This window comes from Platalea leucorodia (assembly GCF_965183815.1).
Source record: "Platalea leucorodia genome assembly, chromosome: 11".
Taxonomy (NCBI): Eukaryota; Metazoa; Chordata; class Aves; order Pelecaniformes; family Threskiornithidae; genus Platalea; species Platalea leucorodia.
This window is the reverse complement of record NC_138833.1, coordinates 5544937-5617025: the sequence shown is the minus strand read 5'-3', so window position 1 is coordinate 5617025 and position 72089 is coordinate 5544937. Positions and strand designations below refer to the sequence as shown.

General features: G+C 38.9%; 1 protein-coding gene across 1 annotated transcript; it reads left to right on the top strand.

The window, feature by feature from the left end:
• The first annotated feature begins 15279 nt into the window (after positions 1 to 15279).
• Positions 15280 to 48022, top strand: LCP2 (lymphocyte cytosolic protein 2). The gene is made up of 21 exons (XM_082324150.1): positions 15280 to 15560; positions 18999 to 19061; positions 21868 to 21914; positions 30519 to 30584; positions 31512 to 31543; positions 32095 to 32129; positions 33492 to 33690; positions 34650 to 34750; positions 36018 to 36090; positions 36302 to 36385; positions 37187 to 37212; positions 37304 to 37323; positions 37429 to 37533; positions 38457 to 38487; positions 39114 to 39126; positions 40187 to 40307; positions 42586 to 42635; positions 43500 to 43603; positions 44473 to 44550; positions 45633 to 45788; positions 46533 to 48022. Exons 1-21 carry the CDS (start codon positions 15483 to 15485, stop codon positions 46653 to 46655), a joined length of 1605 nt encoding a protein of 534 aa, XP_082180276.1. The 5' UTR covers positions 15280 to 15482; the 3' UTR covers positions 46656 to 48022.
• The last annotated feature ends 24067 nt before the right edge of the window (positions 48023 to 72089 follow it).

Genomic DNA, 72089 nt, shown 5'->3' with positions numbered 1-72089 from the left:
TAATGCAAAGCACGAGCACTACCCTTCCTTTCAAATATTCAAAAAAATGCAGAGTTTCCACTGGCATTGAAGTAGTGCCTAGAACTCAAATATGCCCTCATCACAGGGAGAACTGCATTCCAAAGCAGATAGTAAACTAGTCTATTTGACTATACTTCCAAGGAGATTTAACCTTTACACAGAACAAGTGGGTGATGAACAACATTATTATGCTTGTGGCAAAAGTGACCATGTGTTATGCTAATAAGAAAAATGTTCAGCTGCATGAAAATAACCTTCCCCCTGAGACTATTCCATTAAATTTTAATGTTTGCTCTATACTTTCTTTTGAATACAGATAATTTGTTCGCAACACCGCAGTCCCATAGAATCATCTGTTTTTTCCCTTTAATGTCAAGGCCTCACTAACACCGCACTCCATCCTCATTATCAGGCTTACTGCATTAAGCTGCTGTTCATAAGCTTTCAACAGTGGGACACCTAATTCAATTTCTTACCATATTTTCCATCTCGGAATTGTTCTTTTGTGAAGGGTGAAGTTAAATTTAGATGAATTGTGTGTCACTTGCAACTCCTCTTAAACACAGCTCATGAGAAGCTACCTATACACAGGTTGAAAATACTTCTGCAGTGGGCCTGTCTTACTGCATTCAGCCTAGCAAAGGCTGTTGGTTCCAGGTCACCTGACTTGACATCAAATTCATGTCCACTCAAAGCAAACTCTCATTCACAGATCATAACAGAGGGTAAAAACAGAAGAATAGGACTTGAATGGGGGAAGAGAATGGTTCTCCCTCAAGCGAAAGACAACCATAGCTGTACAAAGCTGGCTCTAAGTCATCTTACACTCTCCCTCTCTCCTAGTTGCTCTGGGCATACCAGTATCTTCACACAAATAAAAACAGCCACACCATTACCTGTGCTCTCATAGGTCTATTGCCAGGCACTGTAGTGGTAAATGGATGCACAGCAACACCTCACCTGCACGAGAGATCCTTTCTTACTAAGGATAAGTAATAGCAAAATGGCTTCCTGACTAAGTATGCATCGAAGGCCACCACAGCGCAGGAAATACCTGGTTTAATAACTAAATAACACCTTTGTACTGCAAAATTGTTCAGATTTATGCCAAGTGATGACTAATTCTGGAAGACAGTTAATGCACTGGACTGGAACTCAGGCTACATGGTTAAAGCTGCTGCTCTGCTATATGCTGTGTGACCTTGGTGATATTCTATGCTATACAGGTTCTATGCCATGCTCATTCCTCTGACACCCAAGCACCTTCCAGCTCATCCACACCTGCACATTTGCATTAGCAAAAGGGAAAGGTTAAAGGAACACATCTTGCACCCACACAGGAAGATGTTGTCTATGATGACAGTCAGCCATTCCTAAAAAATGAAATTGTTCTGGAGAAGTTTTCAATCCCTCATTTATAAAGTGTAAATTAGCCTCCTTTCTCTTCTCAACTTAGCTAGTCATACATATTACAAGGTCTATAAAAGGATACAGCATTGTGTGCTTAGTCTTGCAACACTCTGCACTAGGCAGCTGGGAGGAATGCAAATATTGTTTATCATATCCTTCAAAACCAGCACAAGAACAGCAGTGCTTCATATAAGTGCAAGGTACTTCAGTAGAAGTGTAACATGTCTAAGCAGGCTGAAATACCTAAATATTAGGTAGTGGGCTTTGTGGATCTTGGGATCCCAGGAAGTTTCTATAACTCCTGAAGGATCTTTCCATAAGTTATCTGGGGCGAGAACTGTGCCTTTAGGAAGTAGCTGCTACAATAAGGCCCATATCTCCATTGCGGCGAAGCAGTACTGTAAGAGAAAGCTGTAAAGGAGATACTTGTGGTCTAGGTGGAAATAGACACTATGTTCTTTCCTGCTACACTTTAGGTGTGTGTCCTCTCTACATGCAGAGCTTGCAGGGGAAAATAAGTGTAATGAAAAACATCAGGTATGCAGACACTTATGTTCCCCATCACCTGATCTCTGACCAGTAGCTTATTCAGCAAATTAGCTTTCTCTGTTACAAGACTCAAAAAAAAAAAGCATCTTCAGAAATAATTAAATTACTAAATGTTATACTATACATACCTTACTCCCAACAGTTTGCTTTGGGAAATGGTGATATGCCTGGCTGGGAGAGGAAAGCCAGAATCTTTCTGTCAAACATCACTGTTCAGACCTGATTTAAATTCATGAATAATTCTGGTATAATAAACACTGGGAAATGGAAATACTGTGGCTCAAGACTTGAGCATAACTAACTCTGCCTCAGAAACACTATGCTTAAAACATGATTTGAATTCTTTCCCAGCCCTACCCACGGTTTTAGCTTGCTTACTACTTTTTTATAAATAAAAATATTTACCTTAAAACACAGTGTAGCCATGGTAAAACTGCTCCCATAGGTTACATTATAGAATTAACAGCTGCCTATTGGGCTTCCTCTGCAGAAAAACAGCAAGTATCATCTCATTGTAAGCAATGCAGTTACCCAAAGCCTGTGCCCATTTAAAAATACAACAAAATTAGTTTATACCTCTTCCAGCAACTGCTGCAGTAAAATTTATACCTATAATTTTATAATCAACTTTTTTCCCCTTCCCACCCAGCCTTCTCTTTATATATGCCCCACCTGGGACTGATTCTTACCATTTGAGAAGTCTCAGGTGATTTTTCTTCCTTTCACCAACTCTTTCAAACTATAAATACCCAAAGCCACATGTGAAGTGGATCATGCTCAGCCTCCACCTCAGTGCTTTTTCTACCCTGCTCCTCCCAACAATTTCTTACTACAATCCTTTACCCTATGAATTTGGCAGAAGGAGTTCAGGATGTAGTATTAACTGCTGGAACCAAAGTATTTTTAAAGTCTACACAGTACCTTTATTAATAGTAAAGCAAGTATACTCTAGCTCTAGCCAAAGTGCATAGCAAGCCCCAGCCTGCATCGTTCCATGCCATCCACCTGGCTTTGGATCAGGCCCTCTGTCACTGACCCATAAGCAAAAGACTCAGACCAACATATAGCACTTAAAGCAAAGATGAACTGTTTCAATAGAACTGATAAAGATCATGTCCAGCTGAAGATTTGAACTGATTTGTAACCTCAATGACTGCAGTTAATGCTCTTGTCTTTCCTACTGTTCATGATTCTGCAAACATTTGCCTCAGGAGTGCTCTATTTTCCTGTCCCTGTAACCAGCGACTCCCTACACTGTTCAATAATTTTATATTACCCCCAAGAAGATGACGTATAAAGTTCCTCATGTTTTCTGAAGAAAGTATTTCTTATATCATTAAGGAACATTTCCAACAAATTGCATTTTTCTGAACATCACACAGCTTTCTGCTTTGCACATGGCTTCAGACTGGAACATCCCCCTCACTACAAGAAGGACATTGAGGTGCTGGAGCGTGGCCAAAGAAAGGCAACGAAGCTGGTGAAGGGTCTGGAGCACAAGTCTTATGAGGAGCGGCTGAGGGAGCTGGGGTTGTTCAGCCTGGAGAAGAGGAGGCTGAGGTGAGACCTTATTGCTCTCTACAACTACCTGAAAGGAGGCTGTAGCGAGGTGGGGGTCAGTCTCTTCTCCCAAGTAACAAGCGATAGGATGAGAGGAAACAGCCTCAAGCTGCACCAGGGGAAGTTTAGGTTGGATATTAGGAAAAATGTCTTCATCGAAAGGGTGGTCAGGCACTGACACAGGCTGCCCAGGGCAGTGGTTGAGTCCCCATCCCTGGAGGTATTTAAAAGAAGGGTAGATGTGGTGCTTAGGGACATGGTTTATTGGTGGGCTTGGCAGTGATAGGTTAATGGTTGGACTTGATGATCTCAAAGGTCTTTTCCAACCTTAACAATTCTATGACTCTATGATCTCATCCCAGAGCAGAGCCTATAGGGAGACAAGATAAGCCTGTCATGCCCTGTTTCTGCATCAGTCAGGGGCTGGGGCTTTTACCTCTTCTCATAGGAGAATCACTGACTCTGTTTTCAAAACCACGGCATATCAGCAGATCACTGGCTGTATACCTCCATAACAGATCTGGCCCTGAGCTTACCGCCTCCAGTTCCAGCCCTCACGATCCAGTTTCACTCCCTTGTGTGAGAACTGCTCCTGGGGACTTCTTCCTCAGTAACCCTACAAACACGGAGCAAGCAGACAGGGTGTCCTTGCTGCCCTCATCACCTCAAGACCTATCCTCAGCACATACCTGTTTTCCCCACCAACACCTCCATGTGTGGCTTCTGCCACACGCACTCACCAGCTCCTCCTCCATATAGACTTCAATGACATTAACCTGAGCTCTGACAACCAGCCCAGGGTAATAGAGCTTGATTTGGTTCACAGCCACGAAAGCACGCTGTTGCTTTTATGTATTTAAAATAAACTTCTGCACTTACCAAAAATTGTCTCAATAAATGTTGAGATTTAAGAAATTGGAGCCTGAAGCTAAGAATACCCAGAGAGAACTGACTTTTATTAATATATAATTAATACATGCTCTCCTGCAAAGTAAATGTGATTATATGTGCAGTTGCAGTGAGATGGATGTTGTATTAACGTAGCTCTGACCCGTGTTGAGTGCAAATGGGAACCTGAGCTTCTTTTTGTGCAAATAGCTTCTCTCGTTCACCTGTCCACCCACTAACGCCGGTAGCCAAAGCACATTCTGGAACTACGATGTCCATTAGATTCTCAACTTTATCCAAAAGCAGTCTGCAACTGCAAGCTGCTTATTTGACTGAGCAGCACAAGCACTTAGCTTAGCAAGTTGTTTACATGGGATATGTGCCATGGAAGATATCCCCTCTTTGCTCCTATTTATAGATATTTATCTCCACATAAATAGTAACAATTTTACTTTAGGAATGGTATCTGAGGAAAGGCAGAGTAAATTCAAGATTTGTGTACAGATCCATTTCCAGGAGCCTTAACACAATATTAATCTCTTTACAGAACTTCATGCTGATGAGTAATGATTCTGTCTTGGTTGGATTAAGACAAAAAACCCCCATCAATTCACCCGATAACCTCTGGAGGGCTGCATCCATACCACAGAACACTTTAAAGCACTAAGGTAAGTCTGTTGCTGCAGAAGTACACAAAGAAGAAAAGAGATAATTTCTGTATATTGCCTAGGTAAAGAGGAAAAAATGTCCCCAAATCTGCTCCAAATTGTACCTACAGGGCATTTGCTTTGGGGCAGAAGAATAAAGGAGGTGTCTCACCCTGTGCCTATGAAGCTCTATTCACAAGTTTTAGGAAGGATTTTAAATTTACTCTTTTCACTAGAGATATCAGTGTCTCATTTTGCAAGAATCATTTAACTTGCTTCTGGCCTATAAACACTCAAACTAGTAAGCAAGAACAAGCCTGCCTAGGTAAATGAGTACCTGGTTCTACCAGGTCATAGTAGGTATTGCGACCACATCCAGTCTCACTTGGACTGGTCTTAAGAAGAGCTGCAACAGCAGCAGCATGAAAAATTCAAAGTTCCTTATGAATGTCACCTGTTAATTAAGGGACTGCAAAAAACTTTCCAGAGCTGATGTACATATACATAAACCTTACATAGCCAACCTTTAACAGGACTTTGCACAAACATTCAAGCAGTCTGGATTAATCAGACTGCACAATACATAAGAAATTCAGTAAGACTGGTCTTGCAGGTGTAACAGTAAGCATATCTACAGCCTACAGAAGGGAAGAAGTACAGCCCTTCTTCTCATGGCCACACTAGAAAACTATGATCAGGAAGCAGTTATAGCTGCACAGTTGGGACACAGCGGGTATGGAGTCCCACTCCCTATCAGGAATTAATAGCCTATCCTTGACTGTCAGCTAAAATAGCTGTACAGCTTCTCAACTGGCGTCACACCACAAGCATGCAGCTTGTGTGCACCCAGCTGCGCAGGATCTCTGTCATCTCACTCCTGCATGCTGTTTATACATCTTGCACAGCAAGGAACCAGGTTCATACAACTCCTTACTTACACTCCCTCTTATCTACAGGAGAACTAGTTCAGCCCCCCCAACAGCATTACATCAGAGGAAATGCTAGGAAAGAGAGAAAGCATCCAACAGTCCCCATGCCCCGCCCCCCCTCCTCAAGTTCACCTTCCAGAAACTACCAACATTAGGAAGTCATTCATTTTCAAGACCATCCTAAAGTAACATGGCAACCTAAATGAGAGCACTAAACAGCCCATGTCTTTACACGAGTACAATCAGAGCAACCCAGACTTTCATCATCCCCACTTATGTACGTCAAACCTCTGACGGATGCAATGAAGAACAGAAAGCAGAAACTTTTGCTTGAAAACAATTTGTTTTACTGAAAAAGCAGATATTACCTTATCTGAGGAGACCTCTCTCTGCATATTAAAATTTTCAGTGACAAACATCTCAGCAGAGTCCTGAGCTGAGCTTAAATACAGCCCCAGAGGATGGGCAGGGTGTGGGTGGAGGCTCCAGGTGAAGCTCGTCAGGGCCATGAGGGCCTATTAGCGCCCTCAGGACCCTGATACACAGGAACACAGGATATGGACAAATACTCACAAGTGATCCAAGGACAGAATTTTTCTAAGTGAGAACTGTGTGAAAAGTAGAGCTAAGTCTTTCATATTGACATACAAGGGAGACTTCTGCTGGCAGAACAGGTGTTTGCAGTCTCCTGGTGTACACTCATTACTTCTGCATCCAGACATGCTATATCCTGAGTAAGATTCATCTGTGAGTGACATAATGGCTTGGAAAATCTATTAGCTTACAAACACTGTTTGAGATCAGCAGCTCCCTGTGTGGAAGACTACAAGCATCTTTTCAAATATGGGGCTTGCTTGCCTTCTCTTTAACTTCTGTGCTAGGCAGACAGTCCAAATGCAGTGGCATGGGGTGACAGTAGAAGACAGCCAAATCTATATGATATAACCAGAGAGAAGATCCTTGGATGAAGAGCTGATACCATTGAAGGCAAACCAGCTTCTCATGTCTGAACTCCTGCAAGCCAGAGCACATATGCCAGAAATCACATCTGAATGGGAGACTTTTGTAATCACCAGAACTTCCTCACAATCCAGTGTGGTGAGTAGAAGTGACCAGTAGGATAGTATATGGACACTAAGAAAGAAAATCTGTTCACAGAATCCAAGAGCAACAATAAACTGTGCCTTTCTATAGCAAAAAAAAACAAAACCAAAAACAAATGCCAAAAAACCAACAAACATGTAAAAGACAAATAAGTGTAATAAAGAGCAGTTCTATTTCTTCACAGACTTGGTATCGTATATCCAATTCACACAAACATCCAGGAGCTTAAAGCAGAATCTTCTTTACTGAACCTGAATAACTTAAAAGTGATGTGGGATGAGAAACAAGTGGGAGTTTTGCAGAGTAGTTAAAAATAGACAGTTGTAGGAAACTTTCAACACTTACTGTGCTAAGTAGCAGACAGTTCAGACACTTCAGTGTCTGCCTTCAGCTTGCTTTCAGTGTCACAGCTTGTTATTTATAAGTCACTTATAATAAAACTACCTGAAACTAATGTCTAAATTCTGCAACATGTTAAACGATACAGACGATAACAGTCAAAAAGTTAGAAGCATGGAAAAGAATGCTCAACTTTCTCTGGGAAATAGGATTTTAATTCTGTAAGTTTAAATCCTAAACAAGAAGTAGTGCATGCCCCGTCAGCCAGAACAAGATGATGAAATGAGATTAACTACACAGTAAAAATGAAAAGGGTTCCCATTTTTTTCTGGATGATCCATTTTGCCTGTGTTATAATTTAATGTACAATCTGAACTGGCATTGCTGCCAAAAGAAAGAGCCCAGACTTCCCTGCAGACCCAGCGCCAAAAATTTTTCTTGCTATGCTACACCACCTACGCCGTGCAGGCATAACAGTCATCCAGCAAAGCCATACCAGGGAAGAGCTACCGTCTGAAACCAACCATTTCGTCATTATTTTTTGTTAGATGAGCTAACACAGCCAAATCCCTGATCCTGTTTCCTCATGTGGTCATGACACTGCTTATACTAGCACAGGCAGGAGCAGCACAAATACAGAACCTAGAGGCTAGCAAAGGACCATGTCCTGCAGTTGCAGCACCAGCTAGTGCTGTCTTTAAGTGTGTGCGAAAGCTCAGCGGTCACGGGGCTTCCTTCTGAGGTTTTGAGCTTTTACACCACTGTAGCCAATGAAGGAAGCCAAATCACAGCCCTACACAGCTCTGGTCAATGGCCACTCCTGTCCCTAGTGACAGAATGTGTTGTATCACTTATCAACAAGCAGCAAGGTGAGATCCTGCCCTGACACTGCTGTTACTTTAATCTACATCTTGGATGAGACCTAACTGATTAGGACTACCCCAACTGGATAATGATTTTTGTTCTGTGCTGACCCTCCTTCATAATGAGCCAGAGGATTAAAAAGAATGGTTTCTAAGTCCACTCATAGTACTATACACCTATACAGATTAAAATATATGCAAAATGCTTGCTTATGAGAAAAAAATACCTCTTGTCATGAACATACTTTATTTTGAACGTAAGGTGACACTGAAAATTTGAAAAGCATGGGGTGTTTGAGAATTCAGCTCCTTGGAAACTCTGAGCCGGTCATAGGAATATAAATATTGAAAACAAAACACTAAAAACAAAACTATAGTGGAGACTATGTTGGTTAGCAGCAGCTCTTTTTTTCTCCTAGACAGCTATGCCTCCAGACCATGCTGGTTTAGACGCATCTAAACTACTGGTTCAGAAGCTCTCAGGAAATCTGTAGAGGAGGAAATGTTCTGGCATTCACAGGATGGTGTCTTCTCTGCCCGCAAGAAAAAATGTGTGCTGCAAAGATGAGAAGGCCGAGCATTTCTTCTGAGGCCCAACTTCTTGCTCTGTCTGCTAGGAACACTGCAGGAATAAAGGAAAGTGCCGATAGCACCACTGGCTTGCAAGTGTAACTAAAAGCTGAAATATCACTATTTTCATCAAAATGGTCTCACAAGTGACATATTTTCTGATCTGGCATGAAATTCACTCTCAAAAAATTTCAGGATTGACAAAAACATTTCCCATGAAGATCTGAAATGAACACATACCAGCGTATAAGCTGTTGAAGCTTTTTTCTTTTTCTCAGCATTGCAAAATCACTAGTGGTTTTGTTGTTGTTTAGTAAGCTGTTTAAATATTTAGAGAATTTGGAATATACTAGGATCGGAATCCAATTCTGAGTTTGTGTATGGCCAGGATGCTCTGCAATTGCAACATTCACTCCAGATTTTGACTTTGAATATAACAGCATTGTTTTCGTCTTTATCGGTTTGTCAAGCCTTCCTTCTGATGGGTACAATGACAAAATTCGATGTTTTTAACTGGTACAGATCTGAGCTGAAAGCAGTTATTCTGCTTTCAGAGGAAAAGAAATTGGATAAATCTGCAGTTTCTATAAAGTTAGCTTTGTTTAGGTTAAGAAAAAACCTGCTTGCCTAAATAAAGAGAGGTCACTTACAATCTGAATGTCAGAGCCAATAAGCTGTTTATTGGTGTCAATAATTCATTTGATAAAAATAACAAAATGGGCTGAGTTAAAATAATCATTATATATTTAGCTGCAGAATAGTTGGATAAAATTGAAATGCTGCTGTTCAAAAAACTGATGAAATAAAAATCTTTTTTTTTTTGTTACTGTTCAGTCGTCGTTGCCAAAAGAGAACAGTTGTGGGTTTTTTTTTTTTTTTAATAAACAGGTGCCAAAAAAAAAGGCAAAGCAAACAGAAAGCGCACTACAGAAGGACCAAATGGGAATACCTCGGGCTTCGGCGCCATCTAGGGCTGACAGCTCCTGCGGAGGCTGATGTCCAGCACCCAGGGTGAGCACGGCAGACCAACCCTTGTCATCGTTTGCACAAATGTCTTCGCTTGCATTTGCACTCCTGGAAGCTCCTTGCAAAGCCACACTCTAAACAAACAAACAAACAAACAAACAAAGCAAAAGCAGCTATGTCTTACATGTATTTTACCCAACTACAGTGAAAGCTTCTCCTCCTTGCAGCTTAAGATTGCTTTTAACTTCAAAAACGCTCTTTGTGATATTGAGAGTACTGAAGCGGGTTCCTAGGCCCGCATGGCAGTCCTGGGGTTGCACCTCCCCACAACCTGAGAGGGGTCAGCCTGAATGGAGGCCACTGCTCAGTCAGCATCCAGTTAACAAACAACCTGTATGCAACGTTAGATACACTGCGTAATTACAGAGCCGTATATAACCATTACCATGTGCTGTTTCACAGTAAAGAAATTAAATGATGTTAAATACTCCCCAGCAGCTACCTTCAGCACTGTGCAAGAGGCAGTATTACCCCACTCACAAACACTGACTCAAAAGGGTTTAAAACACCAGGTTTCTGTCAGGGAAAGGAGAAACCACACCAAAAAAATGCAATCTATCTGATAAGTTCAATAGTAGGCATACTAGACACTGTACTAAAATGGAATTTCATATCCAAAACAGAACATCCTTTCCAGTTGTCCTTTTGGCCCACCTAGTTTCCTTCTGAGTCACAACACAGCTGGCACTGTTTGGCAGTTTATGACCTGAGCTGTTGAATTGCACTGAACAGGCCAAATACTGGGCAGGAGAGTTCTTCAATCTGCCGTACCTACTTTTCAAGCTTGTAGCTGCTTTTCTTGTTAGCAGAGCCTTTCATGGGTCACGAGAAGGACTGATCGCTATCACCCAGAGTCACTAAGTTCGTCTCCTTTTTCCTTCCCTCGTCTCTGACTTCCCTTTCCCAGACTAACCAAAACTTTTTTTTCAAATCTTTCCTCAGTAGACATCCTTTCTAAGGTCTGCTAGGTGTTCTCCTCTGCATTTATTTGCAGCATCTCCAGACAAACTAAACAGGTTATGCCACTTACGGCCCTAACAGAATGGAATAAAATATGTACTGAAAAAACAGTGCTCACTAGAATATCTGTAACTACTTGCCTTTTTTTTTACAGCACCTTAATAGGCATTTGAGTCTCTCTCTGTTTTCTGAATAGAGTTCAGCTGCACTCTAGTGGCTGTATTCTAGGATTTCAGGCATTTTGGAATGGCCGAAACTCCGTATTTCCATCTACTCAAAGTAACACAATTCACTAACAATGGAAAACACGCTTCTTCAAGTATGCACATTTTCTTTCCATCCAGGAAAATCAGTGCTGAGGGTTGAGTTCAGAAAGGGTACGCAGAAATGGTTTTTTTTTGGTGAAATTGGAGTTGAAGCCAGTATCTCAGACACGGTTTTATTCAAATATTATATATATCATATTATATATTTCAGATGCAGGCAGGTTGGTTAGCATCTACCCCGACTGCTAGTCCCATTGAAGTGCCATATATATAACCCCAGTATCAAACTGGTAGCGTGTCAGCAATTCAGTGTCCATCCCTGCTCCTGACACCAGCAGCGGCTGGTGTTGGGGTCGGGCTGTGACTGGCCGCTAGGTGGTGAGGGAGACCCGTAGTTCAGCCCTGCGAACGAGCTGCTTCAAGTTGGCAAAGACTCAGTTTTGGATCTTGTATTAATGCACAGACATTGCAAAGTCAAGGCTAACACTTGACCACAAGAACTAAGGAAATAATGGATAAGGATGTTTGAGGAGTAGAAAGCGGCTCAGTGGTTACTGAAGACAGCAAGGAATATATAACAATACCCTGGTGATTTTTAAAGGGTATAAAAATGAAAGCATTTTTTTCCATGTGTTATAGATAGGTATAGAGCTTGGGAATAAGGCATGCAATGTTAAAAGAGCAAATATAGGCTGGCAATGGTAAATATTCCCAGGAAAAAAGGAAGAAAGTACCCAAGTCTTTTAAAAACAAAATTGGGCAGGGCAAAAGAAAAATATGTCATAAAGATCCACTTTGCTTTGGGACTGAGATGAATATGAAGACTAAATTCTTATGAAGTTTGAACTTTTTTTGCTTCACTCTAGGAAAATTGACATGTACACGGAGTTATTCTGGAAAAATAAGCTGTTCTGAAAGCTGTTCAAAGCCACTCCACTTAAAACAGGGTGCTGTGGGACAGAACACCACCAGAAAGGGGTGAGAGAAAATGGAAAATATTGAGGCTTTCTGAAGGCAGCAGAATGTGGGCAGTGTGAATTTCCCTCCTGCCGTGCCTGAAATGGTTAGGCTCTCACATTTTCAAAGATCAGTCACCAGACCACCGCTCAAAGAAGGGTACCATTGGCAGCTGCTATTTGAAGAGACACATTTTTTATGTGAAGGTTGTATCACTGCAGGCATCAGCTGTAACAGATCTAATTCTTTAAAAAGAGGAAAAAAAAGGTCACAACGGAAAAGGTATGCACGTGATAATAGTTGCAATGTCAATGTTCCTCAGCATTTGAAAATCTAAAAGAGCTTAAAATCCATTTAATGGAAGATTGCCAACTGAAGTATGTAACATATTCTGTTATGGAACAGATGTATCTTCTGCTGCCTACTTATTGTGTCTTCATTTCTTGCAGTATAAGATTGAACTGCTAAGATACAAAGCGTGGGATCATTCCCAGCAGACAGTTAGGATTGTCACCTCTGAAATGTATTTAGTTATCATCAACCAAATTTCTGCATGTAGCCTGTCAAACTTGACATTCTAGCCCAGGGACTCTCTGTGGCCCTGTCTGTCGGCTGCGGTTCATTTAACTACTCTAATGTTATCCCTGCAGTCATTCTGTCTTCCTCCATAAAAATCCGATGTGGTTGCTTCCCAGCCATCCTCCCTTGCACTCCTTCTCAAATCTGACCAGGGATTCTGGCATGTGGGCTTGCACAAGTGTGGACATTCAACTTTTTCACTCTCAATTTCCTTTCTTGGTGACCATCAGTGAGGAAATTGCCTCTCTGAGCAGAGGACACTGGAGGCAACAGGAGCACCTGGGAGAAAGTGTTAGTTCTTGGGGTAACAACAGTGACTCTGAAGGGAGAAAGAGAAATCATAAACAAGTGGGAAAATATGGGAAGAGTGAACAGAAGAACAATTAAAAGAGTGAGGAAATAATGTGGGGTCTTTTTTGCACAATCAAGATATTCCTTTTGTGGAATATTGCCACATTGCATTTCTGGGCCACAAAGACAGACAGTTAAAAGCATCTTTCAAAACAACTCTCTGCAGTCTGATTGGGATTGGGGGCCATGACTCATGCGTGGTTATTTGCGAGTTGAACACCACTTTCCATTGATATGTTCAAATACATACCTAGGTTGGAAATGCAATTTAAAATTGTTACACTAATCTAGCAGTATATCTGAAAATTCAGATGTAGAAAATACAAAGTGATCTTTCCTCAGCAAGCCTCACGTGGCCACCACATCCTATGTGTTTATCACATTGTAAAAGGAGTTCTAGAGAAAGACAAAGCTCAAGTACGCGTGCAGCTGGGTTGTACAAAATGTGTGAAATATGCACGTAGCTATAATGTACTCACAGTGACATAGACAGGATCCGAGCAAATACAAATGATTAGATAAATGTGTTAGAATTTCTGTGTTAGTTGCTCTCTAGACTAGGAGACTGACTTTAAAGGGGACTGCTTTTCTCCTGTCTCAGCATCAGAAAAAATGATGGTATGATTCTTCTCTATCATCAGAATAAATTTTGACTAGACTAATTAGTTTTATATTAGTACAAATAAGGACTAACACAATTGAAATTAGAGCTGCTATGCTGGATTTGGGATAGAAATTAGATTAGAAGGTAATGAAATACTGTAATAGAACGAACAATTAGAAATTATAGCACAGGCTTCTTCCTGTCTCTGTACTGTAAGAAACTTGTTTCTCTGTTGAAAGGCATGGCGTGTGATTGGGTGTCCGAGATGTACGCTGTGTAATCTCCCCTTTACCACTGCTGATAATGCACCATCAAAACAACTTCTCCTTTGGGGATTCTTTGTCACAAGTTAATTTAGTCCTATTTTGTCCCCAGATCTAAATTTACAATGAAGGAGAGGAGATGATATTTCTGTGATACTGTCAGTACATGCCTCAGATGATTCATACGGGTCATTTCAAATAGGAACCCATAAAACACAGCTATATCTTGTGTGTTTGATAAATGCTGCACTGTTTAGAACAGCTGTTACAGCAGTTTAGTTTCAGAGTTTTAAATACCACGCTGCCATCATTTACCAAAATTTCTCCAGAAAAAGTAAGCTACTTTAAATCAGACTGTGAATTTCAAAAGGAAAACTCTTATATACAATACTATAGAGACTTGTAGATACGATCTCAAATACATCCACTCATCTGCAACGCACTTGCAAATTACAGACCCAAGTCAGAAGGTCTTCAATGACTAGAAATAGTGAGAGTGATGCATTTCATTAGAAAGAAGAGAAACGTTCCTCTCCAGTGCTTCAGAACTGTGCATCTATTCCTACTGATAAAGGGAGCTCACAAAATACCACCTCTTGCGCAGTCTGCTGGAGCAGATATGAACAGTGAGCCCAAGCATTCATACCAGAACAACTGTGAGAGGAAGCTCCACATCAAGAAAAGGGAGACTGGACATGCCGGCTATTTTTAAAAACCAGGCACATTTGGAATTACTAAATGTAGTCTCACCAAAGGGACCTACTGATAGGATGGTGCCTGAGTTGGCTATACATGACAGATGCAGTCTATCATGTCCCTCTGGTAATATTACGGTTCTGTGGATTCTTTTTCAGATACAAAAATCCTCATTACAGGTAGCTGAAAAATCACAATGTAATAGTTTTTCTTCTAAGCTTGTCCATTTTTTAGTTTCATGGAGAGAATCCTTATTTGAAGGAATGCTGACTGTAATTCCATCCCTAATTCATGCATACCTCCTTAGGTACAACTCCAACAATAACCTTTTATTGTTGTACAATTCAAAGAAAGATAATGTGACACGTCAGGTAGTGAGATAAGTTGAAGAAGTTTCTCTTAAGTGAACGTTTTCTTCTTTAGAGGGGGGCTTGCCGGGGCTAGACTTGCACAGAAGCAGTAAGCAATGTCTATGCAGATAATATGCCAATATTTTTATACTGTATGGAGTGTGTAAATACATAAATATTTATGTATGCAATTACAAGCAAATAGGGCGCATAGGAGCTTACTTATATGTAGCAGGCAGAACATTTTCAACACTTTTTGCTGTGCTTCCTTGTTTACTTATTTATATTCAGACAAAGGAAGTGGTAAGGCTGACTAGCTGACTTTTCTGAGAAGAGACCATTTTGTATTAGAGGAAGCAGTATCTCTCCTGGATGTCCTAACAACGTCGGTCTAAACTGAAAAAAAACAGGACTTAAACAGAAGCAGCTGGGCATTAGGCAAAGGAATTACTGGGCACGCTGGAGGTGGTCACACACAGGGAATACATGGCCGTTTCATCGATAGTACTGCTATGAACGTTCTCTAACTGCCTAGAGAAGAAAGCTTACAATGGATTTGCGAAACATTCCCTACCGTTCAGACGTGGCTACGTGGAACCCAGATGACTTAGCAGAATATTTTAGGATGGTAAGTTTAATTGTGTTTTGCCTTTGTAGGATGGAGGAGCAAACTACTGTGACATTGTTTGTGCTAAATTTACATATTTTTATAATGGGGAAAGCTTGCTGCAAAACTAAAAGCAAAACCACTGACAATTAAGAAGCTGAGCTAAACTGGCCAGTGAAATCTATAAATTAATCTGGAAAGTGTGTTTTAAATTGGGTATAAGAGAAACTCATGGCTTTTCAGAGAAAATATACGCTTTACTACAGAACTGTCAATATAACGTATATTAACAGCTGTAGAAGGCATTAACGTGTGAAGATTGCAAGCTTTCTAGGTCTCCTCCAATGATTTTCAGAAGAGAGATTTTTTTTCAAATTGCTCAGTGTTCACAAGTGAGCCTCTGAATGTCTTTGCTAGTCACATCTATGACAACCCAGCCAGGAACTTAACAGTTGTGGATAGACAGACTCCTAATTTTTTAGGCACAGTTGGAAAAACCTTTCACCTTTTGGTTTGACTTCCCTGTTCTAAAACTTCTTGGGCAAAACTCATGGCTCAAGATTATGAGCTACCCCTCCTTTCCCGTCACGGTTACTTTTCCTGATGCTACCTTGTGTGACTAGCTAGGAATTCCTGTTTCTTTTGACATCTTTTTCACTTGTAACAATCTATAAATTTCATTTTACAATGCAGAGGAGTTTCCACACTGAAGAAATACTTTGAAAGGCGATACAGGAATTCACTGCCAATAGGCATCCTCTGCACAGCAATGCTGACACCTCTGTAATTGCCCAAGAATGTGTAACTGAGCCAATTTTACTGAAATTTCATTTCTGTGTGTTCTCTGTAAATTGCTCATTTTTCAATTCACATCAGATAGTGCCTGCTCCATCTGCCTTGCAACTGAATACGTTCCTCCCAAAGTCCAAAACTGTCAGCCTGGAATTTACATTCAGATCAATCAGAAGATTTGGGAAGATTTTCAAGTAATGCTGGCATAGCTGGTTAATCTTCAAGTGAGCTGTCAGACTAGACTTTCAAAACCTGGAACAGTTTGGGCTTCATTTTGAAATCATGTGAAAAATATTGCTTCAACAGCTCCTATAGCTCTATAAGAGTTTGCTTTGGGGAGTTGAGGCAAGTTTGATACTAGAATGCAAAACTGGCTAATAAAGATAAGCAGATCAAGCACAAAGTCTATGTCTACCAAATCTCCGAAGAAGTGAAACTGCCAGCTACTTGCAAACCTCTAATTTTAGGGTGCAGGCGTTAGTGGCACAGGAAAGCGAAACGAAGAATTGGAGATGGAACAGATGAGATCATTATCAACAGGCAACTTCAGACAAATACAAAAAACATTACAACACTGGTGCATGGTGGTTTGGATCACCATTTCCAAGAGACTTAGAAAGGAAATGGCTTCCTGAAAGAGCTGATATTCTTAGCAGTGATAAAAGGATTAACTGTAAGTTTTACCATAACTGAATGGGCCCAGTTTAATTTCTGAGTACGTCCCCTCTACTGATCCAGCCGGGTCCGGGCAACTGCCGTAAGTGACCGGGTCTGGGCAACTGCCGTAAGTGACCAGATCTCCCCAGGTAAAGGCATACAATTTCCCTCACACGTACAATTAAAGGGTTGAATGCTATACCTTAGGAATGCTTTCTTTGCATCTGACAAATACATTTTGCCTGCAGCTATACGTTCAAAGTCTAGGATTCAGTTCCTACTAAACTGAGATAATTGTGGGATGATTTTCAAAGGACAATCACATTCAAATCTTCTCTCACCCGAAGTGATTGGTCATGACACAGGGCAGTGGTAAGATTTTTGTCAATTCATGGTTAGCTTACACCTTCATATTAGCAAAATTCAGCCAGCATATACATCCATAATTTATGTAACAATATTATGATGTATTACTGGCATGAATAAAGTCCTCAGTTTCTGTCAAATAAGAATTCTTCATACTTAACAGTAATAACATCTAATTTATGATTCAAGGTGTGCTAACATAAAGCCTATGTTAATTTAAACCATGTATTCAAAATAAGGAAGGACCAATAAGGAAACAAATCTTCAGATAATTTCTAAAGACTAAATTTTTTTTTAGAAAAAGCAAAGATGTTTGTATTTGTAATATCCTGAGGGTTATTTTTAATAACTAAACAGTATTTTTCATCAATTACTTTAAGAATGAGATTAGGTCTCAGTCACACTGATGTGTTCTACCAAGTATAGCAGTTGCTCACTGCTGCATACACACTTGTGCTGGTAATGTCATGATAGCCCTCACTATACGAAAGAGATATTATTTACAGGTTTAAGTCCTCAATCTGCACAAGTCTTAATCTGTATCCTAAAATATTTAGCAGAGTTCGTCTGTTTCTGCATATGAGTAACTGAAGTTGGCTCCTACAAATGTTCTCTCAGCTGTTCAGATGTTTTCAAGACCTGCTCTCACATAACACCAAGTTACAAGATTACTCCTTAAAATGAATCAAGAGGATAGAACTAAGAAAGGACATAATGCTCCCTACAAGATGTTCTCTGCTTTAGGGGAATTATCCCAGCAGCACAGGATCATTTGTCTGCATAACTTCCGCTAATTAAAGTTTCTGGCTTGAAGGCTCCAAAAAGTCACTTTGTCTGCCCGCTCTTTGGGTTCCTTCTGGTATGGACTGGATCAACTTGAAACAGGAAAAATGCATACTAGACAGATCAAAAATATAATCTGTGTTCTCACATTATGCTATTACTGTTCAAATAAAAAAAAAAAACCTTAAGACATCCACTGGAAATGTTTGAGAGTCATGTCTTGCTAAATGTAGCTAGTTTTTTGGTTTGATTTGTTTGGTTTTTTTTTAAGTCCCCCAAATTACTGTTAAATTGTTGCCTGGTAGGACCAGGAGCTTTCTTTTCTTATGTACATGATCAACTTCTAAAATGCCTACCCTTGTCCTAGATGCTGCTGTAAAACATAATATTGTGGAAAAGCTTTCCACATATTATAGATAATTTCCAGGATTAACAAGTGACATTTCCATCCACAAGAGGAAGCTTTTCCATCACAACAATGATCTCAGCGACTGGGATCAGGGCTTCAGTAGTCCAAGACACTGAGGTGTTCGCTGTACTTCCAGTTTTCTGCAACTGTTCATCCCAGTCAGTACCACAACTATCCATTTTCCAAATACTTCTTTGGGCCAGGCAACTGTGAGGTGGTTTTTAAATGTGAGGAACTACACACATCCATTCCTAAAGGGATGAAAATCCTCAAGTTCACTGAAGAATCTTTGTCTTGAAAATCCATCTTTACAGACCAAAATGAGCCATTCAGGCAGGCTCTCACATACAAAAGGGTAACTTGAAGCATCTCCTCAAAGCTAGCTGTATGTCAAAGTGTCTTAATCCATTCTTACAATTAAGGGTGCAATAATCGTCTTCTTTCATTGACAGTTAAAGTACAAGGACTGTGAGAAAGTCGTGAGAAAGCACAGCATAAATGGACAAAGGTTTTTGGTAAGTAGAGTTGTAAAATTCCTTCCTGTAAAATTCCTTCCTATAAAATTCCAATCTAGCGATTGTTTCGACTCCTCCTCACTTTCCCTCGGCAGATGCAAAGTACTTAGCTCGCAGATGGTTACCGAGGTGTAAATGTGAGAAGCAAACGCCTTTGCTGAAATCAGCCAGACATCTTGCTTTACATATGGAATGCTGGGAACCCAAGCATGTTGTTTAATATGCATATATATTAGCATTTTTTAAACTGATTGATAGAGAAGTTATAAAACCACAATCTTGTCTTGAATTCATTTCATCCTTTATAGGAAGTGCTTGTTTTCAAATACTAAGTACAGAAAAGTCACATTTATTAATTGTCCTCTCCTACTAAAGAAGACACAGACCTGGTCAGAACGACTGGCCTTCTATTGTAATCGCAGTTTCATGCTTCTATAGTTAAAATTAGATTACTTCTGCAGCAATACACAAAATCAATGAACTTTAAGAGCACCAAAACTAGTAAGCGAAGTCCCAGTGGGTTTAAACCAAGATTGCTCTAGGCTTTACCAACAACTTGGCTTAACTTTAGAAAAGCCGACAACTTCCACTGATATAGCTGCTGTTTTCAGGTCTTAAATACACATCCACGAAGACGTGTAAGGGCTTTTAGTATTACTTAATTTTACTTTTATTTTATTTCCAAATATTAACTCTTCTGTTTTCCCCAAAAGTAGTCATTTTGATCATCTGTATAATTAGTCATAGTGGGGAAATCTACGCATACCTCTTCTAAAGCCTTCTTATTTTTTACTTACTTGTCCTAATGTATCAAGCTTTTTGTCATTGCATTGAAATGCAACAGAAAAATTTTCAAACGCCTTTTGTAGGAACAGGATGTTACACCTCCCTCCTACTGGGTGGAGTCAGAATTATTCAGAAGTGTGTCGTCGCATTTATCCTACCCACCCCTAAGAGATTCTCCTTAGCTCAGGCACTAAGGATCTGTGGCTGGAGTGGGAGTTCTGGCTCTGGATGCATTATGAAATTCTGGAATTTTGTGAGGCACAAATAACAAGAGCAATAACTGTGTGATGTCGAAGTGATTTTTGTAATTTTTTATTATTTCCAGAGTGTTTCCGTAAATACATAGCTCGGAGTGCAGTATTTCTTCGGAAGCATCCTAGTAGAGTCAAAGGATGCTTTTCTATTAAGTAAGCAAGAAGCTGCTCGTGTCTGCTGAGAGTTTTTTCCTTAAGCTTTTGACCGAATTGTCAATTGTATGATGCAGAAAAGGTTCACCTGTTAAACAGAACAACAAAAGGAGACTTTAAGTGGAATATTCTGGAGTACAATGCAATCTTGAAAAAAAATTGCTTCTCTGTAAGAATGTTTTTTCTAAGAAATATCTTTTTACATTTTGTAAGTTATTGGAAACTGCCAAATTACATTTGCACAGAAGAAACTGTTAAGACTGAGTGTTTGCAGGTTTTGTATCTATTGTAAGATCTATATGGTAACCCTGACTGTAAAAATATTGCTGCCTTACTCATCAGAATAACATCCTAGTTTCAAAGTCACATTTCTGTATCTACTGGCGACCACAAGGAAAGTCCAGGTGAGATGTAGCAGGAATAAAACCAGAGGGATTCCGTGTAACTTATTCTAATAAAATTCTCTAATATTTAAAATGGCAACATGGCCCTTTTATGAGACCCATAATATTTGTCAGGTTTATCACCAGAATAGAATTCCAGAGAGGAGCTTAAAAAGTCTTTAGAAAAAGCTACGATTCATCAGTAAATCCTGCAGGACATTTCCATAAAAGGAGGACATTTTCCTGTGTTTTACTCCCGTGAGTACTCCCAGAGGCAAAATAGTGCTGGAAAACACAGAGAGGATTTGTTCTGTTCTGAAAAGCATTGATAGCATTGCGAACCAATGTGTAATTAGAGACTTCTTACTGTTGGCAGGAAGAAAGATGGAAAGAAGCAGACCATCATCTGTGTTCCAAAGAGGGTTTGCAAAGCTTGTGATTAACTAAACAAAACACTTTCTCAAAAGTTTTCAGAATGCACTAATCTGTCCTAAACGTGGAGTTTAGGACTCTGTTTACCTGCTTTAGCTTAAGTATCTCTGACAAACTCTAGGGAGGGAGCCGTTGCAGAAGAGGGTTTTATTTCCAGTTCTTTTGAGAAGCAGAGCAGGGATGGATTTTAACCTTGCCTGTAAGTCAGTGTGACAATATAACACCAATAAAGAACTGGATTAGAACCCAAATCAGAAAAGCAAATGACTTTAACTGTGCACAGAGTCCCATTAATTTGATATTAATCCTGGAAGGATGGCTCATCTGCTGGTAAACAAACAAATTTAAGCAACTCTTATCTGGTAAGGGCTAGTTTAAGATTTTACTTCTCCGTACAGATCGTTTTAACAAGCTATCATTACAACATTCTGGCTACAGAAATACTTCAGTTAGATGAAGTTAAATGTGATTATTTTGTTGAAGTCCTTTGTGTGTAAACAAACACACATGATGTTTATTAACCTCCTAGCTAGTTTAATACAACTGGCAGCAACATAAAGTAAAATCCAATATCCAGCGAAACAAAACAAAAATAGAGAGAGGATTTTTTACTAAAATTGGTTTACTTCCCCTATGAGCCATGGGACGGGCAGGCTGTTATCTTGCATTGCTTTTCTATCCACTTTATGTTCCTATCAGTTGAAACTTCATGCCACATTTTTGAATATGCAAACTTCAGTAAGTTGCAGGGTGTTCCCTGTACAATTTTGTGATATATACCATGTGTTTCCTTTTCAGAACATGTCTGAAAATGATATTCAGAAATTTCCCAAACTCAGAGTGCCGTAAGTAAAGCCAAACCATTTTAACGTTAAAAATAATCTTAGCTGGTCTGCAGTGAAAATTCATAGGAAATATCGGGCAAATGATTTGCAAGTGACTAGTCAGAGGCCTGTTTATTGCACCGTACCGAGAGAAAAAGAAGAATGTTCCAAGGACTGTTGTCATGACTGCTCAAGCATAATGATGCAATACAAAATATTGCCTGGGGCACGTTCAAAAGAACTCGTCCATAAATTCTTTGACTTACAGCAGCTACACAAAGGTTAAACTTTTTTGCGAGTATTACCTTTGAAGTATGATTTAACTGTTCACTGCTTAACTGTTGACTTTAACTCAAAGGAAAGAAAATGACAGGTATGTACACAACAGGAGAGGAGTTCAAGCGATTTTCATCATGTGCTTTTCCTTTAGGTAGGCCTTAAAGATAAATCAGTCTGGAACGTTTGATTCAGTGTTAAATATGTATCCTTAGCTCCTGTGGATTAGGCCTTGAAAAAGTTTTGCATTTATCTGAATAGCTTTCATAATTTCATAGAAGTTACTAAGTGAAGAACAATATTCCCATTAAATCAATACTGAGTAACAGAGAAATTAACAACTTCTAAAATTTCATGGTGAAAACCGAAGGATTTTATTTTGCTATGAGTTGTCTGGTACATATTTAAGCTGGAAGTTAGAAGGTTCCTAACCATGAGACACATGGAGCTCTTCATGGTCTTCTAAAGAAAGTAAGGAGAAAAAAAAAGGAACTCAAGTTGTTCCAACATGGCTGTTTCTTTGTTGCTCATTTCCCAGTTCCAGACTCACTCCCTCTATGCGTACCTTGATTTTGCTTCAGGAGATAGCAGAAGAGTCTGCTTCGCCTTTTCTGATGCATCAGAGCTTGTGTAAGATGTTTTGGTGAAGCTAAGAATACTGAAAAATTTTTAAATACGTGTGTGGTCTGTCGCATTCATGCGCTCATGTGTAAGCTGGTGGCTAGACCTGTGGGCAGGAGGATACCTCTGTTTGGATCAGATATGCAAGGACTTGAACTTGAAAGCCTCGGACGTGACACATTTCTTAAGATCATATCTATATTTTCACACAATACATTTCCCGATAATATGGATTGGCAGTGTATATGTGTTAGTAAGGGGGCCCAGATGCTACAAAAAAAGATGCCCAGGTGTCTCAGCATTTTTTAAGTTACTGGCAATTAAAAGCAACCTTTACCTATGGTTACTGAGACTGAGGGCCCAGAGCTACACCAGATTGTCCGTGAAAAACTCATCTTACCAAACTGCAAAACACGTTGCTTGTAATTCTCTGACAATTTGTCCCTCCTTAACAGTCCTTTGGCAAAATTGCCTTGTGTTCTTGTTTGAATTTCTAATTTTGAGAATGTTTGGTTATTTCCTTTCAAATTCGTGAGTCAAAAGTGGTCAGTGGAAGGTCTAATAAACACACGTACAAGAGATATTAATGTCATAGGTGAATAGTTAAAAGGAAATCTAACAATGTGGAGTTGCTTCTATCTCGTCTAATCTATTGATACCTTAAAACGTTTTGAAAATTCAGTTTTCACAGTCCACTTACCTTGTAACACTCTAGAAGAAAGTGAACAGCCTTTTCTAGTCAGATCTTTTGGGTTCCTCAACAAGAAGAGAACTTGAAATCAAGCACTTTAAAAGGAGAGTGAAGCTTGGTGCACAACTGAATAAATAAGGAAATTAATAAATCTGAATGACAGCTCTGGAACTAATGCCCTTGTTCTCAGCTTTCTCCACACTTACAAACAGGGAAACAATTCACTAGAATATTGTGAATATACATGGAAAAAGGTTGGTGTGATGTGGGGTCCTCCATGTAAGGCCACTGTTCAAAACAAGAATTGAGAGCTTTAATAGGGAAGAGAACTGGTTGCCATTTAAAAACAAACAAACAAACAACAGAATAAAATTCATGGGTAGAAGAACCTGCCATTCTTTTTAACATTAGTTTCATTACTCAGAATTTCGTTATTCAGAACCTCCATGCTCTCACCGAAATGGAAAGTGCTTGCTGTTGACTTCTACTAGAACACATTCACTCTTTACTTTTATATCATAACGCAAACCTCACCTAGTAGGAAGAGTTTTTCTAGAAGCTGAAACACACATTAGCATATTGTAGTTATAGCACCTGATACGCAACAGTGCTAAAATCTGAGCATATTCTATAAAAATGTTTAACATAAATAGCAAGTGTCACACCTAGAGCACTGACCAGTGAAATGAATAAAAAGTACCTGTACAAGAGAAATTGTTCTCCAGTAACTTTAGCAGGGTAATGCTGACCTACATGTGCTGAGAACAGAACCCAGCACTTGCAACTATACCACATTTGCAAACCACAGCCTCCATCCATACAGACCTCCTGAGCCGAGTATGTGGTTTTACTAAATATATACATTTGATCAAATCTACTGATCAAGTTTTGAATATAACTGTGTCATTACCTGGGGATGATGCTGTGACTTTTACAAGAATCTTTAAATGTCTGAGTACGTAACAGTTGTCATTACAAAGTATGATAGGCCGTTTCCTGAAACTATTAAAAAACCCCCACAATCTTCTGTTATTATTAACAGAATTATTATTTGGAAAGTTAATCTCCACCTGCCATGTTACAAGTGCACACCTTAATGAATCTTCTTTTGGCTTATTTTTAAATACCAAAAGAAGATTTAAACACTATTTAGAAAACCAAAATACTTCATAAAATCCTTAAAACTCTCCATAAAAAGGGCTGAACTCTTTGTTGAAAACTTTGCTAAAAATTTACATATATATGTGCACCATATAAAAGTAGCTGACACATCCAGGGGGACCTGCAAGTTTTATTCTGGCTACTGTTTTGCAGGCCAAAGGGTTAATGGACAATAAGTCTGCGCCGGATTCACTGCACCTGCATATGGCTAGGCCACACACAGATTGCTGAGGGATCCTAACAAACTCCACAGTCCATCTACCTCAGCAGGGATTCCCATTCTTGTCCGCGGTCACCACCTAACTTACTTTCTTCTTTCAGCCAGAGGTACTGAGGTCTTGTACACGTGGTGATCTTTATTGGCGTGGTTAAGGAAATCTATCCCGCATGTCTGTTGGGGCATGGTTAAGGAAATCTATCCCGCGTGTCTGTTGGGGCATGGTATCTTGTGGAGGATGGAAAATGAAGACTGAATGAAGATCGACTTTGTCACAGAGTATTTGAGAGGGTCAAAACCAAACGTTGTCCTCATCTTGAGTTACGCATAAAGCTGTGCCAAACAGGGCATTAGATGACTGGAAACCCGCATGCCCTCCTTTCCTTGCAACATCTAGGCCTTTAAATAAACCTGCAAATTTGAAACTATTCTTCCATTTGGGGCTTCTCTGATAAATATAAGTAAGTTTTTGCTGTCATTCAGAATACTTACGTTGATAATGCTGTCACTCTTTGGAACACAGACCTCTTGCACCTACATTGCTATTAAAGCAATCTTAGGGAGAAGTTTAGAAAATTAACTTTGCTTAATGCTATTTTTTGATTTAAAATGGAAGGAAGCCTTTCTTTCATTCCCACTTACGTGCACCGTAGAATCAAAGGTCTAGCTCAGGCACAAGGTCCCAAAGCAAAAGGCATTGTACAGCTCCGCTCACCGCTTCACTTTCACCCTTTCCTTTAGACAAGAGGGGGGTGGAAAAAGCCACTCAGTCTTTGCCAGTTCTGTGCTGTAGCTGAACTGCTCTGGGTGGACATAGGGAAGAGGGAGTGGAGAGAGATTCTTGGACTGGTTTGAGGCTCCAGTTCAAAAGGCAGTACTTGGACACATGCTGAGCTTCAGGCACTTCTTCAAGCTAAACAGAAAATGCCACCATGTAGTTTTTCTGCCTGAATAAATACATTTCTATTTGAAGATACAGAGTATCAGCTTTAAATCACTTGGTAAAAATTTACTTTTACGAATATTAACCATCTCGTAAGAATTTAAGCATAGTTGCTATTCTATGAAAAGATACATGTCTGTCTGTTCCAGCGGCCTACATATATCTGCTATGGCACTGATGAACGATCTTTGAAGACCTGATACTGCATGATTACATGTGGTGGAACCCCGTCTGCAGGTTCCAGATCACAAAGGGTTCTTCCTACTTCACTTGTTCACAGATTTTGTGGAACTCTATGGCCCAGGAGACATTTAGCCATTATCCCAAAGTTATCACATCGCCACAGACCTTTAAGGAGCAGCAACATTTCGGCCAAGTAATCTATTGGTAGGAACACCTAACACATACATTTTGTCCCTTTTCCTGCTGAGAAATTAAAATAAATAATTGTGCCATGACCATCAGCTTTAGAGATTGGGTTATCACGAATGTAGCTGTCGTCCTAAGTAAGAGAGAGCATCATGGCTGACCTAACAATTTGTTCAGTTATGAGTAGTTTAGCTCAGTTGCAACCTGTTTTCTTTAAGCACACACTATGCTTAACACCTGGCATTTTTGTAACAATATGAAAAGCTGTTAAAATACACAGCGTTATTGTTTTTGTTGAGCTCATTCATATTACTCTTGTACTTGCTATATCTTAAGAAAGAAACATTTAAGTTAATATTAATATCACTAGGTTAACATACACACCTGAAGCTTCACAAGCAACACGCTGCATCCTGAAAGAGTAAGTGGTACATTGGTGGAACAGGGAAGGGATATGGTATATTTTACACAGAGCAGACATCGAATATCTGTCTTAAGTGCTAAATGAAACTCAGACCTATTTACCTATTTATGATGGTGCAATTAACATTTTGATAATAAATATAAGGAAACAAAAGCCCAATATACAGCTAAGGACACACCGAGTTTTCTTATTGCTCATTATCACTATTGGCAGTCACAGAAGGTCATAAAGGTTTATACTTGTGGATAACAAATGTGGGCCTTCCAAAATAATTTAAAGCGCATTTAACAGAATGTGCCTTGCTTAATGTGGTCAGAATTAATAAACAAGAAAAAGCAAAGATCTCATTCAAAATAACGTCAGGGGTTGGTCAATACCTGAACCATGATCTAAACACTGAAGTTAGTCTTTGCCACTCTTATTGTTTACTATCTTGAGAGAAAAGATTTCCAAGTTTTCAGTAAGTCAAGGTACTAATATAGGCTCTTGATGCCTTTGGCTATCCTTGGTGGCAGCTTGCAGGCAAACCTGAGATTTGAAATTTTCAACCTTGGTCAGAAAGCTTATGGCACATACCACAGCCCTTGTGAAAACTTCCAGTAACAAAAAGTGGATCATTGCACTAAAGTACATAATCGCATCTGCCAGCTCAAACATGGTACGTGTGCCGAGTTCTGGATGGGACACATGCAGAGCCTACAAACATGGCACAGTCCGAAAGTCGTTCTTCTTTCAGGACAGTCGAAGTGCAAACCTAAAAATTAAGAAATCTATGGTGCCTTTCTCTTTTAAAAAGGTATGCCTTGGGCAGAGATGAATGTGTGCACACATGCTCTTTCAGATGAGACGCTACAGGTTGTTGAAAGGTTTAAAACATAACTGATACTCAGTCAGCTTTGAAGCCAACGCAATAGTATTGCATCTGCCCAACAGACTTTTCTCAAAGGCGAAAACAAAGACTTCATCACAAACCATGCTGTTGACAGCGTTCAATACGCAACTACGCAGCTTCCTGGTCCTCGAGGACCTTTGCCTCCATCTTTCCCACCCATCTTAAATCCTTGATCCCAATGCAGGTAGAATGGATTCTACTCACAACAACAGTATCTGCAGTGAAGCGAACAAAAGCCAGTTTTGGAGTACTGCTTTGGGGGTTGGTTGTGCGGTGGTTTTTTTTTTTTTTATTTTCGACTTCCTGCCAGTTTTAAGCTAAGCGTCTGGTGGAGGAGGTAGAAAGAGAAAGAGAAGTCTGAGTAACATTTTCTGCAAGTGCTGTTGCCTTATCCTCTCCTATCATCCACTCCCACAACTCAGAAAGCAGTGTGGTTTTGGTACTTCCTTCCTCACATGGCTACAGACTCAGCTGCTCAGTGCACCGATCCTCTGAAATAATGTTGCTTGTAAAGTGTTAACATTCTAAACTTCGCTTTCTTCTAATAACCTCTCTGAGCCATTGGTTTGAAGTGTTTAAAATAAACTCGAAGTAAAGATTAGACACTCTATTTTAAGCAGCAAATGATCAGTTTTGTGGCAGCAAGATAAGATGAGCAACTTTTTCCTTTCAGTTTTTCCTCAAAAACCAGTTGGTGTAAATCCTCATAGCAGCCAGCCCAGGTTTAGCCCAGAAAGCTTCCAAACCCTCAGGTCTCATTCATACCCATGGAAGTCTGAAGTAAAAGAATTATTAGCTCTAAACCCAGTGATCTTCATTTACTTCTTCAGCCGAAAATAAACACATTATGAAAGATCCTTCCTCTGCCTCCGCTAGAACACAGAATAAGCCACACACAAGTTCCGTAATCCACTTCTCAGCCAAAGCGCTGCTATACGCCGCGCGCTGTTCACCCTGGAACGTTTCCTGGTGTTTCACACGGCATTTATTATTCACACAGCAACTTCCTTATCACCTGCAGAGGAGGAAATTTCTTGTGCAGAGAAGTGTTGCTCGCATGGCAAAGAAGAAGAGCAAGAGGCGTCTTATGTCTATAACTTGGCATTTTTCTTGCTTTATACAATTTGCTTGGGTAACGCAGATTTAGACAGCTGTAATCCTTAAATTATCAACATTTGTGCATGTGCTTATTTCAAAAGGGGCAAGTATGCCAATATTTGCTTCAAATCAGAAAATTGCTAAGTACTGTCTTAAAAAAGAAAAACAACAAAAAAATTCTTCCTCTGCCTTTCTATTTTCATACTTGGATCCTTAAGTACATATCCTTACCTTCAAATTACCCATCTCCATCCTTTTCAGACAGCACGATACTGATCAGAAATTGCTTGTTCTCTGGTACTTGCTGGCAGCCCGATTTGTCCCCACGGCACTTTCCATAATCAAACAGAGCAACCCTACGTCTTGAATTTATCTTTTAATCTGAATTACAGTAAAGTAAGTATTAGGAAAGTAGCAAGGGCAAGAGAAGGGATATTCAAAATAAGAGAAAGTTTTTTTGGCATGGTTCAGGATAAAAAAAAATAGTATGTTTATGTTGGCTTTTTTTTAATATTAGATTGCTTGAAAGCTTGTCTTCCTCAAGTCCCAGGCTGGGAAAACAGTTAGACATGAACGAGATGCACAAATGAGGTCATTTGGAAAAAACTAAGGGATTGTTATTGCTGAGTAGCAGAAAAAGACATGAAAGAAGAAGAAAAACAAAATAGAGTGGTAATTGCCTGGCCATAAAAAAAGATTTTGCAATACTGATACAAAGTTTGATTGACCAGATCTAAGAAAAGAATTCTGCACTAACAAACAATGAAGATTTTACAGAATTTAGAATCTGAAACAGACCTGTTGAGTTCCTGATTCTTTTTCATACTTTTATTTCCACAATTACTGTCTCTGATAGACCTAAGCAATATAAGATAGAAGTAAAATGGGCTATTTTTAACCAGATGTATGTAACCAATTTGCTTTGGTTGTCACAGGACTTTCTCGATGGGACTTTCCTTAAAAAGAAATATTGAGAATTAAGAACCAGACCGTGACTCATCATAAGCTTTCTTTGAGGCAAAAACTTGATTTGAAACAAAATAATCATAGAGGCAAACTTCATTACTGGCAGAGCAGAATTCTATTGCTCTCAGTGGACTTAATTCTGTTAATCTCGGTAATGGCTGTGCTGTCACCTCAGCGTTGTTCTCAGGGGTCAGGCAATATAAAAACTCTCAGTCCCAGACGCCTGTTCTGGCTACGGATGCCAGCAATATTAGCAGCATAAATGCATGCTCCTGACCGAAATTTTACTCAAGATTGCATTTCATTGGCTGTTATTCACCCTGCTGCTGTACACAAACTCTGCCTGAGCGATGACAAACATCCACTTGGAAAAATCTCTCTCGACATAAAGCTACAGTCTTCATATGTTCCATGAATATTTCTGCCCTGCCCTGCCACTCTGTTACAACATGGAACTAAATCAACCTTTTCACCTTCTTTACTGGCGGAATTCTGGATTCGGTATATCTTGGTTGCAGAGGGAGGCAGACAAAAAGAATGGAGAGTAGACACGGGGTACATTTAATCCCTGCTTTTGCAACCATAAGCTTGGTAGAAGCCATTTCCTGAAGCATTATCTGCTTTTTCCATGCAAAATAATACAAACGCAATTGCCGTTATTTAAAGCAGTGTTCTAACGCGTGATGTCTACCACGCCCAAATAAGGCTTGCTGGGTTTAATGTTTATTTTTAAAGTTGGTCCAACAATATGGGGTTTTGTCTATGGAAAAAAACTCTAGTTTTCAATTGGACATGCTATAGTGCAACTTTGCATTAAGATGATAAATTCAATATTCTTAGCACATAGTAAATAATAATTCTGAATTACCAGATTTAATTTAGTAAATATTGAGGGAAAGCACCTAAGAAAATGACTGAGAAGTTTCAAGGAGTTTTTTTAAACTATTTTTGTGTTTCTTTTAAATAGAATCGTAAGTAAATTAAGTCAAGAAATAAACAGAAATGAAGGGAGGCTATCTTTCTTCCCAAAATGGTAAGTAAAACAATTCTGCTTTCTTTTTCAAAGCTTTCAGATGTATCTTTTCTGGACTGTTTTCCAGTTGATCAATAATACCTGGTTCAGAGGGACAGCCTGGAAATTATATAAAGTAAAACCCTGGTTTGTTAATGTCATCTGTTAAGAACAGCAAAGCCTGAGCCCATGAACACTCTAGATACTTCTGCCATGTTTGGAACCAAGGAACGTATAAATTTCATACCATTTTCCACCTGAGTAAACTAATCTTTAGGAATGCTATAAAGCCTAGGCACGTATTATTGCATTAATAAATCATTATTACTGTAATTCACAGACCTATGCATCGTTACACTTTTTAATACTTTATGACTTATCATTGAATATAATATTCTTGCAACAGAAAAAGAGCAAAAATTGGAAGAACATTGCACGAGAAAAGAACCATTTATATTCATATACAATGAAAATCTAAGTCTAGTCTACATAACATGGGTTTACATCATCTACTAACACGATTTTACACCTTTGCATTAACTAGAGCTCAAAACTAGAATTGAAAACCACAAAAATATTTATCAACCCTACAAATGTTTATGAACTTGACTTTCGGCACCTTGAATGGAATTAGTAAAGAAAGTTTCTATTTTCAGGACTGGGGCCCATGGTAAATTTATTTACTGAGTTCCCTTGTTTCTAAACACTTGACCTGACTGACTTGCATTTTTTTTAAGACAGTTTAGCTTACATTAGGATCCTGTATGTGAAATATGAAATAGTGTGTTTTTGGCATTTGGGGCAGAGTTAAACTCATCTATATAAACTTCATTCTACTGTTAAAGCTAACTATTACCTTTATTCGCAATAGCTTTTAGTATGCTTCAAACATTTAAGAATTGCAAATGGAAGGAATTTATTTTTTTGTATCTATCATCTTTATTGTAGGGCCCAAACACAAAAAAGTCCTGAAAATCCAGGTAAGTGTGTGCTGGCAGATAGTCTCTAACAACAGAAAGGGTTTAAAAATATTAAAATACTAAGTTAATCCTTGCAGGGCAGAGTAAATGGGGCGGGGGGGCAGAACCCAAAACAACAGACGGACACTTCTGCAAGTTACCATGTTCCCCCAGTACTACTGAAATTTAAAAACGTTTTGATATGAAAGACAAAATAGAATTAAACAAAGAGATAACAAGTCTGTGCTCATTCTGGAAGCATTCTACTTCAAATTTTATTTAAAACTGGAAGTGTAGGACAAACTTGAAGTGACAGCACATATATCATCTCATATGAGGATAGCTATACTCTTAGTTTTGAATCAGAATGTTATTTGTAGTACCTTTCATGCCTGCCTGCCTGCCTTTGAAAGACCTACTTTGTTCCTGTGACATAGTATTGTGGTTCAGAACCGATCTGGGATTTGTTGTGTCCTTTGGGTCAAATTACATCTTGATAGTTTAAAGCTGTACGTGCTAAGAAGCCTGTGGTTATAGAATCATAGAATCGTTTGTCATGCTTCTTTGTGCAGGATATGGTCAAGAAGACGGTGGCTGGTCTTCATTTGTGAGTATCAGGATTAACAAAACCTACTGATTGAATGGATTACCTCTTCTGTAAGGTCTATCATTTCTTGCGTTATCTACTTTGGGCAGCACGGATGGAGTGAGCAACGGCAGGGGTGTTAGGATGAGGAGAAAGAGAAGCAGGAGCGTGAATGATTGGAGTAGCTGCATACAAATTTCCTCACTGAGAAAAGGGTCTCCCCCAGTAATGCAAGGCAGAGCTTCAGAATGGCAGTCCTGTGCCACTGGCTCAGGTAGAAGCTCACAGCCTACGACCAGGTCTCCACAGAAGCTTAGCTGAATTTTATATACCGATCTCAAGCTCTTAAAAGAAGTGGCTAGTGAAGGGAAGGTTGCTGTGTTATTCAATGGCAAATTCTTGCCATTTTATTCTCTAGAGTTGATTTGTTGAAGAATCTAACTTTTTGAAGCCAACTAGACTGCAAAAGTTCTTTTTGCCTTTCGGCATAGAAAATGCGTTGGTAAATGCCATTAGATGAAGCACACACAACTCAGCTAGCTAAATGAATAAGCTGACGGATGCACAGTCCGGGTTTAGGTACATCTCTTACATTGACCAGTGCCAATGGTTTTTTGCAAAAAACGGAGAGGGATTTTTAAAAACCACTTGCTACTAAGTTTGCAGGATATTTGCTGCTATTTTAGGAGCACAAAAGGTAAAAGTAGCCACCTATAGAGCACCTGGGCTCTATGTCAGTACAGAGCTAGTCTGGAAATTTCAGCCAAGATATCAATGACAAATCGAGTATTCTGTTTCTTGTAAGCCCTGGCAGATTGCACAGAAGATGTATGCAATGACCACTACCATGTTTTCAGCATGATCTTACTAGGTCCTGCACGTTGTATGAAGCTGTTCTGGTTCTGGTCAGCGGAGGGCACCAAGACCCATATCAAAGACCTCATTTTTTTCTGAAGCATTTTTAAAAAGTTGCATTGTCGGCTGTAGAGTACACGCTATTAAGAATGGATATCAACAGGCATCAACTGCTGCTCCGGTGTGTTTCTAGAAAGCACTGAATTGTTTGCTGGTGCCTTGGCTGTTACCTAAAACAAAGGCACTATGCATTTCCATAAGCTATCACCTTATCGTGACCTTCCACTGCAGTTAGCTATAAAATGATACTTGTTTCCTTTCTTAAGCTGTTGAGTGCTGTATGCGTTAATAGAATGCTGCCTCCATTCCCCATTTTATTTCAACAGATATAATTTTTTTCACTCAAACTGGTTGTAAAAACTTCATATCCTCCAGAGTGAAAAATACCACAGTGAAAGGCCACAAGGAAATTGCTCTGCAGTGTTTAGTATCCTGTAACAGCATCCGTCTTTTTTGTACATTTGCCAGGATGAAGATGATGACTATGAAAGCCCCGACGATGACCAGGAAAAGGAAGAGGAGGCTGACTATGAATCACCAACAGAAGAACCTGAGGAAGCAGAACATGATAGCGATGGCTATGAACCACCTCCATCCAATAATGATGAAGCACACCACAATGTCATATTTCCTGCCAAGTCACTTGCAAACAACACAGATTATATAGGTAATTACTAAAAATTAAGTGTTATTAATAATTTGTAAATGATATTTTCACATATTATCAGCCACATTTTAGGCAGCTGGTAATGCAATACAGAAGGTTTTTCCTTGAAGTCAACACTGTAGTTCATGAACAAGATTTAGTGACACAGACTTACTGCATGTAAGTGGCTTTGTGACTTTCAAAGCTAGACAAGCTCTGTTGGATTAAAGACTAGTTTCATGTGATGTGTGCATTATTTGAACTTTGGTTTGAATCTGCATGAAATTAAACACATAGGCACGCTGTATTAGCTTTAGTAGTGCAATCCTGAACAGAGCGAGTTGTCACAACAGTCGCAAAAAACTCTAGTGAAATCTGGGAAAAGAAAGAGATCAGCTTTCTCTGCTTGTCATTTTTTTATGTCTGACTCTTCAGCAGCCTGCAGTTGTGGAGTCAAATACAGGAGTACAAACCCGCCATTTAGGCTGGCTGGTGTTTCACACAGTCACTGTACTGCAGTACAAATAGCGTGGGCCCACGGACTAGCAGATGGAGTCACCTCACCACTAAAGAGACAGATGAGCCTGTAACTCCCAAAACAACATTGATCATACAGCAACTGTCCATTATACACTAAAACAATGTCTTTATGATATATTAACTTATAGAATCATAGAATCATTAAGGTTGGAAAAGACCTTTAAGATCATCGAGTCCAACCGTTAACCTATCACTGCCAAGTCCATCACTATACTGTGTCCTCGAGCACCACGTCTATCCGTCCTTTAAATACCTCCAGGGATGGAGACTCAACCACTGCCCTGGGCAGCCTGTGCCAGTGCTTGACCACCCTTTCGGTGAAGAAGTTTCTCCTTAAGTATGCAGGTTATTGCAAGGCTCTTTTTCATAAACATCTAATGAGAATAAAATAACCAAACTGTTTGTGTAGTTGTTTAGTTTTGGTTTTTCATTTTCTTTAGACAGACCACCAACAAGCAGATCATCGCATCAGCCTCCAGTACCACCCCAGCGCCCTGGCCCATCCCCAGTACCAGCCTCATTTGGGGGAAGAGGTGCTTCTGTATGTTTCTTTCTTAATATTTCACCTATTTCCTTTGCTAGTACCTTCTCCGAAGTCCAAGTATAATGCCATTTTTATTCAGAGAGTGTATGTAGAGGAAGAATTTCGGCCATCAAAATAGATCTGAGCTCTGTTACATGGTGGTCATTTTTCATGGAACAATTAAATTTCATGGGACAAATATATTAAATTATTTCACATTATTTGGCTGTTTCTTGCACTGGTAATTTGTACCCACCTGTGAATGCCTCTCCTACACAAATTACAGATTTTTAATAGATCCCTCTTTGTTTCTTTAGTGATATTTGTAAAAAGAAGAAAAGGCTAGGTCTTTCCAAGCTATACTGCTAGCAAATGTGCAATTGAATTAAGACCACATAAAAGTATAAGGTACTGTATAATAAGAACGCTGATGACCCAGATTTTTTTCCTTTTTCTTGTCCTGTGAACACTTGAAAACTGAAAACTATTGTGCTGTTTACAGCTGGCACTACAGGTTCACTGTATGCCAGAACAGATGTACATTAGACCTACTCATGTACACAAATAAAGGTAATTTTAGGATGTGATAGAAGGACTTTTGGTCTGACCTAGTGTCATAGTTCATATATATAAACCACACAGGACTCTTAGGTGTTATGAGTTCTCACGACTGCTGACCTAAATTGCTGTTCTTTTTTTTTTTTTTTTTTTTTGAATAAGAACGAACAGTGGAAGGCATTTGTCTGGAGAAATCTAGGTTTAGATGCAAACGCTTTTTGCAGCTGCTGACAACAAAACGCTGTGTGACCCCAGCTCTCCCAGTAACAAAGAACAGTCCTCTCTCCCCCTGCCTCAGTCAGCAACAGTCAGTAACACAGACTTAATACATATTTCTCAACTTCAAATTTACATCCACTAAGCTCAATACCAGTTTTCAAAACTAACTCCTGCTGCATTGAAGGGGCAAAGATACAACAGCATTGTTGAAGCTCCTGTTTCTTTCCTTTGACAATATTCATGCCCTCCCCAAAGATAACATCCACTAGAGCATTCCTTGTGAGACGAAACAGATGGAGGCAATTCTCTATCTAACAAAACCCCATGTATGTAGGTCATTCTTCAGGAGTGTTAATGGCTCCTATCCTTCCTGCGTTGGGCAGAGACCCACTTCTTGTGCTGTACCAGAGACAAAGATTGGCCGATGTGGTGGGGTGGGGTTAATATACTAAAATTAAAACAGAAAGGTAAAGGCACACTTTAACCACATGTGAAATATTTGTTTTAGCTGCCCGCTTCTTTTCCTCCTCCACCAAGCAACAATGACTTGAGTAGAGACAGAAATATCAAGCCTTTGAAACGTAAGTCCAGCTGGTTTTCTCTTTGTAAAGTTTCTCCCGTGGGCTATATAGCACTTCACTTTTGCCTACGTCTCCTCAGTTCCACTCTCTTCTACTATTTATACAGAAGCCTCACTTGTCATTCTAAGAAGTAACACCAGTTCATGGCTATGCAAAATAAAGACATATTGACCTATACTAGCAAGTTATCTTACACAGCTTTTGTGTTTAGCCCCAGCTCCTTCTATAGACAGAAGCACAAAACCCCCACTGGATCGCCTTGCTCCGCCATTTGAAAGAGAAAGCCTAGTATCAGGTCAGTATTTGCTTATCTTAATATCAATGAGGTTTCTTTAATTATTCAAAATTATCAGTTTGAATATCATTCATGCAAAAGAACAAGGCTCAGCCAAACATACTGTAATCCAATCACATACAAGGTGATCTGTTTATGAATAAATAATGTGAGCAGTACTTAAAAAGTGAAAGGAATTGTGTCTAGAAAGTAGCAACCCTGGCTCAGGACTAGTTGAACAGAAAGACACTATGAGATCCCTGTGCAGTAAAGGTATGATGTAATACTTAAGTGAATGAACAAGGAAATATTTAGTAGGTTAAAAGAGGAAATAACTTTTGCATATGAAGCTAATGAAACTCTGCGTACACTACTATATGTAATTTGGCACCCAGACTTAAAAGAATGCTGAGAACAGAAAAAAATATGAAAACATATAGCATTTGTTTCAGACCTGAAAACCGTATCTGACAAAGAATCTAAAGAGGCTACTCTATGATGATTTTTACTTATTATCTAAACACTTTCATCTGTTATACAATGGCATAAAAGTATCCAGTAATTTGAAGTGGAACCATAGAAAATATGATTGTAAAACATGCCACTCTGAAAAATTTAAATTTTTCCTTTAATAAGAGATATTGCAGTTTTGCCATCTCTTGCAAAGCCAAACTATTTTTCTGGCTTACATCTCAGGAGGCTGAGTGCCTCAATCTGCAAAATTTACTTTCCATGATATGCATAACTTGTTTGTTTCATAGAAAGTGTAATGAATTACCGTAACTTTCATTTTTTCTAAATGTAAGCTTTTACTATTTTCAGGGAGGAAGCCAGGCTTTCCTGAAAAGGTAAGGTCCTTTTTGTTTGGTGCTTATTGATGTTTTTCACTTATTTTGATACACTTATGCATTCTCTTAACTATTCCTTGTTGTTTTACAGCCTCTGACTTCACAACTAAGGTAAGGTTTTGCCTCTGGAAATGAGACTCTCGATGCCAGTATTACCCAGTTATTTCTTAGTAAGCAGCTTTTTGCCTTTATTTCATCATCTTGCTCCTGCTTTAGATCTCTGGGGGAACAGCTAGCAATGATGCCAAAACCTCCTGTCCCACCAAGTGACAGATACGAAAGAGGCAATCCATCTCCTCTAAGGAAGCCAACCCCTGTAAAGTAAGTGTTCATTTAGTTGAAATTTAACAAAGGATAAAGTAAATTTAACAAAAACACAGATAAGCAACACAGGATAGTATAATTTACTGCTACTGCATGACAGCAGTGTCTGCGGATATCAAAGTTTTGCTTTATCGATATGCATGGATGTGCTGTAAGCTACAGAAAAGCGTGAATGCAGAAAAACCCTCTCTCTCCAGTCGTGTCTGAAACAGCCATTACATAGGGCACGACTCACTTCCAAGTTGCACAAAGAAATATATGATCCATGTTTTTTCCACCAAAGCAAGTTCTTGCTCTAGGGAACATTCTCTGATGAGTTCTGTTGCGGGTTTTTTTTAGGATGTTAGAAAACAGAAAGCTTTACTTTCCTACCATTGATTTGCTAGCCTGCAAAGCTCCTTCTTAATAGCAAACAGCATTCTCCAGCACAACTAGATCATTCTCTAGCATTTTCTAGATAACTTGTGCGCTGAACGCTGCGGCTGATCTTAAAACAAAATAAGAAAGTAATTGAGATCTGCTAAGCAGCCAGGATAATTCATCAGAGAAACAAAGACTGTAAGGCTTCTCACGTGCTCCAGCAATGTTGTTAAGTACTATAAATGAGTTCAAGACTTGAAGTCTAATGTTTCATCATTGTAAAAACTTGTTTTAAGCTCTAATCTTATAATCAATTCATCAGACATTTTCCTTGTTGATAGACTCACGATGGGTTAAGGACTAGCATAACATCTTAGATGATGGATGAAAATTAGAATCTTAGATATTTTTATGAGGAAAAAAAATGTTTCTGCATTCATTGAGTCTGTAAAAATTACTATAAGTTCATGTCTTAGCTGAAAATATGGCCTAATGCACACAAACTGAATGAGTAATATTCTACCTATGATTCATGTTTTGTTTTCTCTGTTTCACTTCAGGCAGGGTTGGACACCACAGAAAAAAAATGAAGTAAGTATAGTCTCAAAGCAAATATTTAAAGGTATAGGGACTACAATAAATTCTGGAAAAGGTAAACTCGTTTATTTTATCATCAGTTATAACGAATACTCATGGATCTTTCATAGCACATGGTTTCTTTTTAAACAGTTCTTATATGTCGAGCTTGGGTTATTCCCTGAGTATTTTATCTCCGATAACAGGAAGAATAAGGCCAGAATTTTTTTATGACATGGGAGAAGTGATTCCGCTTACACTAGGTTTTGGGGGTTTTTTTCAGCTTAAGCTGACTTAAGGATTTCACTTTCAGATAACTCTGAGAGCCTCCACTTACTGAAGGAATGAGGAAAGTTTACATCTGCTGAGACTTTCTGACTGCTTTGGGTCAAGATCCATTATGGGACATCTACCTAACAGCTTGTTTGTAAATAATAGCTGCACCTTAACGCAAGAACTTTAAAAATTATTGGTGTTGCATGAAGACAGAAACCCCAGCATTTTAGATGAAAGTGACAGTATAGATATTAGAGTCCTCATATACTCAAAATTCACCAACTTCCAGATTTTTGTTTTGTAAAATATTCCTAAGAACTGTGCTATAATATGTTGCTAATGTTTATTTTCTTTTGGCTCCCCAGGAAGAAGACGACTGTAAGTATTTTTACAGTGATTTTTAAAACTTAAAGTCTTTCTTTGTCTTAGCCCTAAAAAAAAAATGATCGCAGAGTTGTTTCTTTAGAGTCATTTCAAAAAGTCAGGTGGTCTCTTGGCAGGCTGTAGAATGCTTATAAAGTACCTCATGCAGATTTATATATCACAGCCGCAAAACACAGGAAATCAATAGCTAATAGCTTCCTTCAGTCAGCCAGTTCCAAGGCAGCAGGATTTCTTATTTTGAAAGACATTACATTTTAGAGATTTGTGATCTGCACGCAGCATCAAACAGCTAGGCATGTAAACCTGATATCCTCCCAGTTTTCCACAAAACATTCAGTCAAACCCTGCTGGTGCTAGCCTTCTGTGTAATGTTATTTACTCTAACGAAGAGAAGCAGAACTTGTTTCATGCAATAATAGTATTTATAAATTACTTCAGAATCCTGGTTCCTAAAATTAAGTTGGTAAATGATGCCATAACAGAAGCAGAACATTTGGCCAAGTCTCTACAAATTATCACTGCCTCTAAGGCTCCATAAAGAATAGGGCTATTTAAGCGGTGCAGAGCACAGTCAATCTGTTCACCTCTTACCAATAGTTGAGGTCTGAGGACACCGCAGAAAGAAAATGTTTTATTTTATGCTGTTGTTTATGATGATATGGGAGAAATCTCACAAAGAAATGAAGTGCAAAAAGGTAACTTCAAATCCACTGTTTAGAAGCAACGTAACAGAGAGCACATGGTTACGTACCAGCTTCAGCTCTACTGCAGTTAAGGTATCTGAATTGTGGCTTATCCAAAATAGAAGTTAGACTATGTAAATGTTGCTCAAGCCTGTTGCAGTTTATTTTTAATTTTAATACTGAATTTTAAGTTCTCAGTTGGCCATATGAGTTTACAATCTGTAACTAGCACATCAAGGACTTTCTATAGAACAGTTTACTCCATCATGTTTATCTAATTAAACAGCAGTAATGTGACAGCATTTCTTCATTCTACCTCATTTAAGAATGTCTCACATAAGTTTTAAGTTTCCTTCTCTTCCTCTCCACAGCTGCACCCCAAAGACCAGTGCCGCAGTTATCTTTGCCCCCGTACAGCTCCAATACATTCCCATCCAAATCTGTCAAGCCTCCACCTAAGCCAGGATCCAACAGTATGCCTGCTGCAGAAAGGTTTGTTTCACCCGTTATTGCATCATTCTTTTTGAATCTCAGACTCTTCGCAATTTAGCAAATAATAATAAGTACGTGGCTACAGGGTTCTCAGGTGAACACAAGGTAACTACTTGAAGTAGTCCGTTATTCTTCAGGCTATACCCTTGCCTCCACTAATTTGTTAATTTGTGTTGCTCCTACTATCAAGGAGAATCCTTCACATAATTGAAGCTCTATATTCAGTGAAGCAGACAGTGTACATCAGGCAACCAAGAAAAAAATGCAAACCTCTCAGTTTTATGTCAAAGAAGTATTTTCGAGCCTACATGGTACAGTGTTTCCATTCTTGAGATATCTCTTCCATAGCCTGCAGAATCCGCAAGAATGACGAGCCCTTTTGGGAAGGGATCATCTTCTCCCACAAAACCGTGCAGGATGTAGGTCAAAGAGGTCCTTCTTTAAAAGGATTGTGCACACTCTAGGATCCTAAGCGCTAGAGCTGCAACTACTAATTGGTTCAAAACTAAAAAACCCCACAACCGTAGTTGTCTACAGTTGAATCTGAAAGAATTTCACCACCCTTTTACCAAATTTTACTCTAATGGTTAATAATTCCTATTTCAAATTGTGAACCTTGCTTCAACTATGATTTTTCCTAGCTTCAACTTCCAAATATTAGATTGTTACGTCTTCATTTGCTAGATGGAAGAGCCCTTAATTAAACTTGATTTCTGATGTAGTGTGCAACAGACTTAGCCTTTGATGAGTTGGAGCGGGCTCCTTGAGTCTAAGTCTGAAGTACATTTTCTAATATCTGTATTTTTTTAATGGCTCTTTGATGAATTCCTCCCATTTACCATCATCCTCTGGAACTGCTGACAGCCCAGTAGAACAAATATTGCAGTAGCAATAGCAAGGTCATATGCAAATATGAGCTATTTCTATGATGAACACTTCTGCTTATATTCAAACGGCATTGCCAAATTTTGCTATAGCAGAGGCCCCCATTTGGCTGATTCTCTCCCATGAATCACAAGTCATGATAGGGTGTTTTTGTTCTGCAAACATAATTAACATATCAATCCCAGAGCTTTTTGTATAGTTCATTTAAGCAGAAGAGAAATATGAACTGTAAAGGAAAAGCGTGCAGGCAGTTTGTTCCCAATTAGGTGAAGAAATTAAAAAAAAAAAAAATTAAGACTGGGACTCTCTATTTTGAGAAGTTTTGGATTAGGTTCTGGGATTAGGTCATAAAAGTAAATTGTAGATTTTCTAACAAAAAGCATAAAACTGAACACAGGAGGGAAAGCATAGGCACATGGAAGGGTGATGGTGCTGTGGGTATGAGCTCTGTGCCACTGTCGGCTCATAGCTCACAGAATCACAGAACGGTTGAGGTTGGCAGGGCCCTCTGGACATCATCTGGTCCAGCCCCCCTGCTCAAGCAGGGTCACCTAGAGCAGGCTGCCCAGCACCATGTCCAAACGGCTTTTGAATATCTCCAAGAACAGAGACTCCACAACACTTCTCGGCAACCTGCTCCAGTGCTCAGTTGCCCTCACAGTAAAAAAGTATTTCCTGATGTTCAGAGGGAACCTCCTGTGTTTCAGTTTGTGCCCACTGCCTCTGCTCCTGTCACTGGGCACCACTGAAAACAGCCAGGCTCTCCCTTCAGGTATTTATTCATAAGATCCCTCCTAAGCCTTCTCTTTCCCAGGCTAAACAGTCCCAGCTCCCTCAGCCTTTCCTCATACGTGAGATGCTCCAGGCCCTTATCGTGTTAGTGGCCCTTCACTGGACTCTTTCCAGTAGCTCCACATCCATAGTTCCAACATTAATGATGAGAAACCGCATTTTCATCAACAATGTTATAGAAGCCACAAGAAACGTGGCTCTAGAAGCGGAACCCCACAGACAGAAACATCTGACAAGCTGTTGCCTGTGCTTCCTGCTTCAGGGGAATAAAGCCGTCATTCCCTGTGAACACTCAACAAGCTGAAGCAGTTTTCTGCATTGATCCTGATACTGAAGTCTTGGTGGTCCATTACTGATTCCCTCTACCTTATTCCCAGATACTGAGCTTCAAGTAAACTTAATAGCGGATCTACTTACACAAAAAAAAGGAAAGAAAAACAAAAAGAAGAAAGAGAAGACTATCCTCCTCCTGCATAGCTCTCAAGGGGATCTCACATTCAGTAAAACAGGCACAAAGTTCAGATCAGTTTGTCAGAGCACAGAAACGTTGTATAGCAATGTTGTATTTATACCGACTACTTTTTTTTTCTTTTTTAAACAGTGCTAGAAACCTGTCTTCAAGCGGCTCGCTACCACCACGCTTACATCTGGGTTTGTATCCTGCATTCCTGCATTTTTTGTACAAAAAAATGACTGAAGATTGAAAGGTGGTTTCAGTGCAGTTAATGCAATCTTTTTTTTTTTTCTATGGATGTTTCTGGTTGGACTGTGAACAGAAAACTATCAAGTTCCTGAAAGGCATCTTGTGTAACTTGGTCTGAATCTAAGATGGTTTTTTCCCGTGAAATTTGGGCTTACTGCCTAGTTAAACCATTGTCAAAACGTGACATAAACATCTTTTTCAATATAGCTAACACTACTGAGAGCTGAGCAACACTACCTGCAAGTCATTGTGGTATACTAATACTCTCAAAAAAGGGAGAAAACACTTTCCATGTGAAATATGCTGCATATTTATCTTGTAATAACAAGTAAAAAATAAAGGAAGCTTAGAAATCAATTGCTTTGCAAATAATTTTTCACATATGGTAACAGCTGCCAATGATGTCTTACAGTGACATTTTTTAGTTTCCGCATGCTAAGAAGGCAAGGAATGCAAAGAGACAACGTTATTTCTAACTGTCTCTAAAGAAACTGGAGATGCTCTCACCTGAGTAATCGTGGTACAGAGGCTAAAAAGATGTAGCCTCTATTTCAAGTTCATCTGATTTTAAGGAAACCTGAACTGCAAGAGTTCAGTTCAAGTCCCTGTGCACCGAGGATGAATTTATGTAAAGAACCTGGTTCTCATACAGCAGCCTAAACCTGGTTTCAAATCAATTCAAAATGTCTCAGTATCAAAGTGCTATAAAGTCCTCACATCTCATTAAATCAAGATCGTACACCCTGTATGCACTCCACAGATGAAATTATTTTTCTGAGTTTAACATTTTTTCTGCTTTTATACCTTTGAAGGAAACAACAGCAGGTCTCCTTCAAGAGGCATAGCTGACATACGGCCTCCATTGCCAGTTCCTAGCAGACAGACTGTTCACCAAACAAACGTGGAAGAAGATGAGGTACAAAACATTACAACTATTAACCATAACTGCTAAACACAGCAAATCTTCTGATTTCGAGAGAGAATGTTTTTCAATGTTGTTTTTCGAGTTAGTAGTCACTGTCAGGATGTTAGTATCTGCTTTCAGTTTCCTTTTCTGTGTCAAGCTTTAGTGCCTTATTTCGTCTTTACCAAGAAAAACAATAGCAAAAATCCAGTAGAACAAAATAAGAAAAACACTTGTTTGCTGGACTACTTGTTTTGCACAATTGCCTTCAAGTAGCATTATATATTCAGTTCTCCTTCCACAAAACCTTGGTGAGTAAAGAATTCATACCCTTTAAGTGCATTTTTGTTTCACATTTCTTTAAGTATGACAAGTTCAGAGCAAACCACCCCTGGTGATAACGCTGCTGGACAACCACGCATGGTATGCTCACAGGAAGTCTGCATTATTGTCTCAGATGATAGTTAAAAAAAGAAAAAGTAAAATAAAATTATTTTTAAAAAACCCAGAGAAGCTAAGGCAAAGGATGCTAGTGTCCCAGGCAGACAAAGGAGAAAATGTCACTGAAAATCTATCTTTTACTGAAAATATTTGGAAATACCTGTTTTCTTAGCTTACTTGCAGGCATATCAAAGCTAGGTCTGTAATATTTTCACATTTATCAAAGTGAGCAAATAATTTTAAAATCACTTAGTGCCACTTACCGTACAGTAATATATACTAGCATGATCCCTGAAGCTCATACCTTCAGAGATTCTGCACATAAACCCAAATATCCTTCACATTCAAATTTCTCTCTACTTATTTGTATGCTGTTAACATCACAAGCTAATTCACTGACAGCTGACTTTCTCCTTTATCCTCTCTCACAAAAAACACAGGACTCACTAAATGATGAATGGTACGTTGCTTACGTTAGCCGGCCAGAAGCAGAAGCAGCTCTTCGAAAAATAAACAAGGTACTCTTTAAATCGTTGGTGATTCTCACCATCTCCTAGGTAGATCTCCTTGCAGTCATACGGGAAGAGTGAAGGTAAATAACGCGGTAAGGTTACAGCCCCAATATAGATACTTAGAGCGAGGGATTCACCTCGAATATCTTTACCCACATAAAAGTTACACATCTGGCCTAAACCAGCCGTGAAGGCTGTTGTTTTCCATAGTCCCAGAGAACAAATTATGTGTCTCCAGAAAGCAGTTTCACCTCGCCTCTCTTAGGAGGAGTAACGTGTTCTCTGGAAATAGTTCTCTGTCACCAGTGAGGAATTTGTTGCAAATTCCAAGTTTCAGATAGCTTGAATTAGATGAGATGAATCCCACCCTTTTCTAGGCCATATTTACCAGCAAAATGAAGTACAGATTCAAACCGATGAAACCCAGGCTTAGCTGTGCACGTGGAGATGAACCAATGTGTCCCATCCTGCGGGAAATCTGTTTGCTCTATGATTCTTCACAGCACATGCAATGAGCTGAAGATGACGTGTACAGTGTTTCAATGGCTTGTACTAAGGTCCAGCTTATGAGGTCACATTCAATGCCTTTAAGAAAGGGTGTTTGAATGGAAGACTTGGTAAAACAGATCGGAAATGAAGAAAAGCACAGAGAGCGAGAGAATATCACTGCCTTTACCAAAATTACACAGACACTATCATTATTTCAGGCTGTCTGTAAAGAGATCACATAGGAACCGTGATTGGCGCTTACCAGAAATGAACCTGCCTTCTGGTTAAAGCGATGTGAGGTTTGGTCTTTGATATTTTACTTCCTCCTTTAATGAAGTCTCTTCCTCATAGAACACCATTCCTCTCTTCCCTAAAAATCTGCATTTGTATCAGACAGGGAAGTTTTAAGTAGCAAATTGAAAGGGAAAACATTTGAGAAATGTCCTACACTCTTTAATAGCGCAGTTTCTGTTACCAGGATGAAAGAGATGTCAGAAAGAAGAAACACTTAAAAGCATGAGTGCTCTAGTTAAGGTTGTTATGCTGATCAAACCCAGAAGTGACATTTATTTGTCATCTTTCATTTTTTCATCTTCCAGGATGGAACATTCTTGGTAAGAGACAGCTCAAGAAAAACTGTTACTCATCCATATGTACTGATGGTGTTGTACAGAGACAAAGTATACAACATCCAGATTCGTTACCAGGAGCAAAACCACATGTATTTGTTAGGAACTGGCTTAAAAGGAAAAGAGGTACTATGTATTTTTCACACTACTTCCCTTCATCTTAAGGTATCTCCTGTCTCATTCCTAAGTGTCAGGCTACTGAACCTGGCAGCTGTTCTGCTCCAGTGGAATTCCGCTTACTGTCTTAGAGTTATTCCTGATAGAATATGTTACTGCCGGAAGTAAAATCCGATTCTCCTGTTTGCACTCAGGGAATGAAGGGATAGCCTTAGAACACAACTATTAGAAATCCATATGCCTGCTTAGGGAATGTTTGTTTACCGCTAAGATACCAGATAAGGGAAATGTACAGCTGAGAGCAAATCCATATCTGCCAACTTTACTGCTTTCCTCCCAGTCTGTTGGTTTCCTTACATCCAGCAGTACCGCGTTGGATTTACTGGCACCAGACCGACCCGTCCGCACGGGTACTGCAGTTCTGATCGAGTTAGAGCTCTCTGAATTTATCAGCCAACTTTTTGAACTTTCAAGTGCAATCATCATGTCAAGCAGAATGACAACGTCATATATTCAACAGGCCAAGACTGCGTAAATTAATTACACAACACTGCAGTAGGTCGTATGCACATTAGATTATCAGTTATTGAGCTACAGGTCATGGCAATCATGAAAACAGCTGATCTGATAGTATTTACTGGACCTTATAAGACTGCTAAATATTTAGAGTTAAAAAAAAACCCTTTGGGTTTTACTAATTACTAATAATTCTGACAATTTTTTTATAGCCTTCTCTTTTTTTCCATCCCACAGGATTTTTCTTCCGTAGCAGATATCATTGATTACTTCCAAAGAACGCCTCTTCTTCTGATTGATGGAAAAGACAGAGGTTCAAGAAACCAGTGCATGTTAAAATATGCTGCAGGACGTATTTAAATGAGACCTTAATGAAGATCACATATAGCATTGAAGCCTACTGAAGATTGTAAACTTCAGGATATTTCCTTTTTCAGCAAACTAAAATCATGAAGTCATTAAAAATCCTTTCAATTTTAAGGAAAAAGGACAATGTTATTTTTCCGTTGTGCCTTAAATGCAGTACTCTCTAAATCTGATTTTCCTACAATGTGTTTATTACTGTCCACTAATCATACAGTACATGAGAATTTTTTTTCTTCCAACAAATGTGTACCTTCTTGAAATGATTTCCACGCCAAATTAAAGGACCCATGAAATAAATACCAGCACAGGTCTCTGCTTTCATAGGAGAGAAAAAAAAAAACAAACCCAAACCAAACTAAGCTATTTTTCAGATCAGAACTGCAGCAGCAATTATGTGATTTAAAGCGATACAGAGTAGACCCAAACCTTGTCAAAGTTGAGGAGTAGGTGAAAGACAATAAAAGCCCATTTTTTCCCACAATACCCTTCCCAATAAATCTAACTGTGGCCACTTCAATGAACAGACCGGGACTCTGACCTGCATCCTAAGGACACCTAGGTTTCAGCGACACCAAAAGAACTCCCAACCCTGGATATGCAGCTGCCTGTCAAGATCTGTGTCTGTGTTATTCAGCTATGAAACTGTCTTTGTTCACAGTTTTCTAGAAAAATAAAATACCTACAGGTATCGTGTTCTCTCTGCCATACCACTGATGATTCACTGATGGCATGTCTTAGCCCACAAACTGGAATTATGTCTCATCTCCCAGGATCCTCTAACCTCACTCAGAAACAAGCTTTGCTCCCTTAACGCAGACCTCTCTTTAGCTGTGTCTTTCTGACTCTAAATTAAGCAACTGCTTTTTCATAGGAGACATATCAACAAGATCATCATCATGTGATTCTTAATTGGCAGAACACACCCTTAGAAAGCAGACAGACACAATCGGGCTAAACTTAGTTCCTCCTATACAACTGCTTTCTTTTTTTACTCTGTTTTTTTAAGAAAAAAAAGAGTAACATTCTTGGTTCTAAAATAGAAGTTGCAACTGAGGACCACTGAACCATACTATATCAAGAGCTTTTCCCTCTCCTTTGTTAAGTGGGATTTATCCAACTCTTTGCCTTGGTTTTCTGGTAATGTTTGTTTTCTGACAAGACCTTGGTTTGGTAATTATGTTAGACTTTGTCATATTTTTTCTCCTTTAAAGACAGTTGTGTCTCTGTCACTTGAAACATTTGAACCAAAATTCAAGGCAGAAAAATACCTTCCAGGTAATCTGTATAGCTTCTCAGATAAGATAATCAGGTTTCATAAACAGTTTTACTTTAAAAATATATGTTTTGTAAATGTTATCTTCCTTTCGAATATATTTAGCTGGGAGCTGGAATTCAAAGTTAGTGAATTTAATTTCCATGCAACTATGAGTCAAAAAAAAAAGGATTAAAAATAAAAATTCAAAAATTCTTCAGCTGACAAAACCTGTTTCTAGCCCAATAGTGTTTGAAAGCTCACTACTAATCTTGTGAAAGAAAAGTCAGTTATAAGGTACGTTTTTCAAAAAGTGTTAACATTAAGAACAACATCCGCCATATTACCACTGATCATGGGAGCCGGAGGTTGTAATTCTATTCCATTGCACTGCCTTGAAAAGTCTGACAACCCAGAAATACCTCCTACGGAATTGTGTTTTATTTGTTTTAAATCATCTCACTAGTGAAAGGGAAATAAAATGTAAACCAGCGTAACAAATTATAACACTGCATATTTTTTTCAGCAGAGTAAATCTCAATTTGATTACTCAGAGAAATACGTTTTGTTTATCAACAAAAACACACCTCAACATTCAAACATGCCCACAAGTAAAGTATGATTGAATATTAATTGTAATGAACTACAGGAAAATACTGGCTACTCAAATTTTGGGCCAAGGAGATTTCAGTATAGAGTCTTTAGACCACTAACTCTTCCTTTCTCTTGTAGCTAGGTGCATTAGGAAGTCACTACGGAAACTAGAATAAAAGTACTTTCGGTGCTCCAGAAGTAATCTGCTCTTTGGCCCGCTTTCTCAGCAAAATTTTTAGAATGAGGAAGGCAGATCAAATGACAAGTTGCAGTTCCTCCTTTACTACTGTTTCTTATCCCATTTTCCGGAGCACAACTGAGATAAGAGAGCAATGACTTGACTTGAAGTAATTTAAAATCTTTTGTTACTGTTCCAATATGTCTTTGTTTAAAGGGAGACAACCACACGGGAGAAACTTCATGCCCAGTTTCCTGACCTTTCTAGTTAATGATATCGGTCTTTCCGGCCCTAGTGGGCTTACTCTGGGTTAAAAAAAGCCTCTCAAAATCAATAACCTACTTATAGCATTTTTCCACTCCACCTTTTCAGTTTAAAATAAAAACAGCCTAACTGCAGGAAATCGTACTAGCATTTTGCAGTTCAAACTGAAGCAGTATTAGTAGAAGATGATGCATGAAAATGGATGTTATTACTTAATCTGTCAAACTCCAAGTCTTTTCTTCAGCTTCCCTTAAATCTTTGGCCTTCACAGGATGGTTGAAATTCAAAATAAGGTCACAAAGCAGTAGCTGGCTTTCCACTGAAAGACAAAGGGCAATGTATCATCATGGTATTCATTGAATGGTAGATGCTAAGTGAATGGCAATTTATATACAGCACTTTTTGAAGTGTTCATCTGTCAACTATTTCAAAAATTTGAAGGGTTGCCTTGTTTTCTTTACTTCAAGACAGCTAAATAAAGTTTGCTAGTAGCACACTGGTGGTATTTCTATTAGGAGACTATTCCTGTCCCTGCAAAGGAATAACTTTGACTACCTCACAGATTTTTTCCATGGTCAGCTAACGATTCCATTTCTATGTAACTACCATCTCGTTAATTTTTCAAAACAAAAGAGCAACTGTATTGTTTCATTAGATTAAAAAAACTGTTGTAGGACATAGAACACACGAGCCATTCACAACTGCACACTTTTTAAAACAATGCCTTCAACAGCTTCTTGTTTAGCTGGATGCTGAACTCAGAATTACCATTAAGTTTCTTCAGCTCATCGGACATTTTGTCAACACTTTTAATTGCAGCTTCAAGGTTAAACTGCTGATCAGCAGCAGCATTTTTGAACGCCTGCGTGAAATAGAAACAAAACATAGCTGGCAGGGCACATATGATTCATAAACTCAGTAATACAGCTAATCATAACCTCCATGAATTTTTTCCTTTGCTTTTCTAAAATAATATTTTAACTAAAACATCCCCCCTTTTATAACTATCCAGTTAGACACGGCAAATTGCAACTACGGAAGACAACTACTAAATACTCAGGCTTTATTTTTGTTTTCTGTTGCTTTTATTACTTTTTTTTTTTACAAACAACTGCAAAGAAATTAATAATATCTAAAATTCCCTCTCCTCACCAGCATTTTTTCATTTTTGCTATCCTATAGAAGCTAAAGGAAAATTAATCTTCAAAGCAATATTTAGTCAACCACAAGATGGAGCTATTGTGATGTTAACATGCGTAAAAGAAATGAATGTCACTATTAGCATGGAATGTTAATGAAGCTGCTAATACCTGCCCAGGAACACTTGTGTCTGTAGGGGTAATTATTTTATAATAACATCGTTTTGCTTATTTTGGAGATCATATTCCCTCCCTTTAACATTTAATTTAAAAAACCAATCAAAATCTGGAGACAATTAAGACTAGAAACCATTTGAAAATAATTATAATTTGAATTGTTAAATTTATACTACACTCTTTTTTAGAAACTTTTTTTTTCAGAGCAATATTAAAGAAAATTGCATATATCACGTTTTCTGGCCTAGTTATCAGCTCTCATCATTCAGAAATTATAAAAATAAAATCTGGGAAAACTCTGGGTGATTCTTAAATAATGCTCACTGTGTACAACACCTCAACACACTGAGAAGTATGACAAAAAAATTAAACATACATTTAACATAGATTCTTTGTCCGAGTCTCTCTTCCCTTCAGACAGTGGCTTTGCACTGAGGTCATCAGCCAGGGCCCAAGATTCTAAAAGGACAAATCCCAGATTATTATGGAGTAGTATATTAATTTTATATACATGTATATATATCTTATATCAAGTATACAATAACATTTAATAAATGTAATTATTAGACCTTGTTTTCATTAGTGTTATTTGAAAGTAGAGTCTAAAGGGTTGAATAATTTTATTTCTTCTTGAGGAAATAATCTTTCTTGTTTAAATCTTGATTTCATTTATTTTACTTTCTTTTAGAGACAGTGTTTCAGAATTTTTTTAGGAATTAAACATGGAACTGCTAATAGCGAATACACATATTTATAATAGTGATGAAGAATTCATCAACAAAATTCTATATTTTTTTCTAATTGAAAACTTTCTAAAAGATCTAAAAAGGCATTGCAATCGGGTTCTATCATCAGTTTATGGAAGGAGAATCTAAAGCACACACACAAAACAAGTCAAGTGTTGAATGTCTGCTGGTCAGTAGCAGAGCTGAGATTAAATACCAGATCCCTGGGCTCTTTCGTCCCCCATCTCTCTGCTCTTCTTTCCTTACACGTTAGGACACCTCAGGCAAGTTTAAGTGTACGACGTCACTGGAAAGCTGTTTCAACACTGAAAAGAGAAAAACAAAAAAAGGGTTTATTTCACCCTGATACTGCGTGTGTTCAGACAGGGTGCAATGAAATGACAAAGACCCTGCTCTTAGCCAAAAGGGCAGACAGGAGAGCACGCCCCTCTTTTACTCCCCCCCCCCCAAAATGGCCTGCAGCGAGAGCAAAGCCCTTCGTGGGGCTGGCGGGGGGGACCAGAGCGCAGGAGGCGCCAGCTCCGATGTCCACGTGGGCCGCCGCGAAGCCTGCGACGAGGGAGCCCCACAAGGCTTGAGGATTTCCCTGCTAGCAGCGGCTGTCCTGAAGAAGCAGCAGTGCAGAAGGGGTGCCTCACAGGAAGGCCCAAGGGCTGACATACAGCCGTCGGTCAGGACACGGTGACAGCACTCTCCTGTTCTTGGGGGTGCTTCGTGGGCAGCTACGCTTGCTGAGAGGCAGAACCATCGGCACCAACCCCGCCGTGGCATGGTATAAAGCCTCACGTCTCCCAGGGCGCTGGCGCCCGAGGCCCTGCTGCCAGGTGCAGGCTGCAGGGATGGTCCATCTGCTGTGGAAGGCTGGGGTGGCAGCAGAGCCAGGCCTCCCCGTTGCCCCCATTCCCCAGCACGCACAGCGGGCGCTAGCAGCAAAACTCGCAGACCCTCAGATCCTCCCCTGCTGCCATGAAGGCGAGCAGGGCTGGCCCTGAGGAAACTGCACCTCACAGGTGCTGGTGGGGTCTGCAGGCAGGCAGCAACACAGCCCTTTCCACCAGAGGCGAGGAGCCTGCCGTCACCACAGCCTGGCTGCGCCATGGCTTCCTCCCAGCAGGCAGCAGGACGAGCCGGTCGCCCCAGTTCGGCCCCGGGAGGCCCCGATCCCCGGGGCGCTGCCAAGGGCTCCCCTGGCCTGGGGCAGGCAGGAGGAGGTGCGTGCCTCCGCGCACGGGCAGCCCTGGTGCTCCGCTGCCTGCTGCTTTGCTCAGCAAGGAAAGCCCCATGATGTGTCCCTCTCCCAGAACATGAAATGTCACTAGGTTGCAAGAGCCCTGTAGGAGCTGTGATTTTAGGAGTGGGAAGTAAAAAGTAACCACAAACGTTGCGAGAGCTGAGGAAGAAATGGAGAAGAAAGGACTGAGGTGTCAACGGGGGAGCGGTGAGGGGTGATCTCCTCTCCTCCCTTGAGGCCCTGCCCGTGAAGCGCTTATTGCATGTTGGAGCAACTGATGTATAAGCAGTCAGTTCCTTTTTGTCACTGATTTAAATTCACACGGTGTAAGAATAATTTATGATAGTAAAGATGAAATAATGAACCTAAATTCAAGGAAGACAACAACGGCAATTTGCTATACGGATTTATCAGTTTAGACTCAACAATGATCGCTGCCCTTGGAAGCACATATCTGACTTGAGCTGAAATCAAAAACTGCTAAATAATGACCTGGCGCCGGGAACCGTTCATGTCTTCCCCACTGTGTGCCCTGTGGTAGGTAAAGCCAGGGACACCAAGCAAGGGAATGGCTGTCAGCACTTTTATTTAATTTACTGCCATCACTTTTGCTGCTGCTCAGCGTTCATCTGTATTTTGAACCTGCTGTTTGGCACCAGCGGAGGAGGGTTACCAGTACCTCAGAGGAGAGCGGAATTACTTGGATGTGCAGCAGAGGACAGGCGGACAGAGAAGTCAGCTGCCTGCCAGTTACTTACTCTTCCATTCTCCGTCCTTTTCAGGAGCGTGCTTTCACAAAACTTCTTCTTTAAAATAAAGCGTTCTAAATGTATCGTTTTGTGACTGCGGGTGAAGCTAAATTGCAACTCAGAACAGCATTTTCTGTTAAGGCACAATTAAACTGTGATTCAAAGAGAAAACTTGATACGCTGCTTAGATTGTGGGGCTTTCTGAATGTGAGAAATGCAGAGCAGGAAACGCTTTACACGTGCACTAATTCCTGTACTATAGTCTCTCATTTTGTAAGGTCTTGCAAGGTCTTGCAAGGACCCCAGTGCAAACGAGTTAGCTGTGCCTTTCCTGTACACCTCTAAGGAAAAAGTCCTCCGTGGTTTACAGAAGCTGGTGATTTTGCTGGCAGAATACCAGAGTGTAGACATGTACAAAGAAAATATACAACAAGGTGTTTTTATATATCTCCTATATATAAAAGTGTATATAAAACATATAGGTACAAAAAAGTAAAACAGTAGCCTAACAAGTTCCTGAAAACATTTGTGTTAGTATAAGCAGAAGTTATTTTCTTCAGTAACCTGTAAAGGAGAATGCTTAAACGGCTGCCAGGAATGGGGTTAGCAGAGGAAGCTGTACTGAAGATAAACAGGCACCTGCGTTACTGTAGAGATTGCGAGGAAAAACTGGTGTGGTATCCGAGTACGGTAGTAGGGAAAGGGAAAAATACAGCTGACCTCAAGAGAAGTGACTTGTCGAGTAATGGGGAGTTTTTCGAGACATGGGAGGCGGTTCCACATTGACCTCTGTTCAATTATTTTATTTACTTTCTACATTTGGGTTTTTCTTTTCCGCATCCTATAAATAATCTCGCAGATTGTACTTAAATTCTTCTGTGAACTAACTGCAGAAGTAAAAGTAGAATATTGTAACCACCAGAAAAATTCAAAATATGTACAATAAACTGAGCTGCCAGAACTAATTGGATGAACCAAGTAGAGTGGCTCTTGAAGGCAAGGCCTTTCTCAAAGTAATCTTCAATAACTTGAGACATTAACAAGCAAGATGATCAACAGTGTAGGAGGTTGATTGTACAAGGCGTTTTCTTTTAAGAGGAAAAAAGAGTAAGAGATGTTTAATTTCTACAATCAAATCTACTTGGAGTACTTTCTTTATAAGGTAATATTTCAAACTGAAAAATTGAAATTAATAATTTAAATTATTAAGTTACACCTCTGTGTGAGGAGTGTTCTCATAGGTGTTGCTAACAATTTTGTACCAGCATGTCAGTTTATGAGCTGCAGGTTCAGCTTTGCCTGAAATAAACCTGCAGGTGTATGTGCAAAGATACATGCAGCTGAAGTGGATTGTAACTCTCTTTAATCCTGGGCTGATCTGGCCGTGTCTGCTACTTTAACACATGAAAACAGCTGTCTCCCCAGGCTCCTTCTGAGAACACATTCTGTTATGGAAGGTGAAGCCGTTCAGCCACCTTTATCAATCTCAGAGAAAGACAGAATTACTACCAAACCAGTTCTCTAAGGAGGAAAAAAGATCAGGAAGACTAGAAATATATTTCAGGTCTTGAATTTAGGATTATGATGTGAATCAGCAAGTAACTGCAGGCAACTAAAACAGTGCAGATCACTTTACAGAACTGCCTTCCTCACCTCTGCAGTAAAATTACTTTGAATATAATTTCAGGCAAAAATAAAACAATGAAGTACACAACCACTGAACAGGAGAATTTCAGTTTTACTGAAAATACAACCGTTTGCTGTTACTTTGAAAGCTTTAGTTTTCATAAAAATTTCCTAGTGGATCTAATAGAAGAGTTTGAAGTTTCAATGCATGTTATTAGACTTTCACAGGAAAAGCTCTAACAAAAGAGGAACTGCTTTTTTACCATTGCCTGAGTATAAAAAAAAGCTAATCCAGATTGCAAGGAAAGTCAAATAGAAACCAAACCAACACACAGAGAAAATCATGCAACCTCAACGTACGACAGTTATGTCTGATGAAATAATGTATTTCATAAGCTTTAGAGCACATGTCGGATTGTCACCAGTGAAAACTGGTAAATGCTGGAGGCCAAAAAAAGCCTGACCAGATCATGGTATAAAACAGTAAAGCAAAAGCCAGGCTTTGTCTTGAAAAGTTGACAATCCAATTAGTTGAGACAAAGAGTGACAGGTAGAAAAGACTGCTAAGTGAACTGACTCACCTTAACAGGCGTTCATGAACCGGGAGGAGTAAACCCCCAGTTAAAATACATATTTGTGAAATAGCATATTGGGCTGTAAAACTCCTTTGCTTGAGGACTTTTCAGCCAGAAAACTTCGAGCAATTATATAACACCTAATACACTTTTCTAAGAATGTTTTAATAACACTTGATTAAGAAAACATTAAAACCAGTAATGTTCCACCTACAGAATGAAAACCATTACAGCATTTCACAGCAGCAATGTAATTAAGTCTGTGTTGCTCTAAGAAACTGATGATGTGAAATGCATACATTTAAAAAAACCAAACAACTGTTCAGAGCATGTAAAACCCTGCACTTACATTTAGTAAGTGCTTGTCTGCATACTTAAGTTTGCCGATTGCTGTATGCATACCACTATCAGACTTAGAGGCACATATCATTGCCTTCCATTTTAGATATTAATTTTCATTTAAGGAGACCCTGAACAGCAACAGATTATAGAAGACAATACATGAGGGTGCCTACCTAAGCATCTACTGTAATACGTTCCCTACCGTGGGCAAAGAACTAAGAAAATACACGGTGGCATCTGAGCGGAAGATGGACATCACTATATAGCGCCCTGTTTCCTTCTGTTGCTTGACCAGTAAATATTTTTCTGGTCAGTGCTATGTTTTTCAAGCTCACAGCACATCAGGTTTTAACATGTCAGATGTTCTTGTCCTGTTTGTTTGCATGGACAGTTTAAATTTTAACACTAAATCTACAGGGTGCTTCCTGCTGCTCTGAAATATATTTCTGAGAAAATATTTTAAACAATAAACAGCATAAGCTTATGCTTTGTAGATACTCTGGAAGGCCTCCACTTGGTGTTCTGGAAAGTTCTTTTATGTGGTAACAGGTTTTAAACTACAGCTTTTAAGTAGTTCTTAAATGGAGCATTTAAGATAATTATATGGGAGGTTAAATATGTGAATAACCAATGATTGAAGACAAGTGCATGTATAATGCTAATACAGACAGAATCATCTGTTGAAACTGCTTAGTTGGTATGAATAACTTTTATGGAAGAATAAAGGCATATTTCCTGCAGCTCTTTCATATATAACATTTGCGCTGTTCAGTTTTTCAGTAGTCAGGTGATGAGGTGGTGAATTTTTGAAGAGATAAACAGTAAATATCAGCTAGGTTCTGGTGGGATAGTTTGGGCAGTTAACCATAGATGTTATGCTTGATGGAACTTTGGGAGATTCATAAATATTTTTGCTTTCTTCATGGTCTATATATCACGGAAAGGGAGAACTGCTCATGAAAGCAAAAGTCCTGCTTGGCATGCAAAGTCTGAGCCAGTGGACTTTGGAAGCACAACCAGCCTTGCAGGGCTTTTTAAAGTGAAATTCAGATACATTGGGGAGTTGGTTGGAAGATTTTCAAGAAGCATTCAGGAATTCCTCATGCTTTTTGGATTTCACAATAAAAATGATTTCTGATGTTATCATATGTTTTTCCCATTCATCATAAAACCACTGAAATGACACAGGACTTCATAGCAACTGTGAACCTTTACTCATCAGCATGCAGCTACCCAGAGCTGCATATAGTTCTATAGAACTATAGAACTATATCTGCTTCTAGTTCTTATATACACTCACATATAAATCTCTACATCCTTTCACATACCAAATGCCGTTCAGTAAGATTTTTCTCATCTGCATGGGGAAAGTAAGTTTATAAAGCAAGGAATTGTGGAATTGCCTCCAGATCCTAAGAAACCTGTGATTCCAGATCGCCTTTTGGAAAATGCTGAGCCCTTTTGATTGAGATGGCATTGCTTAATAGCTCAGTTTTTACAGATATCTTACCATGCTGCTGTTTTATCTTCCTAGATTTTCATAGCAATAACAGCATGCTGCCTGAAATACCGCACAGAGAAATAAGGGAGTATGCTAAAATAAGTAAGTCAGGTTTATCATTTGCTACACTGCAAATTATCCCTTCTTCACATAAATTCATTTAATACTATAAACTGTAACGGTTAGAGACACAGTGTAGATATTACAGCTTCTATTAGCTGTTTCTATCGTAATTATCTACATTATTTTTCATTTGCCAACTTGCATACATTACTGCATGAAATACCCTACAAGCATTAGAGGTATATAAACGAGAATTAAAAAGAACAAAAGAATAACAATCTGCGCAGGGAAATTCTATTGTTATTTTGAAATTACAGGCTTTACTTTTGTCGCCTTACCAGAAGACTTCTTTTTTACTAACTCATGAAATGGCCAGTAGGAGGCACAACAAAAGATCCTGAAACAATTCCTGTCTCAGCTGTTCGACTGAGGCATTTCCCTGTACCTAAGGCTTTTCATAAATTGGCTGTCTGGAATAAAAAAACACGAAAGACTTGATTTTTGCAATAATGTTCGTGCTGTATAAATACAACTGTGTCACAAATTCCCCATAATGCACTCTCGGTAAGTATTACAACCTCTGAAAATTGGACTGGTAGAACCACAGAGCAACACCAGAGAAGCCACTAGAGGCCGTCCTTCCCACAACTGAAACGCCTCAGGCACAAGAGAACTGAAGGCAGCAATACCCATGGCTGAACAGGTTGGTGATTGAGTCCAAATGTGACGATGACAAGTATGTAATAGATGTCAGATAATTAACGCCACTGCCTTAAGAGCACGTTGTATTAGCTTCCCACTCGGTGATATTGTAATCCGAGGGAGCAGGGATGCGGCAAGGGGAAGGAAGACACTCACAAAAGCTACTCACGCTGGGCTCTTTCTTGAACTCAGGAAATAATAGCATCAAGTTTAGAGGACTGCTGACTCTAACAAACTGTAAGTTGCTAGTCTTTGACCCCGGCTTTTGCCTTTATCTTGTGGAAAATCTCACACTTACACATCCTGGCTGTGTCTGTGTCTACACAAAAATCATCATGTGTCTGCCTGGATGAGCTCCCATATTGTACATGCAGACATGGACAAAGTTGCATTACCTTCTGAAACAAGTAAGTAAACTGAAGTACTAGCATTTTGTTCAGCTGCTTTTATCAGAAGAGAAAATGTGTGAAAACAATTATTTCAATGGGAGTTTAACAGTCTTTCAAATATGAACAAGACTGCTCTGACATACCCATGTCATAAGTTAACAAGTTATTAGCTGTGATCATTTTGTGGCAACTACTTAGCATCAAAGACTAAGACCTCATCTCCCCACATTTGCATGTCCTGGCTCGTACTTCGCACAGTACGACAATGGCCGCATTGTGTTAAATGAGTTAGGACAGGTATGGATGCGAATGTTAGTTTGAAAACAAATATGCAAAACAGAGCATAAAAATAGAACTTATTAACAGAAATAAAAGTCAATATTTATGTTAAAAATACTTTCAGTGAGAGAGAGGAACTGGACATGTGAGAAGTGGAGAAGGAAATGTAACATAGCCGTACAAATGCAGCAGATACAACTCTCAGCATTTTTCTGACCCAAAATCTGAAACTGTGCAAGGTGACTCCCATGCTAGGGGGGTTGTACCTGCACGTACATCACCTAGCAGAGGAGGGGGTGTGGAAAAGCAATGACAACAATGGCCTCTGTCTCTCTCTTGCATTTGGCACCTGGGATCATTGAGCAAGAGAGAGACGGTGCTGCCGCAGGTTACTGAGCTGCAGGTGCCAACTGAATGAACTTCACCCATAACGTACCAGGCCTGGCGCGTCTAGGTGGGAGCGACGACGAAAAACTTAGTTTTGTCTGCTGGATGTATCATGAGCAATGAAGCATGCCGTATTATTGTTTAGTTTTACAAGGATGTCAACACGAAAACCAGTTGAAATAAGACACAAAACAGATCTTTAAAAGTCTAATCAAGCTTTAACTCCCTGCAAAGGATAAATAGACTCATTAACATCTCAGAAGTCTGTCTGGCTCACAGGTCAATTAAGTTACGATAATATCATCCTCCCAGCATTTCAGACTCCACTGATGCGCATTAATAGGCAGACAGTGTTTAACAAATGCTTCTGCATGTCAAAGGTAAGGTTTCTCTTGAGGTTCCTACACAAACTAAAATGTAAAGTGAACAATTATGTATCTCTTTGTAATATTACTGATCATGCTTCCAAAAATAGGAAAGGACGTCCTTCTCCCCGTTGCTTCACCGCACGGGCTTTATAGCTAAGAAATTCAATAAAAATCAATGCTAAAAGTATGCTTCTTTTCAGGGTCTGTCCGCTTCAGATTAATGTTACATAAATACCATTGCTTTCATTTTTTTCTCTAATAAAAATAATTTAAAATGTACCATCAAACTGTGTAAGGAAAAGAAAAAACACCAAACCTCTCAAAAAGACAAAAATGAGAATTGGAAGGGTGTTCCAGGAACCAGTCTGAGAGTTGATAATTTCTCCTGTAAACTCTAAATGGGTGAAATCTCTTATGACATTACTAAATTTCTTTGGAACCACAGAGAAATTATTTTATGACAAATCAGGCACATTTAAATGCAGCAAAATGTCTATAGTTATACATAATAGCCATTTCTGTGCGTTCTGATATATTAGCACTGACATTTAACCACAGAAATGTTTCACAATCCTTTTTTATTATGCTCATTTCTCAAGAAGTTTGGAAGCTAGATAAATCATAAAAAGGACCCATGTAATTCAGTTACCAGATTGATGCATGCTACAGACACACACTCAAATAGCATCACAGCACAAAGAAATGGTAGGTGCTTCCAGTTCCCACAAATAATGCAGGAGCTGGCTTTAGCTGTAAATAAAGGCAGTCAGTCCTAACATTTGCAAATTCTATGAACAAGAAATAACACCATATATAAATTTAACAAAGTGGAACGTGGACTATGGCTGTCAAGAGTTACTAACAGCTGACAATCTACTTGTCCTATGAATCCAGGCGGCCGTTCAGAGCCCTCACCTCTTTCTTTCCCTGCACATGATGGACCTGTGTATCGTTCCAGGAGGGTAAGAAACAGATTCCAGTCACCATCAGGTACAAGTTATGGCATGTTAGCCATACCAGCTGCCGCTTTGCTTTCTGTAACTATGTCAGCTGTGTGGCGACTCCCGTAAACCCACAAAAATATTTTCTGCTGGAGTCTACCGGAGTCACCACACAGCAACATCAATAAAAGGATCAAGAAAAGCTTTTTCTTGGGTTTCAACCAATCCGGAACTAATTAATACCTACAAACTGTACCTTCTACCCTCATCACAGATACTCTGAAATCTTGAATGTCCAGATCCTCTGCAGAATTGCGTATTATCTGAATGCTTGCAATCAAAATATCCCATTCCAGAGCAGGCGGATGCTTTCGTTACCCCTTAGCAAGAGACAAGTCCATTTCCTGAACCTTCATAAAGTTACATTGTGAGGCTTTCTCCCTTGACAGCAGACGTATACTTTCTGGAAGCGTGATATAATATTTAAATAAAAGGGTGTTCTATTTGCTATATGTATATTACATCCAGACAAGACTTGCTTCCTGAAATTAGCTTACTCAGTTACAACCATCAACGGTAGCAGCAATGTCTCCCAACTACATGCTCGGATAGGGTTAGTCGTTCAGCCTCGCAGAGAGCATATCACAAAATAGCAGGTGTGCCACTAGAGTTACGTGCCGCCAAACATTTGCAGATCCATGCACTCGGATATGGCTGCAAAGACTGAAATCACATGTCCAAAGCTACCCCCTTTTCTGCTTGGGTCCCACTGAAGATGCAGAAAGATCCCTGCAGCAAAGAACTGTGGGTTCAGCCAGAAACAACATGTTTACAAAGCACTGGATTAGGCTCTGTATGCATGAAGAAAATAAAAATGGCCAATTGAAAGTGGATCTTTACAAGCCAATTTGACAGTAGGTTATTTTTGTTCCTTTCTTCCTCAAGCACTTGAGGAAGTTAATATAAAATAGTTAGTTTAACTTTTGAGAGTTCATTTGACATTCACATATAACATTACTTGACAGGTATTACACCAATTTCCTAATCCATTCACATCATTCCTCTGCACAGTCTGCAGAAGGAATTAAAATAAAGCAGGATTATTTCTTTATGCCTAATATTGCTTAATATCTCTTTTGACACCTCTGGGACATGTAAGTCACTATTAATTTCCTTCTAAAGTTAAATGAGGTCTACTGAAATTAAGTAAAACAGAAATGGAAAGAATATTCTGAGATTAATTGCCAATTTATGCACAATATTGCAGGTTTTTTTGTTGCTGACAGTTATAACAGCTAACTCTAAATAAATAACCTACGAAATTGAAAACTTCTTTGCCTGTGTAAATATTTGCTTTTCCTGAGCAAACTTATCTCAATATTTTATTCACATAATCCCTCCTGTAATTTTCATTTGAGTTAGTACCGCACAAAGGTATTATTTTCTTGTGAATTTACACTCTTGCAATGGAGAGTATAAAAAAAAAAGAGCAGCTACAAAATAAACTGTTCACTGCTGGTCAGGCTCCTTGTTCGTGGTTGTAATGAATCTGCAGGTTTTTGCTACAGAACTGCAGAAGTTACTGTGCCTCAGAATCGATTTCTAGCTCCCCGACAGTGCCACCATGCTTTTCTATACATCCTACCAGTTTTGTGTGTAGTCTCATTTTAGGTTTCCCACGCAATCCTTTCACGATGTATTCTGCAACGTACTCCATTCTGCATGCTCTACACCCTGCACCTGCAAAGCTTTCCTGAAATACGCTTCTGAGGAACTCCATGCTACCTTTCCCCACAACGAGTTACCGGTAGGCAGGCTATGTATAATGGGACTTATATTTAGTAGTACCTAAAACAAAAGCACGTTCAGTGATAGCAGGTTTGTTTTTAAAACATCATAGTAGATTGAAAATAATTACAGTAAGTTACAAAAGCTGTAAAAGAATCGGCCACCTCTTTTTGCAGGTAATCAGGACAGCTGATCAAGAATTTTTTAATAAAATTTCCTCCTACTTATTTTGTTAAAAAGCGCAGACTCAAATATAAACTGTTCATAAAATTGAATCGACACCTGTGAATCTGAATTTCAAAAGCCAGGCTCAATTCGTCATCTTTAAAGTACCACAAGTAAATGTTTTTATTATTCTGACATGAACACTTTTTCACTTTTTTTTTTTGTTGTGATTTGTCAAGTCATTATTTTTTTGACTGAGGTTTTGAATTTTCTTCCAATTAGACCAAATTTTTTTCCACAAACTTGAGAAATCAAGATTGCGACATTAATGTCCTTCATTTGTGGTGACAGTCCTTCACTGTGACACTGTGACATTCATTTCCTGCCCAGCAACTCTCCTCTCTTCGGGAGGCAAGACTACTGATTCCAGGGTGTCTGTTTGTATTTTTATTTTCTAAATGGAATCACATAAAGAGTACAGAGAGTGACTGAATATGACTTAACAGAGATCTTGCTCTGCTAACTTTTGTCCATTTCTGTGTCTCGGGGAGAAGAGGGAGAGCACAGAGTAGATTCACACAACCACCCATTTCACCAGAAGCAGCCAAGCAAACACCATACAGGAGTGAGGTAACTAATATCATCTTTTGCCAGAAGATAACTCATGCTTTTAAGAATGACCCAAACCCAGCTGTACTTTTAACAAACCTGGCTTGTTCTTGCACAGGTGAGAGAGAGGCCAAAAAAGCTGGTGGTTGAATTAGGAAATGGCCCAAGAAGCCACAAAATCTCGTGACTTGAAAAGCTATGGAAACTCGTTGCTATCTCAAGGTGGAGGCCTGGACCCAGAGCAGGAACCAGACTCGAGCCTGGGCTTTGCCAACAAAGAGAGAGACCTAGAGGGACCCTAAGGAGCTGTCTCAGAATCCAGGCTCTGCTAAAGAGTGGAAGAACTGGAACTAAATCTGTGAGAGCACAAAAATGGTATTTTTATCTCACTTTTTTATCTCCTTTCACCAGCCACATGCTCTCCTGGCTCCATCTTGTTACTTAAGGGAAGCAATAGGCCTCCACTGAAAGACATGAGACCATTTATTTTCTGGAGAAAAATGATGACATTTTACCGCCCAAGCTTTTTATAAAGCCTAGATTATATTGCTTTAGTGGCTGCTTTTTACAGCTTTTTCCTTTAACAAGAACTTTCAATGTAAATGTTTTAGAAAAGTATATAAAAACAGTAAAGAGAAGAATTTAGAAGTGTAAAATCCCTGACTTACTTCAATCACCATATCGCATCAGAGCAATGTGCATTAGCCCTTCCTGCAAATCAGCCTTTGGTGAAGCAAAAATCCATCAGTTCTCTGATAGTCAATGTTTTGTTATTTACTTGTTGGTTTTACTCTCAAGGAGTCTGTCTCCTAACTGTTATACATTTGGTTTTGATAACTGTACCAGTGGGAAAAAAAGACTAAAAGTGCCATAAAAACATTCACAAATACAAGTACGTGGTCATTCCAAAATAGGGAGGTCAATTTACTTCACCAAGATGATTCATGTAAGGTTGTTTTACTGCTTCCTTCTCAAAAGTTTCTCTGACACCAAGGTCTATCAGCAGGTGAACGTTACTGCATAAGTAGCACAGTAGCATGGCCTTGGCCACTTCTTGAAAAAGCTGCAAGAAGCAGCTTTCATGCCATTGTTCATTAACACTTTGATCACATTAGCAAGGATTTGTTGGCAACTGCTGATGCAATAAAATATATGTCTGTTAGGTCTTTTAAATACTTTGGATGTAGAGTCTACTGTGCCTAATCAGGCTGGCATTGCCCACTGTTGGAAAGTGTTGCGTGATTTATCACATTGCCCAGGCACTCTCGTCTGATTAAATCCCTCTTTCCTTGCTGCTGGGAAGCAGAATTGGCAGCAATGAAGCATCTTTAACATTCTGTGTAGTGCAGCCCTAGAGCTCTTGGAATACCTAAGTTCAAATCTTGGTTTAAAAAGCTCCCTAAATGTGATTTCACTTGGCTGCAAATAGGCAACCTGAAAATGAGCAAATAAAATATTACAGCTGATGCAGAAGAAATTTAAACTTCCACCTACCAACGTACTTCAGTCTAAGGCGAAGCTCGACTGTGAGTAAGAGCGTGAGTGACTGATGGATTCATACCTCGTCTCTCTGCGGAGCTTGCGAGCCCAGCAAGTCTGCCACTAGTAACATAGCGAGTGACTACAGGGCACAGTAGCTGGACAAGTGACATACAGCCACTTTAAATAAAGCTCTGTACACCTTTCAGATGGCTAAAAATTTTGGACAGTGCCAACAGCTCGTGATGCGAACAGTAACCTGGCTAATATGCCTGGTAACATCCCATTGAATTGGTTTCAGAAGGAATCAAGCTGAATAATTGCAGTAGTAGCAGTAACCTGCCAGTAAAATGTGACTCTGTATTTGAGGTCAAAGAAAGGCTGAGCTATACTAGAAATAACCAAATAATAAAATGTATTTGAGAAAAAAAAAACATATTTATGTATGATATGGACATAATATGGACAGCAGAACAACTGAGTCTTAAAGTCGTATTTCAAATGATCTTGCTGGGTTTGAAAAATCCAGAGTTTTCATTGTGTACGTGGGTGTACCTAAAATATGACGCACATTACTCAGGAATACATGTGCCAGGACATATGATGTATTAACAATTAGCAATTCTATTGTTCCTATTCATTTGTCTAAGTCCCTAATGGTGTGACCAGTAAATGGAAGCACTTTGGACTGAACTGTATAGATGTTAATTTGACTGCGTCTGAAACTATTCACTCTAATACTACGATGTGGATAGCTATGCAAGCAGTGAGATTTTGGGCCAGAAACAGTAAGTATGGCAGTGTGGCTCACTGCGACTCTCACACGGGAAAGAAAAGGCGTTGATTTGATTCATGGATTTAAACTTTTTCAGGGATTTCAGGGAAAAAATTTATAATTTTTCAGGGATTATGTTCCTATATAAGAAAGGCCATCCATTTATTCCAGTATTCTGCATTTTTCAAAGCATGCTCACAATAGTGATTATTCCCTCTATGTCCTCAATAAAGAAACTAAGAAAGAACGAGAAATTGTCTTTTGTGGCAGCAGCAGAAGTTAATTAATTATACTTTTTAAACCTCTTTACATCAATGCATCCAAGCTACCTAAGACAAAATGAAACCTCCTTTAAAGAAAGGCTACCATCTGAAATGAACTATATAAAGAGCATACTTCCTCACCCAACAAACTGCTCCTTGCTTAAATTTAGAATCATGTCAGCTCTTTGTTCATTAACACAGATTTTTCCTATTTTTTGTTCCCTGCAAAACCAGCATGTAAACTGGATTCTGTGCCAGCTTGTGCATCACCGATAGGATTAACTATTTCAATAAAACATTTGTGCTGTAGTGTCTTTATCGTTCATGATTCGCAAGCTGAGAAGAGCTCACTGCAGCTCTTGAATCTCAAGTTGGCAGGCATAAAATGGTCTTGTTTGGGAGCTGGTGAGACAAGCAGTCTGGATTCCTGTGGGACAGTCAGGGCAGGAGCCCACACTGCCATCTGAGAGTCAGTTTTACAGATGTACACTCTGACAGATCTAACACGTATGCTTGTGAAGGGGGGATATCAAAATGTCACGGAAAACATTATTTCCTCTCATTCCCAATCTTATCCACCTCTTTCTATAATTTCTAAAAGAATTCAGTGACATAACCAAGGCGGTGCTTATTGTTAGCAGTAATGTGTTTAATATTCCCTCCAGGAATGAACTTAATTAAAACAAGAAACGGATCTCTACATGAGCTTTCAAAACCAATAAATCAGGAACAATAACACAAAACTCTCAGCAAGGGGCACTGTTTCACTAAACGTCCCACACCACCTATTTTACACTAAAAAAAAGGTTATTGTACAACTCATCCATTTCACATGGAATGTAGAACAACATACACCTCACAAAAATGTTGAGCCTTTTGTCACTTTTAAATGAAGGCAATCACTTTCATTAAAGCATTTCTGCTTATTTTATTCCTCAGTCAACATCTTGTCAGGTATAGGACTTGCAGTTTGGCTAAATTAAGATACACTTCTGAAAAATGAGATGGAATTTACCTATTCACAAATGCTTGGACACTTCAGAGAGAAATAGAGAGAGATATATAAAGGATGAACTGTCAAGAAATTTGTGAGGGACATTGGAAGGTGTTTGGAGACAGGATTCAATTTAAAGTGTGTGATATGCAAGGAAGTAACAAATCCTTTGTACGTTAAACAAAAACAAAATTAGGAGATATTCAGCAGATCCTGCTTTGGGGAGTCTAAAAACAAGCACAAACCTGAACCAGTGTGCTATCATGAAAAGAATTCCTTTGGAGATTTTGGTCTTTTCCAAGACTAAGAGGGGAAAAAGAAAAACTTCAGTCATTAAAACAACAGATTTTCCAAGAAGGCAGTTATAAAAATAAAAAGCAAGGCATGTTTCATAACAATCCATTCACAAACAAAGTATCAGTACTAGATTTGGTATGTTTTATCTCAAAAATATGTGACTACTGAAACCTTGCCAATGCGCAGACATTCTTTCCAAATTAGAGTACAGGCTGCAAGGAGGGCAACACAATCGAACTCAACAAACTTCTAGGTAGAACAATGCTGTTAGCAGGAGCATACCATTAAAATGCTGTTGAGGAGGTGAAGTCTTATCTCACATTTTTCTCTACCTTATATTACCAGGATTGTGGCTAATACAGTCAGATCTAGCCTACTCTCTTTTACAGCAATATTTTTTTCCAGATAAACATCCTCCTGAGAACTTCAGAAGTTTCTGAAAAACATCGTTATCTTATTTTTATGCTACAATTTTTCCTTTCCTTATGATGTTTCCTGGCTGTTTTTCATATACTTTTTGTAAAGTATTTGTAATAAAGCATTGGATAAGGACTTGCTTCTCTATGTGTCTTATTTAATGAATTTGAGAATTTGGGGTTTACTCTGAAGAATAAATGAGCATGTTAAACTAATCAGAGCGCTTCTCCAGTAGTTAAACGCAGCAGACTTCAGAGGTACTTGCCCAGATATCAGCTGGGAAATGAACCATGACCTTACTTCTTCACGCGTTTAAAATATTTTAATCTTTCTAAGTGTTTTGCTTTTGAAACAAGGAAGATGTAATAAGTAAAACAACTGTCCTCTTACCTCTGTTAGTCTGAGCAGCCAGCCAGTGCCCTGCAGATTGTTTAGTTCTGGACAACAAGGGAACGATGCAGTCGTGTAATCCTTTGCAAAGACAGAATGCAGAAGCAATGTTAGACAGTTTCTTTGCCACCACTTCTACCCTACCTCGTACTTGGCTGTAGAGCACTCCCTTCCCTACTCTGCTTTTGCTCTGAGGTAGAGCTACACTACCAGTAGTTATCCAGCTGCCTGTAAGACTTTGCTGCCTTCTCTGAGAGTTTTTTTTTCACCCACTTTGACAAGGCAGGCTAGGAAAGAAGGCCAGGTCTTGGATGGATATAATTTCTTCTTCAAAGCGGCATTATGGTTCATTTCCTTCTCTCTGTAATACTGTGCTGTGGTCACAGGTAAAGCGACAGCTCGGCAGTCTGCAGGGGCTACAGGAGGAAGTGCCTTTCAAAGCTTTCTAAATGGTCAGAATTTGGTCCGGTCTGGGCCTGAAAGACAGATTGGGTGAGGAAGCAGAAGACTGTGGCTGCTTTAAAATGACATTTTTATGAGGTCTTCTCTTTCTTTCTCTCCTCTCCATTTTTAGCATTATGGGAAGCTTAGTCTGGATTTCTGACATCCTCACAATTTATGATGTTCAGTTAAGGAGTTTCTTTTCATTCTAACAAGAAGCGTCCACACTAGATGCAGTCGGGAAGTACTTTCATGGTTTCATGGTTATAGCAACCATTGCAGACCTGTTTTTGAGGTGTGTTCTGACTTAGGGTATGTTGCAGAAGTACTGTCACAAACCAATGGAAGGGCATGCTGTTCATGTGATTAAGGCACAGTAAGGGGGTGGCTGTTACACTGATTTTTCTTCAGCTGTTTCTACTCAAAGGAACACATGAAAGAGGATGTTGAATTTTTTTGTTTACTTCTATAACTCTCTTTACTACGTAAACTCAAAGGAATGAAATTGTGCTATATACTTTTCTCATGCTCAGCTCTGTCCAAATCCCAGATGATGTTTAAAAGAAGACTTCAAAAATTGCAGGAGGGAGTCTGTTGTTTCTCAACTATTTCCTCATCTAATATGCTCAGAGACATAACACAATGTGAATTTGTGACCCACTTTCACTCAGCAACTGTTCCTCATCAGGATTTATCATTGTACCTCAGTTTCTGCACGCATGCCTGTACCTCTGCAGGAAGACTAATTTCTTTTTCACTGCAAATGGATTGCTTGGGATAAATACATGACTCTTATTTTGTAGGCAGAGAAGGTCAATACCAGCCTCTACGGAATCTCTCCATAAAATGTGACAATAAATAACAGTTTAACCTCTAATCTATATTAACAGACTACCTTTATTGTTTGACTTGTGTAAAGACAAAGACAGGCAATCCAAAAGGAGCAGTCACAATAGAGGCTAATGACCTTCTTTTACAAGAATGTAGATACCAGTGGGCAAAAAACATTTCAGCTTCAGCATCATGCAAAGGGCTATTTAGCAAAGAAACACTGTGTGTTAGTTGTTGAAACTTTTTTGTGCATTCCCCGAAACAAATTACACTATTCTGAATATTTTCTTTTCTGTGCAGTAAATAAAGTCTTTCATGTTGACAATGCTAATATTATATTTTAAAATATATTTGCATTTGTGTTTTTTGTCATTTTTTATTGCATTGTATAAATCCCAGAGCAGAGATCCACTAAGCTCACTTTGAGAAAGCCCTGTTTCTTGGGATAGCATCATGCAGTGACACAGGTGATCATATAGCATTTCAATACGGTTTACTGGCTGAATCTATGGAAAAGTTATTTCAACAAGAATTGTGGATATGAGTTTGGAGTACAAGTCAGGAAGGTTATTTTGAAGTGATTTTTTAGTTGAATTATTTCATATGAATAATTTTCAAGGGTGACTATTCCTAATGCAAAGTAATCTTAAGATATTTTAGTCTAATCAGTGCTTTAAATCTACCAGATAATCATGGGAAGGATGGGAAGGGGGGTAAGAAAACAATTTTATTACTACTTGTAACTCTGGGATTTAGCAAAGCCACTGTGGCATTGGGGGGACAGAATAAGAAATGACTAGTTAACATTTATTTTGAAGGAAGAGTTATGCACATTTTGTGCTCGAGCTAATAAATGTTTTCTAATGCATGAAGATATGTGTGTAATTAAGCTGTTTTTACTTACTTTTACATTTTAGTGATGCATAAGACAGGTAGCTGGAAATTCTCTTCAATCTTAAGCCATGTACCTAGAAATAAGAAGTTAATTTTTATTTACAGAAATACTGATACACATCTGCTGGGTATTTAATTTTTTCTTAAAAATACATCCTCTTGTTTAAGAATATCTTAAAAGCTCATTCATTTCATTTTTTAGTCTCATTTTTCACTAAATGAAAGAATCAATTTCTAGATAGTTTTTAAAGATTTTTTTCTTCCTCTTCCTACTTTATGAAGCCTATTTTTAATATCAAATGGTAAAAATCTCTCATACATGTTAGCAACGGAGAAGGCTGTCTCATAAGGTGTATTAGAGTTGTATTAATGTGAGAGGTGTTTCCTGAAGGTACTGAACATAAGTTCTAGGACAGTTTGTCTTATCTTAGTGTAAGAAATATGAAAAGAAACCCACATTTCTGAGAACGGGAGATTTTAATTTTCTTTTCAATTACTCAAGGAGTTTGACACCAAATGTATAGAGTGTGTTTTTCAGACTTTGTCTGATTAGTAAGAAATGATGACAGATCTTCTCAGCACTGTGGGAAACATCAGTGACACTTTTTGAAAATGAGGCCTTGGAAACACATTGGCCTTCCAAAATGGAGTCACCCAAAATTGCTAGTCTTTTTTAACTCCACTGTTGGCTTTGTGATTTAGCTTTCCGTTTCTCACATTTTCATTATGTGCAGTATTGTGTATATCCATCCTAATAAATTCTATTACTTGGAACAATGAGGTTAAGCATAATTCAAATCCTGAATTAAATGCAAATCTAGCACCAGAAAAATGGATTAAGTAGTATGACAGGATTTGAAATGTAAATACTGTGTCTTTTCTGAACATAAAGTTTAATTAAATAAAGGAAATAATGGATACTTGTAAGGACTAACAAATTCAGGCTAGCATTTGTATCTTAAGTAAGACACTAATAAAATGTGCACCATGAGAACAACATGGAGATTGAACACTGGTGCCTTTGGAAGTAACATACGATGGCCTCTGTAAACATTTTTACTCATTTTTGGACAAATGGTCAACTGGAGAAACCTTAGGAGAAGAAGAATGTCCTTTTTGCAGGGCCAGCAATGCTTTTTTTTTAATATGACAACGCACAAGTATTTGATTTGTTTGTGACTGAAAGAGTGAAGCCTTCCTACCCAGTGGATTTACTGCAAGACTACTGCATTATTTCTTTGAATTCTGAAATGGAAGAAGAAAAGATTTCAGATCATATCAGCAGCCAGATAAGTGAGACCTTAATTGTCATATATACGTGATATCAATACAAAACAACTTTAAAGATTTATGGCTGTGTAGTCCTTTGTGCTGACATGTGGCTCAGAATAATACGCAAAGGAGTTTGGCTGTAAACCCAGGACAATATGCCTAGATTTCTGCTCAGTAATTATTCTTGGTTGCAGGGAAAAGAAATGATGGTGCTATTTTCCTATTCTTTTAATAGGGAAAGAGCTTTTTCGGGGAAAATACTACTTTGTACATAGACAAGGGAATTCAAATAATTATTTGATGTTTAGAAACATGGAAGACCATTGTGGTGTCATTTCATTGCAAGTACATAAATCCCATAAATATGGAAAATGTACCCCTGAGGAAAAAAAGCGTCCTATTTGAATTATGCCAAACAACTTTCTTGACAACTTGACACGTTTTGCCAAACAAGATTTTGGCAACATAATGCTGCAGATAATCATTATAAGGCCACACCATTCAAGCTCGTTACTTTTCTTAAATGAACCATTCCTAGCAGCTAGGAAGTAAGACAACATGAGGGAAAATGTTTCTTCTGCATTAATCCATTTGTTTCATTGAAGGTGAAGAGAAGCAACTGCAGGCAAACTTTAGTTGGCTGTGATTGCATACATACAGCACATAATTCCATTTGCCATAGTCTCATGACAACTGGAGACAAAAACATAATTACTCAACATATTCAGAATACATAACAACAGGTCGTGACTAAATTCTGCTCTCCTCCAATTTAAAGTCAAAGAGAACCGCATATTTGGATTTAAGTGCAAATGCAACCCTCTGAATTTAGCCCATGTTCCTTCTAAGTAATTTTGGCAAATATAGTTTCTTTCATGATTCTTCACAAGCAGAAATAGATACAGAAATCAAAACTGACTCATTAAGTCCTAGGGAAGGCAAGATTTTGCTCACAACACTTTAAAGTTCATTTGAAAATTCCCTGATTATCACTGACATTTCCAAAAGTACTCAGGGGTTCTGCTCTGTGATATAAAAATAGTCATCTTGTTTTTAACTCAACTCTCTTTCAAAGATATTTATCTGAAATTTTGGTTAAATTTGCAGCCCCTAAGACAAACAAATAAAATACTGGTAAGTAGCAAAGATTATGTAATAGAAAATTGGACATAATCTTAATTTTCTTTCAAGGTCATTAGAATTTTTATGTTGCAGATAAATAATATAACCCATTTCTTTATTTGAAATTAATTAAAATATTTAAATATTCAGCATATGCTACTAGAAAAGGTCATCTGCTCTCTGGGTAG

What these genes read in the sequence shown, in the direction of transcription:
- LCP2 (XM_082324150.1), top strand. Translation starts at nt 15,483, where the DNA reads ATGGATTTGCGAAACATTCCCTACCGTTCAGACGTGGCTACGTGGAAC. An exon ending in TAGCAGAATATTTTAGGATG is followed by an intron (nt 15,561 to 18,998) that starts GTAAGTTTAATT and finishes TTTCATTGACAG; the next exon opens with TTAAAGTACAAGGACTGTGA. An exon ending in AGCCAGGCTTTCCTGAAAAG is followed by an intron (nt 37,213 to 37,303) that starts GTAAGGTCCTTT and finishes GTTGTTTTACAG; the next exon opens with CCTCTGACTTCACAACTAAG.